At 41.9% G+C, this 62,487-nt stretch overlaps 2 protein-coding genes across 3 annotated transcripts in view; both read right to left on the minus strand.

The window, feature by feature from the left end:
* The window catches only part of srrm3 (serine/arginine repetitive matrix 3), a 159,293-nt gene extending 143,492 nt beyond the window's left edge, over positions 1–15,801 (minus strand). The window contains exon 1 of the mRNA XM_070449254.1: positions 15,621–15,801. The gene's annotated coding sequence lies outside the window, so the exon portion shown is untranslated. The remainder of the gene's footprint in view (positions 1–15,620) is intronic.
* Positions 15,802–23,992: 8,191 nt separating this feature from the next.
* Positions 23,993–56,259, minus strand: LOC111981609 (carbohydrate-responsive element-binding protein). Of its 2 annotated transcripts, XM_024012972.2 has the most exons (17): positions 55,840–56,259; positions 50,652–50,758; positions 49,959–50,041; positions 49,696–49,785; positions 49,538–49,579; positions 39,527–39,701; positions 39,056–39,136; positions 31,441–31,592; positions 30,491–31,181; positions 30,217–30,290; positions 29,830–30,103; positions 29,608–29,720; positions 26,981–27,100; positions 25,204–25,331; positions 24,982–25,105; positions 24,501–24,630; positions 23,993–24,289 (listed from the first exon to the last, which is right to left on the minus strand). In XM_024012972.2, exons 1-17 carry the CDS (start codon positions 56,208–56,210, stop codon positions 24,144–24,146), a joined length of 2,901 nt encoding a protein of 966 aa, XP_023868740.1. In that variant the 5' UTR covers positions 56,211–56,259; the 3' UTR covers positions 23,993–24,143. The 2 variants fall into 2 exon arrangements, with proteins under 2 accessions (XP_023868740.1, XP_023868741.1); XM_024012973.2 differs by lacking the exon at positions 39,056–39,136.
* Between the last annotated feature and the right edge of the window lie 6,228 nt (positions 56,260–62,487).

The raw sequence follows: 62,487 nt of genomic DNA on the forward strand, positions 1-62,487 counted from the left end.
TCATATTTTTGGGAGAAATGTCCTCTGGTCTGATGAAACAAAAATAGAACTGTTTGGCAATAATGACCATCGTTATGTTTGGAGGAAAAAGGGGGAGGCTTGCAAGCCGAAGAACACCATCCCAACTGTGAAGCACTGGGGTGGCAGCATCATGTTGAGGGGGTGCTTTACTGCAGGAGGGACTGGTGCACTTCACAAAATAGATGGCATCATGAGGCAGGACAATTATGTGGATATGGGCCAAAATTCACCCAACTTATTGTGGGAAGCTTGTGGAAGGCTACCCGAAACGTTTGACACAAGTTAAACAGTTTAAAGGCAATGCTACCAAACACTAATTGAGTGTATGTAAACTTCTGACCCACTGGGAATGTGATGAAAGAAATAAAAGCTGAAATAAATAATTCTCTCTACTTTTATTCTGACATTTCACATTCTTAAAATAAACTGGTGATCCTAACTGACCTAAAACAGGGAATTTTTACTTGGATTAAATGTCAGGAATTATGAAAAACTGAGTTTAAATGTATTAGGCTAAGGTGTATGTAAACTTCTGACTTCAACTGTAACACTATGTAGTGTAAGCAGGAGATAGAGCATTTCGACTAAGGGCGTGCAATCATAACCCTCACTTCTTCCATAACAGTTCAGGATGTATCCACAGTGAGGATAAAACAACCAGCTCACTGTGTGACAATGTCTGATACTGACTGAGCCTCTAAATTATTCACTATTCACTATCAATGTCCTTTACCTGTGGATCCCTCTCAAAAGGCCAAGTACTAGAAGTAGGTTCAGCTACAGAGTCTGTCTGGGGGAAATTGTCTTAGACACACATCACTGCTGTATACAATAGACACAAGTCATTACGGAGCGATGATAAATACATTGCATGTTACCCATTGTGTTAGCATTATATAGGCTAATAGTGTCAATGAGCAATTTAGACATTTATGACACCCAATTACGATCTATTTACACAGTCAGAGAGATTGTCAATGGGTGGAATGAATATTGCTGCTTTTCCTGGACTTTCATGGTTCTAACAATGTGTCTGTGTGTAAAGGCGTGTACATGTTTAGCATGTCTGACCATTCCCCATCTTTCTCTTTTTGTGTGGTAAGTGAGCTATACATTATTTACAGAGTTCTCGCAGCATGGCCGGATGGTAGAGGACCATGGATGTTTGAACCATCCAGCCAACACCTGAACACTACACCCACACAGACCAATAGACACACGGGCCTTTAGACACACAGACCTATAGACAGACCAATAGACACACAGACCAATAGACACACAGACCTATAGACAGACCAATAGACATACAGACCAATAGACACACAGACCTTCAGACACACATACCTATAGACAGACAGGCAGACCTATAGACAGGCAGACCTATAGACAGGCAGACCTATAGACAGACAGACCTAGACACACAGACAGAGAGACACACAGCTCTAAAGACAAGCAGACCTATAGACAGACAGACCTATAGACACACAGAGCTATAAACACACGGAGCTATAAACACACAGACCTATAGACAGACAAACCAAGACACACAGACCTATAGACACAGACCTATAGACAGACAAACCAAGACACACAGACCTATAGACAAACAGACCTATAGACACAGACTATAGACAGACAAACCAAGACACACAGACCTATAGACAAACAGACCTATAACACAGATCTAGAGACAGACAAACCAAGACCCACAGACCTATAGACAAACAGACCTATAGACACAGACCTATAGACAGACAAACCAAGACACACAGACCTATAGACACAGACCTATAGACAGACTTGAGTGAACATACAGCTGCCACACCTTTCCGCCAAAACACACACACATGTGTGTGCACACGCACACACAGAGAGACACAGGTTTATAACTGCAACATCCCTCCCCCAAAACACACACACATACCGCTCTATGATAGAATGATGATGAGAATGCTGGTGTATTGTGTTTTTAGAAGACATTTACAAGACAAATCGAGGACCCCCCTCATCTCTGCACTGTGGGGCTATCAGTCTCTGGGCAGAAAATGAGATCGTTTGAAATCCAGCCCAAGAATGTCAGTCTAAATCCTGGCTGTGCCTGAAAGGACAGCGGATCAGCAGGAGAGGTCTGATTTGAATTCCCAGACTGTTCCGGAAAGAAAAGAGTGAAAAGGTCAGTGGAGACATTATTTTCCAGGGGCCGGTATATCATCTTTAGTCTAGTTTGCTCATCTAGCACTGATCAGAATATTTTCCTAGCATGTTATGTAGCCTAGTGGATTATTTTGCAAGTGGATTATAGAAGCCTATATCCCGACTAAAATCCCTTGATTTGTCTGATAATTAATCATAATTTGGTTTCACTGAATCTCCGTCTGTAGGCTACATTTGTTTATTTCATCACAATTTAACACCCCTACGCCTGCTCACTACTTCGCGTAGAATATACGCCCAGTCGTATCTCATAGAAGGACTTATGCCCAGGTGGTGCAACAGATAGCATTTTTTTATGTTGGACGAGTTACTGAAACTTACTGTCACGTTCTGACCATAGTTCTTTTGTATTTTCTTTGTTTTTAGTGTGGTCAGGGTGTGAGTTGGGTGGGTTATCTATGTTTTGTGTTTCTATGTTGGGTTTGTCGTTTGGCCTGATATGGTTCTCAATCAGRGGCAGGTGTTTGTCATTGTCTCTGATTGGGAACCATATTTAGGTAGCCTGTTTTGTCTTTTGGTTTGTGGGTGTTTGTCTTCCGTGTCAGTGTTTGTCGCCACACACGCTGTTTAGTTTGTTCACTTCGTTTATTGTTTTGTTCCAGTGTTCAGTTTTGTTTATTAAAAAGACATGAACACTTACCACGCTGCGCTTTGGTCCGATCCTTCTACCACCACAGACGATCGTTACACTTACTGCCAACTGGTTAGTCACTAATCTGACTTGAGTTAAAGGGCTAGCTAAGCACACACAAATGACTGTCAGTTGGTTCTAAGCAACTTGAGGTGTAATGGTCTAATTTGACTACACTGAACAAAAATATGAATCCAACATGTAAAGCAGGGATCATCAACTAGATTCAGCAGCCGGCCGATTTGTTCTGGAGCGGATGGTCGGGGGCCCAGAACATAATTACAAGACCGCAAATCGTAGACTGCAAATTGATTGACCGCAAGAAGCCCGAACAGATCTAATGTTTGACTAAAGATAATCATTTCAAACCTTGCTTATATTTGTATACGATCACGTGTCTCTCTATTATGTGTACTTCGGAACAGATGTCTTAAATAAAAATCACTTGGAGCTGATTTCCTGTTATTTTTACAGTCTTTTATGTTAATAAAAAAATATAAAATACAATTTTGATTTTTTTTAAACGTGTTGTTTGTCTCAGAAAGCTTGTGGGGCAAAATAAAACCACCAGTTGGGACATCCTGATCTAAAGTGTTGGTCCCATGTTTCATGAGCTGAAATAATAGATCGCAAAAATGTTCCATATGTACAACAAGCTTATTTCTGTCAGTACGTCCAACCGGCCTCACAACCGCAGACCACGTGCAACCACGGCAGCCCTCCACATCCGGCTTTTTCACATGCGGGATCGTCTGAGACCAGCCATCCCGATAGCTGATGAAACTGTGTGTTTTCACAACCAAATAATTTCTGCGGTCAGAAATCGTTTCAGGGATGCTCATCTGCGTGCTCGTCGTCCTCACCAAGTTCTTCACCTGACCGTATTTCGGCATCGGAACCGACTTCGGTGGGCAAATGCTCACTTTCAATGGCAACTGGCACGCTGGAGAAGTGTGCTCTTCACGTATAAATCCTGGTTTCAACTGCACCGGGCAGATGGCAGACAATGAACACAATTGCATTTTACCGATGGCAATTTGAATGCACAGAGCTACCGTGAGGAGCTCCTGAGGCCCATTGTCGTGCCATTCATCCGCTGCCATCACCTCATGTTTCAGCATGATAATGCATGGCCCGATGTGGCAAGGATGTATACACAATTCCTGAAAGCTAAAAATGTCCCAGTTCTTCCATGGCCTGCATACTTACCAGATATGTTACCCATTGATCATGTTTGGGATGCTCTGGATCGACATGTACGACAGAGTGTTTCAGTTCCCGACAATATCCAGTAACTTCGCACAGCCATTGAAAAGGAGGGTGACAACATTGCACAGGCCACAATCAACAGCCTGATCAACTCTATGCAAAGGAGAGGTGTCATGCTGAATGAGGCAAATGGTGGTCACACAAGTTAGTGACTGCTTTTCTGATCTGCTATCTGTAACCAACAGATATATATCTGTATTACCAGTCAAGTGTAATCCATAGATTAGGGCCTCATTTACAGTGGGGAGAACAAGTATTTGATACACTGCCGATTTTGAAGGTTTTCCTACTTACAAAGCATGTAGAGGTCTGTAATTTTTTATCATAGGTACACTTCAACTGTGAGAGACGGAATCTAAAACAAAAATCCAGAAAATCACATTGTATGATTTTTAAGTAATTAAATTGCATTTTATTGCGTGACATAAGTATTTGATCACCTACCAACCAGTAAGAATTCCGGCTCTCACAGACCTTGTTAGATTTCTTTTAGAAGCCTCCTTTCTGCGCACTCTCATTACCGTTCATTAACTGCACCTGTTTGAAACTTGTTACCTGGTATAATAAAGAACACCTTGGTTTTTTTTCACACACACCTCAATCAAACCAGACTCCCAATCTCTCCACAATGGCCACAGACCAGAGACTGCGGTAGAGGGACATCAGGGATAAAATTGTAAGACCTGCACAAAGTCGATGGGCACAGGACACTAGCAGGCAGCTCTGGTGAGAAGGGCAACAACTGTTGGGCGCAATTATAGAAATGGAAGATTTCAAGCATGAACGTCAAATCACCCTCGTCTGGCTCCATGCAAATCTCACCTCATGGGCAATAATGATTCATAAGGAAGTGAGGGATCAGCCCAGAAACACACGCAGCAGGACTGGTCAATGACCTGAAGAGAGCTGGGCGACAGTCTCCAAAACACCATTAGTAACACCAGCTACGCTTCATGGATAAATCCTGCACGCACGCAAGTCCCCCCTGCTCAAGCAGCGCATGTCCAGGCCGTCTTGAAGTTTGCCAATGACCATCTGGATGATCCAGAGGAGGAATGGGAGAAGGTCATGTGGTCTCGATGAGACAAAATAGAGCTCTTTTGTCTAACAACTCCACTCGCCCGTGTTTGGACGAAGAAGAGGTTGAGCTACAACCCCAAGAACACCCTCCCAACTACGACATGCATGGTGGAAACATAATTTTTGGGATGCTTTTTCGCACAAGGGGACAGGACGAGCTGGCCACCGTATTGAGGAGGGATGATGCGCCATGTATCGCAGATCTGGCCAAAAAACCTCCTTCTCCTCCGTAAGAGCATTGAAGATGGGTCGTGGCTGGATTCTTCCGAGCATGACAACGACCCGAAACACACAGCCAGGGCATACGTAAGGATGTGGCATCTAAGAGCATCTCAAGTCCCTGGGTGGCCTACGCTCAGTCTCCAGAACCTGACCCATAGAAAAATCTTATGGAGGGAGAGCATAACGTCCATAATGCGCACACCGACAGCCCCAGAACCTGGAAGGACATGGATTAGAAGGCATCATGTATGGAGGTAGAGGGTGATTCCACTATCAGAATGCTGCTGCAGTTGTGCAAACCCTGGGCAAGAACTACAGGAAAACGTATAGATCCTTTTGTTATTGCAAACAAGTTCGTACCAAATATTAATTCTGCGTTTCTGATGTATCAAATACTTATGTCCGCAATAAAAATTGCATATTAATTACTTAAAAACATACAATGTATTTTCTGGATTTTTGTTTTAGATTCCGTCTCTCACAGTTGAATGTACTATGATTAAAATTACAGACCTCTACATGCTTTGTAAAGTAGGAAAACCTTCAAAATCGCAGGTACACAATACTTGTTTCTCTCCCCAGTCTGTATATATCTTTCAATTTAATGATTTCCTTATATGAACTGTAACTCAGTAAAATCTTTGAAAACGCATGTTGCGTTTATATTTGTAATTYCCCAAAACAGGCCATTGGAAACAGGCCATTAAACCTTTGCACTCATGAGAATTGGCCTATATGGTTGGAGCTAAAGTGAAATGTTTCTTACAGAAGAAATATGAAAAGCATATACCTAACTATGGTCGCAATTGAAAGGGAACAGTTTTGAGACAATGGGTGAGGACACAACCAAAAGGTGAGGACACAACCGTTCACCTGACACAAGACTAAATCCAAACATTACACTGTTGATTTTATGTGTATTTTACATTTACTGTACTTTTYGGTCCATTTGTTGATAACCAAATCTTAAAATACTCTGGATACATTCAGTAACATGATAAGCATATTCCTGTAAAATGTGGTGTTGGTGCAACGTAAGACAAAAAAATGGACAATGGTTTGAGTGAGGAGACTTACTGGAGTCTCCAAGTGACCACACACCTCTCCAAAGTGTGCACATTTCCTAAGCAATATCAATGCACTTTTTATGACTCAAAGAAGAGACTTCAAATATAAGGTGCTTTTTTTGCGCTCTCCTTGCTGTGTCGTTGAGGAGCTAGAACAAAGCACACTTGTAGTTGTTTTGTTTGGAACACAGCCCTGCATCCCCGCCCTCACACAATTACTGTTCTTGTTTACGCAATCMAAAAAAACGGTCCATTATAGATCACAATCTGGGTCAGTCGGGCATCATTTGAAAGCCTGACCTATTGACAACATAACTAGCCAAGTTATAAAATACGATATTACAGTGTTAGGCTTTCACAATGCAATGTTCGGTGTGCATAGGAAGGAGTCATGCAGGAGTGCATTCAGGTGTGTGTGCCGTGTCAAATTTTCTCCACAATAGACAAACACAAGTTAATTCAGTTCAGAACAAACCCAGGGTATGACGCCAAAGTCACCCTGTAACTGTTCGTCAAACATAGTGTTCACAAATGTTGACACTGTATATTACACGGGTTGTATGATATGGAAGGGAAGTGCAAATGTGAAGTGCACATTTGGACTCACACGTGTTTGGATTGCTTTTATGACATCAACGCGGTATTTATTGTAATCCTCAACGTTTCATCTTTCAAAATACACCGAGTCGTCGTATTTTACAGCATTTCCCTCACTCAGACAACAAAACGTTTGCTAAAGTTGCCCAATCAGCAGGAGGGATGGGGGAACTTCTTGTCGCACAAGGTGCTCAAGTTCAGAGCGTCTGTCAGTCAAAACCCCCACACAGCTGTGAAACGCAGAGCCAGAGCTCTGAYGTCATGTATAAGCATGTTACTGTACAGCCACTGCGTTCCAATTCAGGCGTTTATCAGTGCCAAAATCTGCCATTTTCAACTTGGTTACAGGTATGAGTGTAAAGAGTCAGTAGAGAAGCTGATAATAGGCACTGCAACCCCACATGACGGCTGTTATGTCTGCGTAGGATAAGACACTGATACCTTCAACACCAAACTATAGAAAATGATAGCATTATCACTGTGTGACTGAGCTGCTTTCTCAGTGTGARTTTAGTCGTAACAATAAATAAAAGCTTGACTTCTCCTCTCACTCTTTTCCCCCTCTCTTGCTCTCTCAGGTAGATGGCTCCTTCGAGGAGATGATGAGAGTGTGACGTCTCACAGGTACTCCAGGTACTCAGTGTGTGAATAGGTCAGGGTATGTGTGTGTGTGTATGGTTCAATACAACACCACAGATGATCAGTTGTTCAACAGTTTAGTTGAGCGGCAGCTGTTCATATCATGTACCTCCCCTCCCTGTAACCCAAGCCAGGAGAGGAAAGTCATCATCTGATCCTGCTTTGTGAGCTCTGGAACCAGACACTCCTCTCCTCTATTATTCAGAGGCTCACTGAGGGGGGGTGCACTGTGCTCCACCACGCTCCAAAGTCAAACACTCTCTTTCCCCTCAGTCTTCTCTCCTCTCCTGTCCTCTCTACTCATCTCGTCTCTCCTCTCTACTCGTCTCCTCTCCTGTCCTCTCTACTCTCCTCTCTACTCGTCTCCTCTCCTCTCTACTCAGCTCTCCTCCTCTCTCTTGTCCTCTCACCTCTCTACTCGTCTCCTCTCTGTCCTCTCTACTCATCTCTTCTCTCCTCTCTACTCGTCTCCTCCTCTCTCATCTCTCCTCCTTCTCTCCTCTCTGTCTCTCTCCTCTCTAACTCGTCTCCTCTCCTCTCTTGTCCTCTCTACTCATCTCTTCTCTCCTCTCTTGTCTCTCTCCTCTCTACCCGTCTCCTCTCTTAGTCCTCTCTACTCATCTCTTCTCTCCTCTCTACTCGTCTCCTCTCTCACTCGTCTCCTCTCCTCTCTTGTCCTCTCTACTCATCTCTTCTCTCCTCTCTACTCATCTCTTCTCTCCTCGTCTCCTTTCTTGTCCTCTCTACTCATCTCTCCTCTCTACTCGTCTCCTCTCTTGTGCTCTCTACTTATCTCTTGTCCTCTCTCCTCTCTACTCGTCTCCTCTCCTCTCTTGTCCTCTCTACTCGTCTCCTCTCCTCTCTCCTCCTCTCTCATCTCCTCTCTTGTTCCTCTCTCCTCATCTCTTCTCTCCTCTCTACCCGTCTCCTCTATTGTCCTCTCTACTCATCTCTCCTCTCTACTCGTCTCCTCTCCTCTCTTGTCCTCTCTACTCATCTCTTCTCTCCTCTCTTGTCCAGAGATCCTCTCTCCACTCTACCCGTCTCCTCTCTTGTCCTCTCTACTCGTCTCCTCTCTACTCATCTCTCTACTCGTCTCCTCTCTACTTATCTCTCCTCTCTACCTCGTCTCCTCTCCTCTCTTGTCCTCTCTACTCATCTCTTCTCTCCTCTCTACTCGTCTCCTCGCATGTCCTCTCTACTCATATCTTCTCTCCTCTCGACTCCTCTCCTCTCATCTCTCCTCTCTACTTGTCTCCTCTCCTCTCTTGTCTCTACTCATCTCTTCTCTCCTCGTCTCCTCTCTTCTCTTCTCTTGTCCTCTCTACTCATCTCTTCTCTTCTCTCCTCGTCTCCTCTCCTCTCATCTCTTCTCTCTCCTCTACTCTTCTCTCCTCTCTACTCGTCTCCTCTCTTGTCCTCTCTACTCATCTCTCCTCTCTACTCGTCTCCTCTTGTCCTCTCTACTCATCTCTTCTCTCCTCTCTACTCGTCTCCTCGCATGTCCTCTCTACTCATCTCTTCTCTCCTCTCCTCTCTACTCATCTCTCCTCTCCTCTCTTGTCCTCTCTACTCATTCTCCTCTCTTGTCCTCTCTATCTCATCTCTTCTCTCCTCGTCTCCTCTCTTCTCTGTCCTCTCTACTCGTCTCCTCTCCTCTCTACTCTTCTCTCCTCTCTACTCGTCTCCTCTCTTGTGTCCTCTCTACTCATCTCTTCTCTTCTCTCCACTCGTCACATTTCCTCTCTTATCTCTCTTCTCTCCTCTCTTGTCCTCTCTACTCATCTCCTCTCTCCTCGTCTCCTCTCCTGTCCTCTCTACACTCTCTTCTCTCCTCATCTCTCCTCACTCTCTCTCTGTCCTCTCTACTCATCTCTTCTCTCCTCTCTACTCGTCTCCTCTCTTGTCCTTTCTACTCATCTCTTCTCTCCCTCTCTACTCGTCTCCTCTCTACTCATCTCTTCTCTCCTCTCTACTCGTCTCCTCTCTTGTCCACTCTACTCATCTCCTCTCTCCTGTCTCCTCTCCTGTCCTCTCTACCATCTCTTCTCGCTCATCATCCTCTCTTGTCCTCTCTACTCATTCTCTTCTCTCCCTCACCTCCTCTCCTCTCTTCTCTCCTCTCTACTCGTCTCCTCTCTTGTCCTCTCTACTCATCTCTTCTCTCCTCTCCACTCGTCTCATTTCCTCTATTATACTCTCTACTCATCTCTTGTCCTCTCTCCTCTTCTACTCGTCTCCTCTCCTCTCTACTCGTCTCCTTCTCTTGTCCTCTCTACTCATCTCTTGTCCTCTCTCCTCTCTACTCGTCTCCTCTTCCTCTCTTGTCCTCTCTACTCATCTAATCTCTCTCCTCTCTACTCGTCTCCTCGCATGTCCTCTCTACTCATCTCTTCTCTCCTCTCTCTACTCATCTCTCCTCTCCTCTCTTGTCCTCTCTACTCATCTCTCCTCTCTTGTCCTCTCTACTCATCTCTCCTCTCTACTCGTCTCCTCTCTACTCATCTCTTCTCTTCTCTCCACTCGTCTCATTTTCTCTCTTATCCTCTCTACTCATCTCTTCTCTCCTCTCTTGTCCTCTCTCCTCGTCTCCTCTCCTGTCCCTCTCCTCTCTCTCCTCTCTTGTCCTCTCTACTCATCTCTTCTCTCCTCTCTACTCGTCTCCTCATTCTCCTTGTCTCCTCTCCTGTCCTCTCACTACTTTCATCTGCTCTCTCCTCATCTCTCCTCTCTTGTCCTCTCTACTCATCTCTTTCTCTCCTCTCTACTCGTCTCCTCTCTTGTCCTTTTACTCATCTCTTTCTCTCCTCTCTACTCATCTCTTCTCTCCTCTCTACTCGTCTCCTCTCTTGTCCTCTCTACTCATCTCTCTCTCCTCGTCTCCTCCGTCCTCTTTTTCGCCTCCTCTCTTGTCCTCCTACTCATCTCTCTACCCTCTCTCTCGTCCTTATCTCTCACTCCCCTCTTATCTCTTCTCTCCTCTCTACTCATCTCCTCTCATCTCTTCTCTCCTCGTCTCCTCATCTCTTCTCTCCTCTCTACTCGTCTCCTCTCTTGTCCGCTCTACTCATCTCCTCTCTCCTCGTCTCCTCTCCTGTCCTCTCTACTCATCTATCCTCTCTTGTCCTCTCTACTCATCTCTCTACTCGTCTCCTCTCTTCTCTTGTCCTCTCTACTCATCTCTCCTTTCTACTCATCTCCTCTCTTCCCATCTCTTCTCTACTTGTCCCCTCTCTTCTCCTCTCTACTCATCTCTTCTCTCCTCTCTACTCGTCTCCCCTCCTCTCTTGTCCTCTTCTCCCACTACCCAGAGACTAGGGGCAAGAAATAAAGCAGCGCCTCTCTTTCTGTACCTCCCTTTCTTTCTCTCTACTCCTTTCCTGTCCTCTTTTCCTATCCCTATCTCCCTCCCTTCATCCTTCTCTCTTCCCTTCACCCCGTTACTGTGGAGGAAACTTCAAAGCAGCTCTGAAGTCAGTGGGAAAGAAGAGAGAGAGAGGGGATCCCAAGAGGACACACACACACAGCACCCAGAGCTGTCCAAAGGCGCAGTGTGCCCTTTCCTCTCGCTGCAGAGTAGTAACTCAGTGACAGCTTCAAACAGAGCCAACCCTCTAAGAGTGCCTGTGTGCGTGTGTGTTTGTGCATGCGTGCGCCTGTGTGCCTGTTTGTGTGTGTGTGTGTGTGTGTTTGTGCATGCGTGCGTGTGAAAAGCTCTGCATTTTCATCCTCCAGTTTTTGTCATGACTGTGTGTTCGCTTCAATAATGCCGTTTCATCTGATCCTCTCATCAAAAACACTGGCCTTCCCTGCTCTAATATCTAGGTAGCGTCCCAAACGGCACCCTATTATAGACTTGTGCATTGCACTACTTTTGACCAGGGCCCATAGGGAATAGGGCTCATTATGCAGGGAAGAGGGTGCCATTTGGGACGTAGCACTACTATASTGCAGAGAAGCCTGTTAGCCCTGTAGGGGAGTAATGCTTTTATAATTCATCCAAATGATGAATAACAACGCCAACATTTAATTGAGTAATAAGAAATCTAAGGGAAAAAAAGAGAATACATCAGTCTTGATTTAACAACTACGAGCCTGCAGAGGACACAATATATTAGTAGAAGACTCAGTTAAAAAAATGTATCTGGCTGGTTTAATTATTAAATTAAAAAATTTGGGCCCTTGATCTAAATTGCATGTAATGTTTTTTGCTGCTTGATGAGAGAATCTAAGCCGTGACGGTCTCTGGTCAAAGGATATGGAAAAAAAGTATTGTTCTGGATGTAAAGGAATATCTAGATCACACACTTTTATGCTGACCTCGCTCACATACCTCAGGTAGCCAGCATACACGAACGCACACGGACACACACACACAAGCTATCTAAGTAAATAAAGGAAACAGCACACCAGAATGGTAGCGTATCTTAAAGGGGCAATCCGCAGTTTAAACAATGACAAAGCGTTGCTGTAAGAAGCTGAGGGACGGGGCCGGAGAAATGTAACCACTCATCAAATTCATAGGCAGAGCTATGGATGCAAGAACTGACCTTCCATGATATCAACGTTATAGTTTTAACCATGTTTTGAGGCTATACAGTGTTTGTTAATAATGACTTTGTTTACAAACATTGGCGTAAAAAAGCTTATATTTTGGGTTCTGATGGGGTACAGCCGTTGAACTAAGCTCACGAGGCAGTTAGAGAAAGTTAAAGAATCAATGGGTACATATTATACATTTGATGTAGCAACTGCAGATTGCCCCTTTAAAGCCTCTATCAGATGTGAATAATATAAAGAGCCAAGGTCTAGTTTTGTAGACGAGTCATCTGGTGGGGTAATGCAAGCCTTCTCCAGTAGCATCTGCTGTAGAGGGATACATGGGAACTACTGTACAGGCAGAGGGACTCTAAAAGGAAGAGGAAGCATACGTTCTCCCATCTGTGAGGAACATTGGGTCCATGACTAGGTCTCCAGTAGCGCAGACAGGCAGATGAGCACGCAAACAAGCACACACACATGCACATACACGTGTGCCAGATCTCTTTCGCACGCACGCACGCACGCACGCACGCACACACACACACACAGGCCAGATCGCACTCACATTCACAAACACGCAGAATGACATTAAGAGACAGACGAAGACAGAGAATGAACTGTGTGCGTGATTGCGTGGAGGGGGATAAGATCAAAATATGTATGTGTTATAACAAGGAAACAGAGGTGTGCTAATTTGGCCACCAGAACTGTATGTCGAGTCCCTGGGCGTATAATGGGGCAGGCAGACAGGAAAGACTAGGGGCTTGTCTCTATGTGATCATTCATATTACACTCTGTAGTTTGTCTACTGAAGAGGCTATACAATACAGTTTGCAATCCTTTGCATCATTATAACCCAAATAGAAAGCCTCCTTTGATAGTACAGATCTTGAAGGTGACATCCTGGATCAAACAACATGTGGTAGTCACACATCACTGCCCTCGCCATACATCTATGACCAAGTCCAGGTCTATTGAACTGTCAGGGGCTTTACATACAAACAGCTAAATGTATATGACCTATTACCATTAGTGCCMGACATTGTCTCTCACCCCTCCTGTCCTCTGTTCTCCACACATGCACACACACACGCGCATATGCCCGCACACACACATGCCCACTCGCACAAACACGCACAAACACGCACACACACACACACACCAGCCCAATGCTGCCTGGTGGTTCAAGGGGGTTGAAGGAGAACMGTTTCTGGCTGCGTTCTCCATGCTGCTCAGAGATAAGAGCACCATTTGGAAGGAATCGCCGTCTTTAAATAAGGAAGCGTTAACCCGCCACCCGCTGTGCTCTAACATTCAGAGTTCGGATTTAAAAACAAGGCGGTGGATGTGGGGCGACATGTGCAGGCCGTGATCATTTGCTGCTTGGAAAAGATCTTTGTCGAAGAAGCCTTGTTTGTAGTTTGAGGATACACACACCCCTTCCCTGGATCCCTCTCCCCCCTCCACCTCCACTCTCGTCCTCCCCGCACCCCATAACTGACACAGCTCCCTCTCCCTGCTACAACCTTCATCTCCCCCTCCCTTCCTCCCCCTCCCAGCTGTGCTGGGTGTCCTTCATAAGAAAGAGGGATGAGGGAAGTAGGACAGGAGGAGGAGGAGGAGTAGCGTGTGTCTGCTGGGGGATGAAGCACTGGGGAGGGAGGGAGGCACTGACTGACAGAGCCTGGATGTGAAGAAAGAGAAGAGCAGGAGTAGTTAGACTCACAGAGAGAGAGAGAGAGGGGTAGCAGACAGGGGGAAATGTCACTGCTCGTCAAACAACCAAGTTAATAGAACAGCAGACAGATGGTAAATGTAGATAAAAAGAGACAACGAAAGAGAGCAGGAGAAAGAGAGCGATATAGAGTACAGGAGAGATTTCTGCTGAGAGTAGTTGTTCGGTGACCGGCTTCAACGGCTAGTCCAACTAGGCGACTAGGGATCTCTATTGGCCAGACTACAACTTTCCTTTCTTTGTCACCTTGCGTGTGAACAACAAGCAGCCAGCAGCTAGCTTCATCTTAATGCAATCTGATCTAATCCTTTTTATCAGCCTATTGGGCTAGACTGGACTAGCTGGCTGACTAGCTGACCGCCCCAGGGTTGCTGAGGTGAGGGCTAAACAAACACACACAAACACACTAACAGCGACGTTGGATGAGACCTATCAGCAAGACGACAACCGCAAAAGCAACGCCACGTGACAAACAACTGCTACACCGTATTTGACAACCGATATGACAAAAAAAACGACACCGTATGACGGCGGCATCTTCTGTACAACCAGTTCATCAGACGTGAAACAAGGAAAAGTTGTATATTGGTTAGGATGACACCAACTCTCTGCTTGTCTTTCAATGCTGTCATGATGTGTATATTTCGATATTGTAAATGTGTCTACCTCCACGCGGAAGTAAGCCAGACAGACCCACTGCTAAACAAGCGCAAACTGCATCAGGAACCACGGGGATATGGGAGCAATTTCAAATCAAATCCCATTTGTATTGGTCACATACACATATTTAGCGGGTGTAGCAAAATGCTTGCAGACATTTACCCACTGAGTTGAGTTTAGCCTACTGAACTGAGTTGGATTCCTGTATCCATGGATGCCGGTCAATTTCAGTATGTACTGTACCATTATTATGTATTGGGGAACAATCAAGGACATTCATCACAATCAGGACTCTGACTATGATAGTGAGAAATGCAACATTGAAGATTATGTATAACTAAGGGTTTGGGGGAGGGAGTCAAGCATAGGATGAAACATACTCCATTGAATTCACTGTCAAGTGAGATGAATAACAGTAAGTAATTATAAAACACATCTCCTCCAAGCATACCCAAGGAACTTTGTCATCACCCACTCATATCAATGTGGCTCATTATTCGAGACAAAAATGATTATGAACAACCACAGACAATTCACTGAACGGTAAACAGTAAACATCTCTACTCATGAACCTGCGAATTAAAGACGTAGCAGGCAACATTTTAGCTCCGGAAATAAATACAAAAAACAGGGACATCTGCAGAGCACGGATCAGTGTGATTAACAACAATAACGGTCTTTCTTTGTACATGGACAGTTCTTGAACGTAGAAGTTAGCCGGTACCATAGCAAAATAGATTGTCGTGTTTATCTGATGCAAACACAGAAGTAATTGTCAAATAAAAACGGCGAAGTTAATCTGTTTATTTAATCCAGCCTGCGTATGCTAACGGGGCTCGAGCTACCGTTCATTCTTCACTGATGCGTGAACAGCCTGCTGTCGCGAGCTTGCCAACTTCATCCTCTTCTATGAATAAGCACGGTTTTACGTGATGTTTCTTACCTTGTTCTTCTCTCTCTCGTGAATAACGGAGTTGTTGGACGGCTGACGGCGGTGATGGTTTATGTATTTCGGACACCGTGTGACGTTTAGCGGTGCTGTCCTCTTGTGAAGGTTCTGTTCGTGGTCCTGGATTCCAAAGTTCGAGCTGACTGTTATCCTGCCTGGTGCTGAAGTGGACAGCACTAAGAAGTGGCAAAGCAGTATTGTAAAAACACAGCGCTCCACGCCCACAATAATGCACAGTAACCTCTACCGGATGGGAGGGAACATTGCATCTATGAACAACGCAGGATGACGTCTGAGAAAAATAGCCTACCAAATCCTGGACATGGAAGAGTAATATTTAGTGGACGTGTACGCTCGGATAGCGCCATCTAGCGCGACTTTTTTGACTACAAGCACATGCTGGTTGATTGTAGAGAGTACAAAATAATACCATCAGGACTACGTTTACATGCACAAAATAATACCGTTATTGTGAATCTAGGATTTTTGGGGGAAAGTCCAATTGATTCCGAACTCACTTCCTTGTAGATTAATAACAAGCAACATTTGGTCGCGGGCAGCCCCACCTTGTGGGCAAAAGGTTTTATAACGAATTTCATCCAATTCTACACATGCCTTACGCCATGTTCACATGATATGAATATCTGCAGTGGTATAAAGTACTTAAGTAAAAATACTTTAAAATACTACTTAAGTATTTTTTGGTGGTATCTGTACTTTACTTCACTATTTATATATTTTTTTACTTCACTACATTCCTGAAGAAAATAATGTACTTTTTACTCCTTACATTTTCCCTGACACCCAAAATACTTGTCACATGTTTAATGCTTAGCAGGACAGGAAAATGGTCCAATTCACAAACTTATCAAGAGAACATCCCTGGTCATTCCTGACCTGACAGACTCACGAAACACACATGCTTTGTTTGTCAATTATGTCCAATTGTTGGAGATAGCCCCTGGCTATCCCTACATAAAATAAATAAAATGGTGCTTTCTGGTTTCCTTAACATAAAGAATTTGAAATGATATATACTTTTACTTTTGATACTTAAGTATATTTGAGCAATTACATTTACTATTGATAGCCTACTTACAGTGCATTCGGAAAGTATTCAGACCTCTTGACTTTTTCAACATTTTGTTACGTTACAGCCTTATTCTAAAATTGATTAAATCGTTGTTTTTCCCTCATCAATCTACACACAATACCCCATAATGACAAAGCAAAAACAGTTTTTTTTTTTTTTGCAAATTAATTTTTTTAAATAAGTGAAATATCACATTAACATAATCAGTACTTTGTTGAAGCACCTTTGGCAGTGATTACAGCGTCGAGTCTTATTGGGTATGACGCTACAAGCTTGGCTCAAATGTATTTGGGGAGTTTCTCCCATTCTTCTCTGCAGATCCTCTCAAGCTCTGTCAGGTTGGCTCGGGAGAGTTGCTGCACAGCTATTTTCAGGTCTCTCCAGAGATGTGTGATGGGGTTCAAGTCCGGGCTCTGGCTGGGCCACTCAAGGACCTTCAGAGGCTTGTCCCGAAGCCACTCCTGCATTGTCTTGGCTGTGTGCTTAGGGTTGTTGTCCTGTTGGACGGTGAACCTTCGGCCAGGCTGAGGTCCTGAGCGCTGTGGAGCAGGTTTTCATCAGGGATCTCTCTGTACGTTGCTCCATTCATCTTTCCCTCGATCCTGACTAGTCTCCAAGTCCCTGCTGCTGAAAAACATCCCCACAGCATGATGCTGCCACCACCATGCTTCACCGTAGGGATGGTGCCAGGTTTCCTCCAGACGGGACGCTTGGCATTCAAACCAAAGAGTTCAATCTTGGTTTCATCAGACCAGAGAATCTTGTTTCTCATGATCTGAGAGTCTTTAGGTGCTTTTGGCAAACTCCAAGTGGGCTGTCATGTGCCTTTTACTGAGGAATGGCCTACGTCTGGCCACTCTACATAAAGGCCTGATTGGTGGAGTGCTGCAGAGATGGTTGTCCTTCTGGAAGTTTCTCCCATCTCCACAGAGAAACTCTAGAGCTCTGTCAGAGTGACCATCGGGTTCTTTGTCACCTCCCTGAGCAAGGCCCTTCTCCCCCGATTGCTCAATTTGGCTGGGCGGCCAGCTCTAGGAAGAGTCTTGGTGGTTCCAAACTTCTTCCATTTAAGAATTATGGAGGCCACAGTTTTCTTGGGGTCTGTCACGTTCCTGACCTTATTTCCCTTGTTTTGTATTTATTTAGTATGGTCAGGGCGTGAGTTGGGATGGGTTGTCTATGTGTGTTTTTCTATGTTGGGGTTTGTGTTCGGCCTGGTATGATTCTCAATCAGAGGCAGCTGTCAATCGTTGTCCCTGATTGAGAATCATACTTAGGCAGCCTGGGTTTCACGTTTTGGTTTGTGGGTGTTTGTTTCCTGTGTCAGTGTTTGTGCCACACGGGACTGTTACGGTTAGTTCGTTTGTTATTTTGTATTGTGTCTTGTTTTCGTGGATATTAAAAGCATGGAAACTTACCACTCTGCACATTGGTCCTCCGATCCTTCTCGCCTCTCCTCGTCCGAGGAGGAGGAAGAAATAGACCTGCCGTTACAGGGTCATTCAATGCTGCAGAAGTTTTTTGGTACCCTTCCCCAGATCTGTGCCTCGACACAATTACCTCGACCTAATGGCTTGGTTTTGCTCTGACCTGCACTGTCAACTGTGGGACATTATATAGACAGGTGTGTGCCTTTCAAATTATGTCCAATCAATTGAATTTAACACAGGTGGACTCCAATCAAGTTGTAGAAACAGCAATGGAAACAGGATGCACCTGAGCTCAATTTCGAGTCTCATAGCAAAGGGTCTGAATACTTACAGTACCAGTCAAAAGTTTGGACACACCTACTCATTCAAGGGTTTTTCTACATTTTAGAATAATAGTGAAGACATCAAAACTATGAATAACACATGGAATCATATAGTAACCTAAAACGTGTAAAACAAATCAAAACATATTTTATATTTGAGATTATTCAAAGTAGCCACCCTTTGCCTTGATGACAGCTTTGCACATTCTTGGCATTCTCTCAACCAGCTTCACCTGGAATGCTTTTCCAATCGTCTTGAAGGAGTATAATGAGCACTTGTTGGCTGTTTTTCCTTCACTCTGCGGTCCAACTCATCCCAAACCATCTCAATTGGGTTGAGGTCGGGTGATTGTAGAGGCCAGGTCATCTGATGCAGCACTCCATCACTCTCCTTATTGGTCAAATAGCCCTTACACAGCCTGGAGGTGTGTTGGGTCATTGTCCTGTTGAAAAAAAAAGACAGTCCCACTAAGTGCAAACCAGATGGGATGGCGTATCGCTGCAGAATGATGTGGTAGCCATGCTGGTTAAGTGTGCCTTGAGTTATAAATAAATCACTGACAGTGTCACCAGCAAAGCACCCTAACACCATCACATCTCCTCCTCCATGCTTCACGTTGGGAACTACACATGCAGAGATCATCCGTTCACATACTCTGCGTCTAACAAAGACACAGCGGTTGGAACCAAAAATCTCACATTTGGACTCATCAGACCAAAGGACAGATTTCCACCTGTCTAATGTTTATTGCTCGTGTTTCTTGGCCCAAGGAAGTGTCTTCTTATTATTGGTGTCCTTTAGTAGTGATTTCTTTGCAGCAATTCGACCTTGAAGGCCTGATTCACACTGTCACGCCCTGACCTTAGAGATCCTTTTTTTGTCTCTATTTTGGTTGGTCAGGGCGTGAGTTTGGGTGGGTGTCTGGTGTTCTTTGTTGTCCTTATGTAACAGTTTAACTTTACGTCCGTCCCCTCGCCCCGACCCGGGCGCGAACCAGGGACCCTCTGCACACATCAACAACAGTCACCCACGAAGCANCTTTACGTCCGTCCCCTCGCCCCGACCCGGGCGCGAACCAGGGACCCTCTGCACACATCAACAACAGTCACCCACGAAGCATCGTTACCCATCGCTCCACAAAAGCCGCGGCCCTTGCAGAGCAAGGGGAACCACTACTTCAAGGTCTCAAAGCGAGTGACGTCACCGATTGAAACGCTATTAGCGCGCACCACCGCTAACTAGCTAGCCGTTTCACATCGGTTACACTTGTTTTGTATTTCTATGTGTTTGGCCTGGTATGGTTCCCAATCAGAGGCAGCTGTCTCTGATTGAGAACCATACTTAGGTAGCCTGTTCCCACCTGTGTTTGTGGGTAGTTGTTTTCTGTTTTGTGTGTATACCTGACAGAACTGTTTCGTTTCGTTCTCTCTCTTTGTTGTTTTTGTCATTTCAGTGTTCAGTTTATTTTATAACATTAAAATGAACACTTACCACGCTGCACCTTGGTCCTCTTCTCCTTCTCCCGACGACGTTCGTTACACACGCATTTATTTGGGCTGGTAACTCTAATAAAGTTATCCTCTGCAGCAGAGGTAACTCTGGGTCTTCCTTTCCTGTGGCGGTCCTCATGAGAGCCAGTTTCATCATAGCGCTTGATGGTTTTTGCGATTGCACTTGAAGAAGTTCTTGAAATTTTCCGCATTGACTGACCTTCATGTAATGATGGACTGTCGTTTCTCTTTGCTTATTTGAGCTGTTCTTGCCATAATATGGGCTTGGTCTTTTACCAAGTAGGGCTATCTTCTGTATACCACCCCTACCTTGTGACAACACAACTGATTGGCTCAAACGCATTAAGGACATAAATTCCACAAATTAACTTTTAACAAGGCACACCAGTAAAATTGAAATGCATTCCGTGTTATTTCTACAATGTAGAAAATAGTAAAAATAAAGAAAACCCTTGAATGAGTAGGCGTGTCCAAACATTTGACTGGTACTGTATGTAAATAAGGTATTTCTGTTTTGTATTTTTAATACAAATGTTTGGACACAGCTATTGTTTGTAGACTTCAAGGCTGTAATGTAACAAAATGTGGAAAAAGTCAAGGGGTCTGAATAGTTTCAGATGGCACTGTAAGTAGGCTATTTTTAAAACGTTTAACCTTTTACTCAAGTAGTATTTTACTGACTTTCACTTTCATTTCTTCTATCAAAGTATCTTTACTTTTACTCAAGTATGACAATTGGGTACTTTTTCCACCACTGTAAAAGTAAAAGTATAAATAATTTCTAATTTCTTATGATGTTAAGCAAACCAGAAAGCCACATTTTCTTTTATTTAGGGATAGCCAGGGGCTATCTCCAACAATTGGACATAATTTACAAATTAAGCCTGTGTGTTTAGTGAGTCCACCAGATCAGAGGCAGTAGGGATGACCAGGGATGTTCTGTTGATAAGTGCGTGAATTGGACCATTTTCCTGTCCTGCTAAGCATTCAAAATGTAACGAGTACTTTTAGATGTCAGGGAAAATGTATGGAGTAAAAATAATAATCATTTTCATTAGGAATGTAGTGAAGTAAAAGTTGTCCAAAAATATAAATTGTAAAGTAAAGTACAGATAACCCAAAAAACTACTAGTACTTTACACCACTGCAAATCTGATTGGATAGTGTTTGATTATAGAAATATCAACCTCAATTGAACTTTCTAGTTTTTCTTTCTGAGGGCTGATCAGAGACATTTCTGCGGACAGCTCCAGCCTGGGACAGGCCACCAAAATCGGGGATGTGTAGTGATCCTATTCTGGACACGGTGGTATGACACAGCAGAGTTCGCAAAAAAAGACCCCCCTTCAGTCTCATGGCTAAATGCGTATAATAGCTGGAAATTAGCTCAGAGACTCTTGAAAGTCGGGACAATCCTTGTCAGGCAGGGAGACGTTATTTTTATAGTAAAAAAAAAAGCTTAAAATGTTTCCTCTTGTTATGTCAGTCACTGACAGTCAATCAATTAGTCCATGTCAGCTAACATTTTATAGATTGCTAGGTAAGTTAGTCTAGCCAGCTATCTAAACCTTGTAGTATTCATGGCCGAATTACTGACTGGGCACCCAAGTCACTCTCACTCAATTAGTTTAAAAAATATTTTCTCTCTACCCTATGGAAAAATGTGTAGATTTGCAGAAAATCTGCTTTAAAACTGCAACATTTTCTCCACGCACCATGGCAAAATGTGTAGAATTGCAGGACATTAACTTTAAAGCTTCACATGTCTCTCTCCGCGACCATGAGGGGAGCCACTAAAATGTTTTGCCTGCGAGGTTGGGGGGGAGCAACCAGATCTAGCTTAGGGCCCCCAAAACACTAGACATATTCAAATTATTAGCCTTATGAACATAGAAACTTGGTTGTTTCTATGTTACAATGATAAAAATGTAATACATCTTTAATACTGTTAATCCGAATGTGTTGTTAGGTGTCAAGTTATATGGCTACAATTTGATTGTTTTAAGTGTAATTTTATGATTACTTTCAAAAAAGCTATTGTTTAAAGACTCGAAAAAGCTATTGTTTACCTTTTATTATTGTCTGTTTGTTCGGCCTGAGGTCTACCACTCAGATTATATTTTGGCCCACCAATACCAAAACTTTGAGCACCCCTGATTTAGACAAACCCTCAATGTTGCAAATGCTAGGCTACAAGCATGGGGAAATAATGTCTTGCCGCTTTTTTTCCAGGGGAGATGAAGTTTATGAATGGCCTGGCTGGGCTTTGGCACAATTTAAATGGAGCTGTGAACCGGCATTACCCGGAGATTGTGTTGAATAACTCCCTGCTATCAACCAATCAGCATCCAAGATCCAAATAACCAGTTTAGATGGCTGGCTAGATTACTTTAGCCTGCAATCTAAAAATGTTTAGCTGACATGGGCTAATTGAGTGACTGTCAGTGACTGACATAACAAGTGGAAAACTGCTGATGCACAATACAATTTTGATATTGCACCTTGTGTACTATACTTTTATAACTCTTAACAGTAAGTTCAGAACTCGACTGAGTTCCTAAACTCAGTCTAGGGGGGCCCTGCGCGTAGTCTACGTATAGGAAGAGGCGGCTTTCCTTCGGCCAAACATTTTAAATATACAGGTATCACATTGGCCTACAGGTAGGACATGCACAGAACACACCACAGGTACTCTGATTGAAGGGACAATCTGCAGTTGCTACATCCATTTTTTGGACTTATAAATTCATAATATGTACCATTTGATTCTTGAAGAAAATAACTTATAAATGCCTCATTAGCTTAATTCGACTGTCATAGCCCATGATAACCCAAAATATTAGCTTGTATTATTCCAATGTTTGTAAACAATGTTCATTTAAACAAATAATGTATTGCCTCAAAACATGGTTAAAACTTGAATTTTAAAATGGATGGTCAGTCCTTGCATCCATAGCTCTGTCTATGAATTTGAGAGTGGTAACATTTCTCCAGGCCCATCCCTCAGCTTTTTACCAAAAACAGAGGCGGTGTGTCTGCCTTGTTATTGTTTCAACTGTAGATTTACCCTTTAATGTGTTTACATCATATTGAATCCTATATGAAGAAATGTAATAGGATCTGTGTGGTTTACATGTTTGAAAGAGCTGAAAATCCAGGTGTTTTAATCGGTTTATGCATAGATTATGACCTTACTCCAATAAACATAATCAGAGTAAGGCGTTAAAATGACTAATGCCAAACTCGGAGTATTGCCATAATCAGATTAATATCGAAATATTAGCATGCCTGTAGGAAACATATTGCTCATCTATTAGCCTTCAAGACAGAGTTTTATTAAGCAGGCGATAGTGTGTTGTTGGATATGACCATACTTCCAATATACAATACAATCATAACCTGAGATAGACAATTAGCACAGAGTAGTTAAATACCTTTGGCAGCTGTGTTACCATATGTCATTTCAAAATGATATAACTACAGGATATAATTATAGTCACATAATTAATTCACAGATATAGTAGCCTATGTGGATTGAAAAGCACCCCCGTTCAATTTCTCTTCCCTCATTTGAATTTTTTATTGGGACAACAGAACACAAAAATGGTCACTTCGAAATTATTTCAGCGCTATAAAATCACCCATAAAAGTGCATTATATGAAGTAACCTTATAGAAAGGTTATAGCTAAGAGTATAACTAAGATTATAGCTTTGGAATGTTTTGTGCTCGTTCGAGTACATTGGTTCATCAGGAAATGGTGAGGTGGTGGGTGTTGGTCTGGGATTAAGTATCAAGTTCCTCCATGCTGAACCTCCAGTCCTCCTTATATACATGATCCCTTTTGTAAAGGATAGAAATGTTCTGGTCCCTCCAAGAATCATATAGTTATTTTGAAAGCTTGAAAGTGCTTGAAAGTGGGTTCAGCTCTGTGATCCTTTGGCACCGTTTGGTTTTCCATCTACGGTATTCAAAATGTTTAATAGGGTCACTGGGCTTTTGTGTTACAGGGTATTATAATGTTCCATAGGGTCACATAGGCTGTGTGTTTTCCCTGTCAATGGGCCACGTGGAGGGGGAGTGGTCCTGGGGATGGGTAGGGTGGGGGAGGCCCTGGGTGGCAACCTGGGTGGCTTGCTTGGGGAGCAGGCTACGGTCTCTCAGTGGTCCTGGGGTTGGCCAGGGAGGTGAGGGTGGGGGAGGCCCTTAGCCTGGGTGACCGCCTGGGTGGCCTGCTCTGGCACCAGGCTGGGGTCTGTCAGGATGGACGTGGAGGTGCTCAGGAGACGGAGTGAACTAAGGACCACTGAGGAGAGGATCAGGTAAGAGGGAGATGAGGAGCGAGAGAAAGAGAAAAATGAGACAGACACACAGACAGACACACAGAGTAACACTTGATGACTATCTGACAGAAGACAGATAAACACACAGACAGATAGACAAAAATTTGATGACTAACAGACAGACAGACCAGAAGACGAACTGATAGTCATTGAAGCTGGTGATGTTGAACTCACTGGGTCTGAGGGCAGGCAGAGAGCAGTGCTGGTCCAGCCAGGACAGAGTGGTGCGACAAAGATCCTCAACACTGGCTGTGGACACCATCCCGTTATAGGACTCAAACAAGGGCTCTATGATAATGCTGAACTGAGCCCGTGTTTAGGAAAGCACCTAATTCATGTATTATTATGACACACATGACACTATTTACAATATGATACAAAATATACATATCCATACTTCTGATTGGCTGTTCATATGTGAGCTACTAGTCAAACCAGACCATTTGTTTCACTTTTTCCAAATACTGTAGGCGCGGTTGACTGATCTTGTCTGGTGCAATGTAAACAATGGAGTCATCTATAAAAAAAAAGACCATCTGGCACTCCAGAAAAAGTACATTGTTTGAAAGAAAACAAATACTATTTGAACCCAGGTCTGGATCTAACACTGAATCTATGCTTCTCCTAATTGTGCGATCACTGAGTTTAAAGATACGATCCAAAACTTCCAGTTCTGTAGTGTCTGTGCCCGGACGTACTCTCTGAACTTCTCCCTCATGTGGTCGAAGCGTTGACGGGTAATGGGCACACCAGTGGCAGGCAGCTGCTGCTGGCATACACTGCATCGGGCGAGAAGTGGTATGAGCACATACACACACACACGCGCACACACACACACACAGATTATGTTTAATGTGTTTCAAGATGGTGGTCTTACTTGATGGCTGAGTTGAGGAGCAGAATTTCGTCCCTGAGTCTCTGAGCCTCCTCATGTAGCTGAGATCTCTCCTGCTGCATCTTACTGATGTACTCGACTGTCTTATGTAGCGTTGTGGCCTTGCTGATCTGGGACATGGGACAGAGCACAGAGACAATAATGTAGATACATAATGCTCCATGTATTTACTTGTTCTATTTCTATGGAACAAAGGGGTTACTGCTGAGCAACACCACATGGAATCTCATGCTGTGCGTTTGGAATAGTGGGAGGACATGACTACTAAAACCATTCTGTGTTACTGTAACTGAGATGATTGGTGTTGATAACAGTTCCTAAATACCGCTCATTGCAGCTTCCCATCCTCTGCACCACTATGCCTTGTGTTGTGCAGTAGGCATTTCCATGTAAAAACCTGCATGAGCACTAACATATGAAGTTCATAGTAGCACATAAAAGTTGGTGTAAAATGAATGATAAGAGTCTATGTATTTGAGAAATGAAGGCATATAAAAAAAAATCTAAAATTTTCCCACAAAATTTAAAAAAGCAAAGGCATTGATTTCTGGTCAAACAGTTGGAAAAGGGGTCTTAGAAAACACCTAGCAGCAAAAGTATTAAAAAGTATTAGAAATACATCAAAACACAATGCTGAAGTAAAGAGCCCTACCAACTAAAATCAACATTTATAGTTAGTTGTGCAGAAATGATTTGTCTTCTGTGACCAAAAACCCGCATATCTTTAAGATATTTTCTAATTTCCATCCCTCATGAGGAGGGAGGATAACGACAATTCACGGAAGTAACAAGTAAAGGTAGACCGACCAATTAGCTATAGTGTTTCTACTGATAGCAATTTGGTTTGTGATTTATTAAGTGATTAAAATGCATCATTCTGCTACCAGATCAGTAACAGAATAACCCAAAAATCAGTAACAGAATGACTGCAACAGAATTGCCTATGGGAATTCATAGTAGTTACAAACCACAGTTAGGTCACCTGCTACTGTCCTCCCTTCAACTCTTTTCTTTCTCTTTCTGTAACATGGTAGTTAAAGCAAGAGTGTGAAAACAGTCTGAAGAACCCTTCCCTCTCTCTCCCAGTCTCTCTTCTCTCTCTCTCTCCAGTTAATGTCACCTCTCCCGGCTCTCACTGACAACTACCCATGAGCCCACTCTCTTTCCATTTACTGTAACCAGCCTTCTCAACCACTGTGCATCGACCAACACCGGACGTTGAAAAGTAGTTGAAATTTGATCAGTCCAGATCTGAACCAATCATAGACGTCTGTTTCACAAGTTTGGACAGCACAGCACTGTACAGTACAGTAAAGGAAAGTAGAGTATAGGTCAGTACAATATAGTACAGTACTGTACTGTACAGTAGAGTTTAGTACAGTACAGCACATTAGAGTAGAGTACAGTATAATCTACTGTACTGTACTTTACTGTACTGTACTTAACCAGAATATATTTTTTCAAACTCAAGTTGTCATGTCATAGCTGACACCCCATTCTTTCTGCAGACATCTCTTAATCTTAATTCGGAGTAGATATTTAACTGAGTTGTTGGAAAACGTGGTCACAGAAAAAAAAACTGAGGGTCATTCTGTTGCACTTTACATTTATTTTTGTAAAATGTCCTGTGGAAATTGTTAAAAGTAGTCCTGGTGGATAGAAGAGTATGGTTTGTTTAACTTTGCAATCAAAGATTTTTGTTTGGCATACTTTTTAATGTGAAAAACCAGAGTCTTGAATATCTTACTGCAGTACCTACCTTTATACTTGGCTGAGAGCTTAGTGTGGTGACGAGACTGTGTAGAGTATCAAAGCCTAGCTTGATGTTGAAACGTCTCTTCTGCTCAGCAGAGATGTGAGTTATCCTCCTGGTCTCTGTCTGCAACAAACACACCCCTCATAAATCAGGAACTGTATGCTTATAGATTGAGATTGTCAACATCTATCTATCGACGGTCGCCTCAACACAGACACTATTCATTTCTCTAACACTGGTGGAGTGTAATGAAGAATGGCGCCGGAGGGGATGGCTGCCGTTTTACGGGCTCCTAACCGACTGTGATATTTTGTGTGTTTTTTCGCATTGTTTGTAACTTATTTTGTACATAGTGTAGCCGTCTCTTATGACAGAAAATAGCTTCTGGATATCAGAACAGCGATTACTCACCTCGAACTGGACAAAGATTTTTTCTTTAATGAGTCTGACGCGAAGGATATTCTGCATCTCCAAGACCAGGCCCAAATCCACATCATTTGCATGAAGAAAAGACGGAAATACAGGGGGCGGAGGTAGCAGTGCCTTGTGAGAATTTGTCGGCGAGTGGGTAACCCGCCTCTACCATCCTTTCTACTGACCAACGTGCAATCAACTTGAAAATAAACTGGATGATCTCCGCTCAAGACTATCCTACCAACGGGACATTAAAAACTGTAATATCTTATGTTTCAACGAGTCGTGGCTGAATGACAACACAGATAATATACAGTTGGCTGGGTTTTCCATGCATCGGCAGGACAGAACAGCTGGTAAGACAAGGGGTGGTGGAGTGTGTCTATTTATCAATAACAGCTGGTGCGTGATGTCTAATATTAAGGAGGTCTTGAGGTATTGCTCGCCTGAGGTAGAGTGCCTCATGATAAACTGTAGACCACACCATCTACCAAGAGGGCTTTCATCTATATTTTTCGTAGCCATCTATTTACCACCACAAACCGATGCTGGCACTAAGACCACACTCAACGAGCTGTATAAGGCCATAAGCGAACAAGAAAATGCTCATCCAGAAGCGGTGCTCCTAGTGGCCGGGGACTTTAATGCAGGCAAACTTAAATTAATTGTACCTAATTTCTAGGTAAAACGTGCAACCAGAGGGGAAAAAAATCTAGACCACCTTTACTCCACACAGAGACGCATCCAAAGCTCTCCCTCGCCCTCCATTTGGCAAATCTGACCATAATTCTATCCTCCTGACTCCTGCTTACAAGCAAAAACTAAACCAGGAATTACCAGTGACTCGCTCAATACAGAAGTGATCAGATGACTCGGATGCTAGGCTAGCACAGACTTATTTTTTTACCTTTATTTAACTAGGCAAGTCAGTTAAGAACAAATTTTATTTTCAAAGATGGCCTAGGAACAGTGGGTTAACTGCCTTGTTCAGGGGTAGAACAACAGAATTTTACCTTGTCAGCTCGGGGATTCGATCTTGCAACCTTCCGGTTACTAGTCCAACACTCTAACCACCAGGCTACCTGCCGCCCCATGCATTAAGGAGTATACCACCTCTGTCACCAGCCTCATCAATAAGTGCATCGACGACGCACCCCCAGTGACCATACATACATATCCCAACCATGGATTACAGGCAACATCCGCACCGAGCTAAAGGCTAGAGCTGCTGCTTTCAAGAAGTGGGACACTAAGAAACACTGAAGCATTCATGAGAGCACCAGCTGTTCCGGACGACTGTGTGATCACGCTCTCCGTAGCCGATGTGTGCAAGACCTTTAAACAGGTCAACATTCACAAGGCTGCGGGGCCATTCGGATTACCAGGAGCATGTGCGGACTAACTGGCAAGTGTCTTCACGGACATTTTCAACCTCTCCCTGGCCGAGTCTGTAATAGCTACATGTTTCAAGCAGACCACCATAACCTGCCTAAATGACTACCACCCCATAGCACTCACGTCGGTAGCCATGAAGTCCTTTGAAAGGCTCGGCATCAGACCGTAAGGCGCTACAGAGGGTGGTGCGTATGGCCCAGTACATCGCCAAGCTTCCTGCCATCCAGGACCTATATACTAGGCTGTGTCAGAGGAAGGCCCAAAGAAATCCCAAAATCCCCAATCCCCAAGTCTTATCCCCAAGCCATAAGACTGCTGAACAATTAATCAAATGGCCACCCGGACTATTCACATTGACATCGCTGTTTATTATCTATGCATAGTCACTTTACCCCTACCTACATGTACAAATTACCTTAACTAACCTGTACCCCAGCACATTGACTCAGTACTGGTACCCCCTGTATATAGCCCCGTTATTGTTATTTTATTGTATTACTTTTTATTTTATTTTTTACTTTAGTTTATTTAGTAAATATTTCTTGAACTGCACTGTGGGTTAAGGGTTTGTAAGTAAGCATTTCACAGTAAGGTCTACCTGTTAAATTTGGTGAATGTTACAAATAAAATTTGATTTGATTTGATTTGATTGGGGAAAAAACACATAAGTCGTCTGATAACCAGACCTTGAGTTCAATTTAGGAAAGACATACTAGCAACAGTATTTTGTTTATTCATCATTGTCTTTCTATCAGACAGTAGTTTTAGGTATTCCATAGGATGTATGTTGAGTAATGAACGGTCAAGTTGTTTTTGCTTACCTTGTTTGACTCCATTTTGGAATGTCCAGGTAAGGAGTGCGGAGACTCAGTGTTGGATGCCCTCTCTAGAAAGTTGGTTGGGGACATCTGCCCTGAGTGTCCCGAGAAGCTCACTAAAAACAAACAAACAAACAAACAAACAAAGAGGAATGGCTTTCTTTGCTTTACAACCACACGACATGTTAAACATTTTTACATTAAATTATGTTCGTCCTTAATTACCTGTTAAACTAGTTCTCTCAGAACCATAGATCTGTACAGGGGAGAGTTTTTCTGTCTTGGGGATGAGGAGAGGTATGTTGGGGTGTGTTGAGCCCTGGGTGAGGAGAGCAGAGACGGCAGATCCGTGGGAGGTACTAGCGTATAGACCGGCGTGGCTGTGGGTGGACGTCTGGCAGTGAATTGGTGTAAGAAGTGGGATCCCTGAGGGCCAGGGAGACCCAGGCTGCAGCTGAGATCCAGACACTCCTCCGATGCGCATGCTGCTGCTCGAATGCTGAACCAAACACATTATCTGATTAAAAGTACAACTGTAATCTGCAGTAAAGGTTTGAATTATGTCTTTGAAACTCACACCTGTGTTAACTAAAGAAACTATATTGGCCTTACTGGAGAGTTGGGAGAGGTTGACCTGTGCCCTTTGGTTGCTACTAAAGTTGCATCGAATCCCAGCGTTGGTTTGCCTAAAAACAAGATGGTCAAAAGTGAACTGTGCGGAGGTAAAACAAACGTACAATGGTTTTGGTTAATGTTTCTGTAAGACAGTGATAGTGGATAACAGTGAATACAAGACCAAGAGTGTTGGAATGGCATGTGCATCAGTGTATCACTGCGGTATGAAAGTATGATGAAGGAAAAAAAATAAGTGAATGGATATGCTCACGTTCTTGCGTGCTGGAGGACAGTAGTTTTGCCAGGAAGCTGGTCTGGGGGGGAGCCGTCTGAGGGGTGGACAGACGGGACCCCATCTGCACCCCCACTGCTGTCTTCTGCTTGTGCTTCCCCCGTCTACCACCCGCCACACCCGGCTGCTGTGGAGCTGAGAAGCAGTGAGGAGGTACACTGAGAGAGGGGAGGGCCGGGGCCGAGACCAAGGACGAGTACCCCTGAGAGAGGCAGGATGTTGGCGAGTACATGTCTCCCGTGGTGGAGTACCCGTGATGACCCTGGGGATCCGATCCCAGAATACTGCCACCCATAGTGGATCCCGTGTGGGTGATGACGGTAGAGGTCACTGAGCTGGCAGTGGTGGCGTGGTAACCGTACTTGTGACAGGGAGGCGGATACAAAAAGGTTCCGTCTCCTGGGGAGACGGGCTGCTGTTGTATGTTGGTGGTTGCGATGGAGACGGCGGCGCCGGAGTAAGTCTGGTGTCCATAGGAGGGCATGGCCCCTGATACCATGCTGGGAGTATGGTACTCGCTGTGGTAATCCTGTTGTTGGTGACCTTTGAACTTGGGGTTGTTAGTGGGGTTGAAGGTCATTTCAGAGGTCAGGGGTTGTCTGTGATAGCCAGGGCCTGACAGAGAGTTGGATGAAGAGGGCTGAGACAGGCTGTCAGATGAGAGGTTGGACTGGAAGAGAGATTCATTGTCATTAATCACGACTAAAACATTTTGGGTACAATTTATATTATAAACTATCACTTTAACAGTAAACAGTAAAACAAACTATGCAATGAAAACGCAGGAACCCAAAACAAAGAATACATAGTGCAGGCAATATGTGTCAAATTTGATGTGAATGGTTGACTTTTTCATCACTTTTCCATCCCCTAACAGTGGAAGAACAACAGTTTCCAAAAATGTCAAGCAAAGTGCTTAGCTACTGTACCTGAGCTAGTTGAGTGTCGACGTGTAGCTGTGGAACGGTGACCACAGGGCTGGACACAGAGGGGAAAGCCCCACTGGAGGAGCTCTCAAAGTAGCCACAGTCAGCATAAGCAGCCTGCTCCAATGACTGGCCCCGGTAGCTCATAAAGATATCTAACAAAAGACAGGAAAAAAGACAATCATCAACCCTATACTCTTAGAAAAAAGGGTTCCAAACGGGTTCCTTGGCTGTCCCATAGGAGAGCCCTTTTTGGTTCCAGGTAGAACCTGCATGGACAGATGGAAGGAGATGATACCCTGCCATTAGCAAGGCGTATGCCCCACCCACCTGAGGATCTGTCTTTTTCAGCCACCTATTTCCTGTGTTTGAGGGGTGCAAAATCCACTTGTCACTTAAATCTCGCTGGATTGATTGCTTTAATTTTACTCCTGCAACTCTTTCATACTCTTGCTTATGCGTGACGTTTTTTTCCCGTTAACGTTACGACCGCGGAAATGTTTGTAATGACCTGTCAAACACACCCTGGTAATGGCTGAAATGGGCTTAATGGAATACATTGTTCAACTGTTGAATCTATAAGAACGCTAAAGCTTTGTCAGCGATTAAACACACAGTCTCGACACTTACATCACAAGAAAGAGAAGAGAGATCACTTTATTTTGATGGGTGTTAATTTTTTGGTGGAATTTAAAAAAGTAATAATTTAATACAGTTGAAATGTTTACAAATTAGATGCGCTGAAATGAAAGCAACTTCCTAAAACACACAGTTTATAGTGATATTATGTCTGATATTGCAAACAATGTAGAGTATGCTTAAATAGGTGTAATCTAGAGCCAAGCGTGTTATCTTGCTATTAACACACTTGTTGAATTATGCAACAGAACGTGACAACAGTAATTAATGAGGCAGTTTAAACAGTGAAGGTAGGGTAGACAGGGCAAGTGTTTGGTGGTTGCAGCCCTGTCCCACACCTTTATGTTATTGTGTTCATATATGCAAACACAGCCACCATATTTATGCAAATGAGGCGCATGTAAGTCAATTTATTTTAACACAAAATATACAAAAAATACCTGATACAGTAAGACAATTTATATATGAGTGCATTCTAATAAAAAAGGTGAAATTTGACAATAAAATGAATACTTGAATTCCAACCTAAATCCCTGAACTCTATTCATTATTTGTCCGTGCCAGTACATTTTTTTTTATGTGCTATAATCATGTCAATATCTGATGGATTATAAAAAATTCAAAAAGTTTTAAAAGTATCTTCATCCATTGTCCAAATGTTGCATTTATTAGTTGTTTTTAAAACCTTTTAACAATTTTGATGACTGTTGCTACTGCCATTAGTTGCACTATGTCACTGACTTTGAAGGAAAGATCACACCTGAACCATGTTGATGAATCAACATACTGTCAATAAAACACATCTGCAGTCTTGGCAAGTATAATGTCTGTACTGAATAATGTACATGTAGGGGCCTAATTTTTGTGCAAATTGATAAAAAAGTGGATAAAAAAGTACGAAAAAAGTATGAAAATGTATGCACTCACTACTGTAAGTCACTCTGAATAAGAGCATCTGCTAAATGATTAAAATGTTAAATGTAAATAAATAAAGATACTTTCTATTTTAGTCAAGTCTATTATAGTCTATTCTGCGTACTTCATTCAGTATTATGTTTGCCTGGCTGTTGCTTACTCAGGAAAGGCATCTGATCCATTACATAATTCTATGGTCTTATCTGCTTGTGGCGTGGTGATGACACCATAGAATCTGACTGGGTGGGCTTCCAGAGTATGTCTGCCCTTGCCAGCAGTCATGACGCATCATAAAACAACGTGCCCACTGCCAACTTGGACAGACATTGTTTCCACCTCGCAATAAATGCTTTTCAAGCAGAATACGGAATACTGTTGCGGTGACCGTATTACCGCCACACCAGCGGTCACGAGTCATGAAGGCAGTCAAATTCCACGTGACCGTTTAGTCATGGTAATTAGGATTCTCCAAGCTCTGATGCTGCTGATGGCCATTAGTAGCCTACCAAACTTGCTAACTGCCTGGTACTCAGCACTCTATTGTTCCTCTAATCACTCTGACATCAATGCAAATGTGTCCGAAAATCTAATCAAACACTTCATGATGGCCCATGAGCTCATGTTGCGCAACATTTCAATAGGCTATGCAATTGCGTGAGAAAACAGAGTGATGGCCACTACTAAAAAGAGGGGGCTCAGCTTTCTATAGGCTTGACCTACTATATTTATTTCTCAACTTTCCTAATATTAAGCACATTATTTATATTTACTACAGGAGTATAGCCTACCTGACTGGCATGAAAATAAACCACGGGAAAAAGCGTCCTCCTTTATTTAAGTGTATAGATAAAATGTATTTTTTTCTGCTTCGATACAGGTGACAATATTAGCCTATCACTTGTGAATTATATATTATCACCTGTGAATGATGCCCAGCATAAGAAACAAAAGGGGTGTAGAGCCTAACTGGTATACATAAGCAGTGCGTGAGTTTCAAGTTTGAGGAAGATAATTTTCACCATAAAAATGCACCTTTATAATAAAAGCATTACATGCATAATCGCATTTGCGGTCACTTTTGATAATAGTGTTTTCCGCTAAGGAAACATTCAAGCTTATAGCCTACTACCATGTGTGCATTGCTACGCTTATAATGTTAAGAAATAGCCTAATAGTTTATCAACATTTTAAGCTCAACATTCTGATCTTTTGTGTCAGCCACATTGCATCAAAACGTTTTTTTGATGCTAGTGGTTGTATTCATTTGGGGTCTATCGCATTCCACAACTGTCGCAGACTATGTTTGGAATATTTATTTATCGCACAGAATTGAATAGGTTGACCTTTGTACTATGGGGGTTAGTAGATTGGCATAGGCTAGTGCTTTTGCTGTTCGTTAGGCCTACTCGTCTTGTTGGCTGATGAAAATTAAATGTAGACAGTTCAATATCATCAATATGTACCTCCGAATTGGATAAGGATGCACGCAGTTGCGTCCCCAATGTGTCTGTCTTCACTTGTAGCCTGTGAGAAAGACCTGATCACATGATGGAGCAAGCAGCACTCAGGGCACGCTGCCCGCAAAGGGCACGCTGCCCGCAAAGGGCATAGATTTTAGGGTGTATTACGGCCATACAATGGGGATTCCGCCGTTAAATTCTAGGCATTATCAAGTGCTTGTCAAATTCTGAATGAGAAACTGATAAAGTGTGTACAGCCTACTCAAAAAACAAAGCAGAGCTCATGCCTTTCAAGCAACTTTTTTCAAATCATCATTAGAGTTGCATCATTCAGCCTTACGATGTATTAAAAATCTAAACATATAGCCCAATGTTTGTAGAACAACTAAAGTTACATTAATAACTCCAAATTAAGCATATAGGAATACCTATTTATTTTTTAACCGCTCATCACAGAATAGCCACATTCCCTCAAATCGTTTGGAGAAAATAATGCCTTGGAATTCTAAGCAAATCTTAGAAGTCTGCTAAATGAACTAGTGTAGCCAACAGCCATTTGGCATAGGACAACTCAGAGTATGTTATTCTGTTCTGTTCTTCTGAAATAGACTACATTTTCTTCATATCATGCTTCTTTAGACCTGTCTAAAATAAATAATGGATTTATTGTGAAGTTGTAGGCTATATTACAATGATTTATTAGACTTTTTAAAATGTAGATGTTCCAAAGGTCTGCATCAGTGGCTTGTAGGCTATGTGTGGAAGCCAGGAGATGCTAAATTTGTTTATTTTAATTAACGTTCAATTACCATGAGACCGACAATTATTTGCTTGACAATCACCGGCTGACGAAATTTCGCAACCGCCACAACCCTAAGTATACCCTTTCAGGACAAATACTGTAAAGTACAGCAGTCAAAGCAAATAAACACACGTGAGTACATCACTGCACCATGATACTGGCCCAAGCCCATTGTTGTCAATCACTTATTTAGTTGTTTCTATCATTTTAACCATATTCAATTCCCGCCTCTATGATAACAACATTCTGTGAATTTTTTGCACAGCAGGTACCAGGAATTTATTTCAGTGAAATCAGGAAATCGTATTTTAAGTTTAAAACAAATTGAACGAAATAATCTCCTTCCTCAATGAATGCAATATTTTAAGGGAATACCTGATAAGATATGAAAAAATCCCATAAAATCTCACAGTAGTACATTTTCAGAGATAATTTACAAGAATACTTACCAATATGAACCTTAGTTCCTTAGCAATGTGAACCTTCAAGAAGGTTGAAGAAGACACTGTATCAGTGGGCAACCCTACTCTAACAACTGAGGATCATACACACTCACACCAACCTGGTATGATAAACAACCTGAGATCAGTGACCAGCGGCGTAGCTTTGTTTCCTTCCGTCTCAGTCACATCATGGCATTGGTGTATGTTGTGACACAGTCACATGGAGGGATGGGAAGGGAGTCTCTATTTGTGTGTCCATTAGTTAAACACATGGGCCCTGACAAGCACCCTGCCACCCTGCTGACCCTGGTGACGGAGGCAGAAAGCTGATCCCAAAGGACCCTACTGCCAAAGGACCCTGGTACTGGCAAGGCCATAAGAACAGACCAGGAGGAACATGCACATGCCAATACCCCTGACAACCCACTCACACACACAGTACAGGGGACTACAGTACCGGTATGTAGAGGGACAAAATGCAGCACTGACAAATATATAATTATAAAATCAATATGGCAGTCCAGGGCATATTACTATCCTAGGAAGTGATCAAACTGAGAGTTGCAACAATGCAATAAAGAGTTCCTGTAATAAACAATGTTATCCTCTACTCAAACCACCGGAGAAGAAAATAAATCATACTACCTTCCAATATCTCCATCTCTTCATTCCCTTGATCCCGCTGGGCCCCTTTGCCACGTGTTGCGGTTAACCACATGCGCTTCCACTTCCCTACTCTACTGTGTCTCAACCCAGCCTCTGACCTCCTGCTCACTCCGGACATGGCATAAACACGACACAGAACAGAGCGCCCAGCCCAGGGGTGCCACTCACAGAGGAATCCTTAACTCAATAATATAATAATACATGCAAAAAAATATTCATTTTCATATGGGTGGCCCCAGCTGCATATTTAGAAGAGAAGGCCTAAATATAAATCGATTAAAGATGCATACCTGGCCACCTGCTTAACAGAGTCATTTTGGCTACATGCAGTGATTGTGTATGTGAAAAACTATTCTTGTAGCTCTAACTCTCTTCGACAGAGTACATACGTTTAATCTATATATAGGTAAAGACACTGATAAAGTAGCATTTATAACTTTTTATCAGGAGCTTCAATCGTTTCTGGTCACCACATCTGTCCATCAGATTTCCCTACACATATAGTAACCCAAAGGGCACAAACTGTTTAAATGAACATTGCTTCAACGTAATCTGCCAACGTATTGTGGCGTGGAATCTACGTGGTAAATACATTGATTTGAAAAAAGTAGTCAATGTAAACTGCTGTTTTGAAGGTGACATGTCAATCACAGGATTGTCATCATGGTAACCAATTTTCAACATAGACAAACCATCCATAAAATATGTTGAATTTGTGCCTTTGAAACAACGTGAGATCCAGTATCAGAAAAAAAACTATAGGATTGGCATCACCTCTTACTGGAGAGTTGATCTATCTACAGCTATACATTTGGTCTCCCATCCAGGGCTCCTGAGTGGCACAGCGGTCTAAGGCACTGCATCTCAGTGCAAGAGGCGTCACTACAGTCCCTGGTTTGATTCTAGGCTGTATCACATCCGGCCGTGATTGGGAGTCCCATAGGGAGGCGCACAATTGGCCCAGCGTCGTCCGGGTTTGGCCGGGGTAGGCCGTCATTGTAAATAAGAATTTGTTCTTAACTGACTTGCCTAGTTAAATAAAGGTTAAATAAATAAATATTAAAAACCAAGCCCAGCCATGCTTAGAATTGATATTTGTTACTGACTACTACCAATGTGCTGTCATGAAAATGATTAATGAGGGATCTTTTACTAACTAAAATAGATTCACTGTTGCTGTCGAAGTCATTCCAAAGGATAGGTTTAACAGAGCAAATTTAATGTAACCATACCAAGTCATATCAAGAGCTTGGGACTTTAAGTTTTTATCTGCAAAAAGATGACTCTGAGATAATTGACTTTAAAGTTCCGAACCCTCATTGGTTTAAATGGTGTACGCAATTTTTATATTGTACTCTTTTGAACTTAACAACATGAATTGGAGGTACTTAGAGTACTATGTAGGTGGAGAACATTGAATAGAACAAGGCTATGTCAATAACTCAATTTTGACAAAAATGCAGATACAACCTTATAGTCCCAAGCTTTCGATATATCACTATATATACAAAAGCATGTAGACACTCCTTAAACTTAGTGGATTCGGTTGTTTCAGCCACACCCATTGCTGACAGGTGTATAAAATCGAGCGCACAGCCACGCAATCTCCATAGACAAACATTGGCAGTAGAGTGGCCTTACTGAAGAGCTCAGTGACTTTCAATGTGGCGTCGTCATAGGATGCCACCTTTCCAGCAAGTCAGTTCGTCAAATGTATGCCCTGCTAGAGCTGCCCCGGTCAACTGTAAGTCCTGTTATTGTGAAGTGGAAACGTCTAGGAGCAACAACAGCTCAGATGAAGTGGTAGACACACAAGCTCACAGCCCGGGACCGCCGAGTGCTGAAGCGCACAGAGAATCTTTCCTCTGGTGCAACACTCACTATCGAATTCTAAACTGCCTCTGGAAGCAACGTCAGCACAAGAACTGTTCATCGGGAGTTTCCATGGCCGAGCAGCCGCACATAAGCCTTAGATCGCAATGCCAAGCGTCGGCTGGAGAGGTATAAAGCTCGCCACCATTGGACTGTGGAGGAGTGGAAATGCGTCCTCTTGCGTGATGGATCACACTTCACCATCTGGCAGTCCGACGGACGTATCTGGGTTTGGCGGATGCCAAGTGAACACTACCTGCCCCAATGTATAGTGCCAACTGTAACATTTGGTGGAGGAGGAATAATGGTCTGGGGCTGTTTTTCATGTTTTGGGCTAGGCCCCTTAGTTCCCATTAAGGGAAATCTTAACACTACAGCATACAATGACATTCTAGACGATTCTGTGTTTCCAACTTTGTGGCAACAGTTTGGGGAAGGCCCTTTCCTGTTTCAGCATGACAATGCTCCTGTGCACAAAGCGAGGTCCATACAGAAATGGTTTGTCGAGATAGATGTGAAAGAACTTGACTGGTCTGCACAGAGCCCTGACCTCAACCCCATCGAACTCCTCTGGAATGAATTGGAACGCTGACTGCGAGCCAGGCCTATAATCGCCCAACATCAGTGCCTGACCTCACTAATGCTCCGCAGCAATGTTCCAACATGTAGTGGAAAGCCTTCCCAGAAGAGTGGAGGCTGTTATAGCTGACTTTAAGAGATCGGAGAAGACATGAAAAAAACATCTGAGCCAGCCAGGAACAGATCAGGTAGACCTGATAGTTTGTAAACCGCTAGAGAAATCCAGTCCACACACACAATACCTGGGATATCCATGAAGTCGTCTAGATTGGGCTGCAGTGGGGTGAGACCTGGCTGGATCATGTCAGCATTGCTGGTGTACGCTGAGGAGGAATGAGGTAGGACACTACTATCACATACAGAAAAACATACCAGAGACAGCGAGACAATGGGTGTGTGCCTCTGTTTGTATCTTTAGCCTAATTTATTCATTTGAAGTTCCTCATTTGTTGGGCGGTTTCTTTCCTGCATTATTGTCTCACATGACCATAGGTTGGATAAATGGTAAGTGGTGTATTCTGTTATTTTTGTCAATAAAATAAAAAGAAGAAGAAACATTTTCAATTTCATAGGGATTTGTATCATAGTGTTACAAGTATCATAGACAGGGCTTCTGTAGGGCTTCAGTAGACAGTAAAATGGTTCCTCTAAGTATAATAGACATACTGTAGGTAGATAAGTAAGTAGAATGGACGTTGTGGTGTGGTACTCACTGTTGTGCCGGTCGTTGGCCCACGGGCAGGGCTTCTGGGTCATGGTGAACAGGGTGTCAGAGATGTCGGACAGAAAGCAGTCCAGGTCAAACATGTGGACCTCCTCTGGCATGACCTCAGGCTCCTGGTACATCTGACTGGACCATTTCTCCAGCTCCGCCCTGCAGATCTGACCCTGGACACAGTGGGGTGGGGATAACATGAAGGCTCTGTTCCAACACTAAAATATATCCTTCCTGGCTCCCTTGAAGAAATCACTGATCTAAAAAAGGCTCTATCGCAATTCATCTTTATGCACTTCCTCCCATACTATTTACTCTCGTCATTCTCAAAACCCTTTGAAGAAGAAGGTCAGAGGGTGGAGCCCTTGGACCTTCTCCTCCAATAGGGTTGAGAAGGAGGCGTAGAGAGGTGCAAGGGAACACGTAAAGATTAGTTGAGATAGAGCCGAAGAATGGACACCCAAATTGAGATTTCAGGACACAAATCGCATCTCAAAACCTGGTCCTCACACTAGAGGGCACTAACAACAACACTAAAGCATGTGATAAGGAAAAGGTCTTCACAGATGAGTGCAGGAGTACAGTACAATATTTGACAGGAGTAGATGAAAAAGACTGGCAAACATCACATTAGAATATTGAGTAAGTCCAACAGAAAGTAATTCACARCGTGTTATGTGAATTTAACCGCTCTAAAACTATGATAAAATATTTAAATCGGCCAATTCTCTTAATTTTTATAAATGCAAGAATATGAATATCAACTCAAATCAAAACAGCAAAGGAATGTATCACAGTCCTTATCTGTCCACTAAATGTACTAAACTCAGACAAAAACAACTGAACAATAATGGAACTTCACTTGCCTCCCTCATTGTGTCCAATAATGTCCAATTCAGCTATTCAAGCCCAAAGGTTAAATATAGTTTAAATATTCTTCATCAAGTCCCCCAAGCACATCCAATAATCATATAAATATTCACGATCATCCACAGCTAATCTAGTCTCTGTCTGCTCTCTGTGTTTAAAATGCTGTGTTACACCCTCATGTCCTAACCTTTAAATATTCAGTCCCAAACCAGGGGAGACATTTATAGAAAAGCCCTGAATGAGGCGGAAATGACTTTTGATTACGACAAACCCCCTGTTTACACCTTTTAGTTTTTTTCATTCACAGAAAGGGAATTATAGCATAGATGTGCTGTGTGTACGTGCCGGGAACCTGGTTCCATTATTCGTTATTTTTAGTAATTTCTTTATTTTAATGTCTCTCCATATAATGAGAGCAGCAGTCTATTGTCCCTGACCTAATTCTGTCAGTCACACATTCACGTGCAGACGGACAGACATGAAGAGAGACCCCCGCCCCTCTGCAGACACACAGACGCAATAAACCTCAGTGAAAATACAGAAGAAATACTAACTATCCTATTCTGTCACTTCTACCTGTTTTATTCAGTTATTCTTTCAATCACATGCTATTTTGCCTCCACATTCCTTCTACTTTATCACAATAATAATAGCAATATTTAGTCTATGTCAATTGTGATAATTCCCTAATATTAAGCCAATAATTAACCCCTTACATTCGTGGAAATTGGCCTATATGGATAGGGCCACATTTAAATGTTTCTAACAGAACAACTATGTGCTTTTTTAATTTACTGTACTTTTCACAGAATTTGTCAATAACAATATCTGAAAATACTCTGGATACATCCAGTTACATAGTAAGAATATTCATAGACATTTTTGATTAGGTGCACGATAAGAAAAAATTGTTAGAAGGGTTTGAGTGTGAGGTCTAATTGATGTCACAAGGTGGCCACACACCTTTCCAAACTGTGCACGTTGACATCCGCAAACCGCTCACCCACACGACGCCATACATGCTGTCTGCCATCTGTACAGCTGAAACCGGGATTCATCCATGAAGAACACACTTCTCCAGCGTGCCAGTGGCCATCGAAGGTGAGCATTTACCCACTGAAGTCGGTTACGACCCAGAACTGCAGTCAGGTCAAAACCCTGGTGAGGACGCACGCAGACGAGCTTCCCTGAGACGGTTTCGGACAGTTTGTGCAGAAATTCTTCGGTTGTGCAAACCCAAAGTTTCATCAGTTGTCCGGGTGGCTGGTCTCAGACAATCTCGCAGGTGAAGAAGCCTGATGTGGAGGTCCTAGGCTAGCGTGGTTACACGTGATCTGTGTTTTTGAGGCCGGTTGGACGTACTGCCAAATTCTCGAAAACGAAGCTGGAGGTGGCTTATGGTAGAGAAATGAACATTCAGTTCTCTGGCAACAGCTTTGGTGTACATTCCTGCCGTCAGTATGCCAATTGCATGCTCCCTCAAAACTTGAGACATCTGTGGCATTGTGTTGTGTGAGAAAACTGCACATTTTAGAGTGGCCTTTTATTGTCTCCASCACAAGGCGCACCTGTGTAGTAATCATGCTGTTTAATCAGCTTCTTGATATGCCACACCTGTCAGGTGGATGGATTATCTTGGCAAAGGAGAAATGCTCACTAACAGGGAAGTAAACAAATGTTTGCACAACATTTGAGAGAAATAAGCTTTTTGTGTGTATGGAAAATTTCTGGCCTCTTTTATTTCAGCTTATGAAACATGGGACCAACACATTATAAGTTCCGTTTATATTTTTGTTCAACAATGAATACGCTCTTGGCATCTTTTTTGATTTATCCAAAGCGTTTGACATGGTGAATCATTAAATATTACTTTCTAAATTGCATTATTACGGTTTTCATGATTATAACTATAATTGGTTATATAGTTATGTTTATGATAGAGAACAATGTGTTTATGCAATTGGTTGGCTATGCATCTACCAGGGCCTAGATATCCTGTGATGTGCCACAGGGTTGGATAATTGTGACCTTTGTTATTCCTAATCTATATCAATGACCTTGCTGCTGTGTCTTCTACTGTACGTCCCATTCTCTTTGCTGATGATACCAATTTGATTCTTATCACACAATCATTTTGATTCACTAATTCATGAAGCCAACTCAGGTATGGCAACATTTGCTGAATGGTTCCAGATAAACAAATGATCTCTAAATGTAAAAAAAATCTAACTTTATTGTATTCACTAGTAAGGATAAGAAATATTGTTAAAAAAAAGAGCCAGAATCTCAATCATCACCAATAAACTAGAATGGTCCAAACACCCCAAGACAGTTGTGAAGAGGGCACAACAAAGCCTATTCCCCCCCAGGAGACTAAAACGATTTGGCATGGGTCCTCAGATCCTCAAAAGGTTCTACAGCTGCAACATCGAGAGCATCCTGACTGGTTGCATCACTGCCTGGTACGGCAACTGCTCGGCCTCTGACCGCAAGGCACTACAGAGGGTAGTGCGTACGGCCCAGTACATCACTGGGGCTAAGCTGCCTGCCATCCAGGACCTCTACACCAGGTGGTGTCAGAGGAAGGCCCTAAAAATTGTCAAAGACCCCAGCCACCCCAATCATAGACTGTTCTCTCTACTACCGCACGGACCAAAAGGTTTCACAACAGCTTTTACGCCAAACCATAAGACTCCTGAACAGGTAATCAAATGGCTATCCAGACTTTTTGCATTGTCCCACCCCAACCCCTCTTTTACGCTGCTGCTACTCTCTGTTTATCATATATGCATAGTCACTTTAACTATACATTCATGTACATGCTACCTCAATTAGCCCGTCTGTATATAGCCTCGCTACTGTTATAGCCTCGCTACTGTATATAGCCTCGCTACTGTTATAGCCTCGCTACTGTTATAGCCTCGCTACTGTATATAGCCTCGCTACTGTTATTTTTCACTTACTTTTTACTGTTGTTTTTTATTTCTTTACTTATCTATTGTTCACCTAATACCTATTTTTTACTAAATTGCACTGTTGGTTAGGGCCTTGCACTGTTGATTAGGGTAAGCATTTCACTGTAAGGTCTACTACACCTGTTGTATTTGGCGCACATGACAAATAAACTTTGATTTGATTTGGAATTGGTCAGAATGAAATGGAACAAGTCACATCCACTAGATTCCTTCGAATTGATGAAAAGTTATCCTGGAAAGATCATGTTCAATTTGTCTTTAGCAAAGTAATGAAATCGGTTGGTATCATCAAAAAGATTTGTGGTTTGGTTCATCAGGCTTAACTTCCTAACTCTATACTATAGCTTATTTACCCATATTTCATTTACTGTAATATTGTTTGGGCCAGTACACAACTACTCATACCTCCCAGACTGTTTACCTAAACCCTTCAATGGATTATTCCAGGTTAATTCTGAAATCCATCTATAGAACACAAGACACCGCGATAACCTTCACCCTCCCCACTGCCGCACCTCACATAGTCAATTCTCTATCAGATAGAGAGGTACCATACTCTGGAATAATTTTCTTAATCTTGCCAAAACTTCATCATCCCTCAATAACTTCCAAGTGAAGACTGGGGGTCAGTCTGATGAACCAAACTACCAATAATCCCCTCCATGTAGCCTAACTCTCACACTCTCACACTCTCACACACACATACATAATCAAACATGTTTTTTCTTATATACTGAGTATATCATGTACAATTATAATTAATATGCTTTGTTTAACTGATTGAACAAACTTTTTTTTGGTACTTATTTGTGGTCTGGTTTTCATATCAGCGCTTTTGGGCTTCCAACCTCACCTGCACACCGTTTTTACCAGTTTTTTGTCCGTACAGTTTTGTCTTTCACTTCTTTTCTTTGGTGCGAATAAATAAACCCCCAAAAACAGACCTACACAAATTTGACAGCACAGTACAGTACAGTACAGCAGAGTACAGTACATTACAGTAGAGCACACTAGAGTACCGTAAAGTATAAAGTAGTGTACTATATTGTACCCTACTTTAATGTACTCTACTAAACTAAACTGTACTTTACTCTACTGTACTGAATTAAACTACTGTATTGTACTGTACTGTACTCTACTGCATTAAACTATACGTAATGTACTCTACTGTACTTAACTGTAATGAATTAAACTCTACTGTAATATACCATACTGTAATGTACTCCACTGAAAAAACTACTGTCCTGTACCGTACCATACCGTATTCTATTGTACTGTACTGTACTTTACTCTTCTGTGTTCTATTGTGCTCTACTGTACTAAACTGTGCCGTACTGTACTGTGATGTTCAAACTTGTGAAACAGCCTAGATGTCTATGATTCGTTAAGATTTGGATCTGGTCCTCAATGACCAAATGTGTACTTGTTTGGGGGCGGAGCTCATTAGAATAAGAACTAGTGTGCCTTGCAAAAGTGTTGTTTTTTACAATTACATTTTGGTCATTCAGCAGACGCTCTTATCCAGAGTGACTTACAGTTAGTGTATTCACCTAAGGTAGATAAACAACAACATATCACAGTCATAGCAAGAAAAATAATATGTAATCGTTACTCAGAATCTTATTGTAGTTTAAGTGTTTTTTTCTTCTTTTTTTCTATGTATTAGACTACTTTGAACATCATCATTCAGATTTAAAGCTTTTAAAAAGCTTACTTAATTGCATGTGATTTATGGGAGCAATAATACATATTTTGTTGCGATCTACATTTGGCTCCTCTTTCCTTTTAAGAGGTGTGGAAAATTATTATTGTGGTATAATACTTACCTAATTGATAATGTATATCAGTTGAAATTTGTCCATAGAATCAATGACTGAAAAACACGCATTTTCATCGTAAGGAAAATAAGTATTTTCAATGCCCGGAAAATATATATTTTCAAAGTCCAGGAAATACGTATTTTGTATTTGTGAAGTCCGTATAAGATGTGTTTTTATCATCCGTATAAGATGTACTTTCGACGTCCAAAAAATACGTCTTTTAACCTTTCACTTGATGTCAACTTCTGGAAAAGGCATCTAAAAGACGTCTTTTCAATGTAATTTCACTAACTGAATGATATCACATTTCATCCTTGTAACTGTGGATCAAACATAGCGATCATAAACATTGATACTGTAAATTACGTGAGATTTAAAATATGAAGTACACATTTGGACTCATGGGTGTGTGGTTTGCTTGTATGACATCAAAGCAGTATTTATTATAATCCTCAACATCTCATCTTTCAAAATACATAGAGTCATCTTAAGGTACAGCAGTTCCCTTACTCAGACAACAACAAATGTGCAAAAGTAGCCCAAATAGCAGGAGGGATGGGGGCATCTTCTTGTCGCACGCAGTGCTAAAGTTTATAACGGCTGTCAGTCAAAACCTATACAGTGCTGTTAAATGGAGAACCTGTGCTCTGACATAATATATCATGTTACTGTACAGCCACTGGTTTCCAATGTAGGTGCTAATCAATGAAAAAATCTGAAATGTTCAAGCCGTATATGGGATGATGGACTGCGAGTGGAAAGGGCTACTGAACTAAACAAAAAGAACCCTACATAAGCCATATACGCAACTGACCACAATTCTAGCTTAAGTCAAGACAAGATAAACTACAAAAGTTGTGTGAATGTTGTGAGCTGATAGCAGGTGCTTTCGCTCTTGTCAAGTGAACTTTGGCCTCAGTGAGGTTTGTCGGCTTGTGTTCCTTTGAACCACAGTCAGTCCTGAAATGCTCTGCCCTGTATACACAGTTTTATCTCTCTATCCTTCTAGTACAGCACAGTCCCAGACAACACAGAGCTCTACACACAATCAAACATTATCTCTGGTGCTCACAAACCTGATCAGGTATTTCAAGGACCTGCAGAACCTTCGACACAGTAAACAATGACTTAACTGACTTCTGACTTCCCATGCAATGTATAGACTTCACAATGCAATACATTTGCACTTCAGATGGGTACATACAGTTGAAGTCAGAAGTTTACATACACCTTAGCCTAATACATTTAAACTCAGTTTTTCACAATTCCTGACATTTAATCCTAGTAAAAATTCCCTGTTTTAGGCCAGGTAGGATCACCACTTTATTTTAAGAATGTGAAATGTCAGCATAATAGTAGAGAGAATTATTTATTTTAGTTTTTATTTCTTTCATCACATTCCCAGTTGGTCAGAAGTTCACATACAATCATTTTGGGTAGCCTTCCACAAGCTTCCCACAGTAAGCTCCTGACAGAGCTGGTGTAACTGAGTCAGGTTTGTAGGCCTCCTTGCTCGCACACGCTTTTTCAGTTCTGCCCACACATTTTCTATGGGATTGAGGTCAGGGCTTTGTGATGGCCACTCCAATACCTTGACTTTGTTGTCCTTAAGCCAATTTGCCACAACTTTGGAAGTATGCTTTGGGTCATTGTCCATTTGGAAGACCCATTTGCAACCAAGCTTTTACTTCCTGACTGATGTCTTGAGATGTTGCTTCAATATATCCACATAATTTTCCTGCCTCATGATGCCATCTATTTTGTGAAGTGCACCAGTCCCACCTGCAGCAAAGCACGCCCATAACATGATGCTGCCATCCCCGCGCATCACAGTTGGGATGGTGTTCTTCGGCTTGCAAGCGACCCCCTTTTTCCTCCAAACATAACGATGGTCATTATGGCCAAACAGTTATATTTTTGTTACATCAGACCAGAGGACATTTCTCCAAAAAGTACGATCTTTGTCCCCATGTGCAGTTGCAAACCGTAGTCTGGCTTTTTTATGGCGGTTATGGAGCAGTGGCTTCTTCCTTGCTGAGCGGCCTTTCAGGTTATGTCGATATAGGACTTGTTTTACTGTGGATATAGATACTTTGGTACCTGTCTCCTCCAGCATCTTCACAAGGTCCTTTGCTGTTGTTCTGGGATTGATTTGCACTTTCCGCACCAAAGTACGTTCATCTCTAGGAGACAGAAGGCGTCTCCTTCCTGAGCGGTATGACGGCTGCGTGGTCCCATGGTGTTTATACTTGCGTACTATTGTATAAATGAACGTGTTACCTTCAGGCGTTTGGAAATTGCTCCCAAGGATGACCAGATCTACAATTTTCTTCTGAGGTCTTGGCTGATTTCTTTTGATTTTCCATGATGTCAAGCAAAGAGGCACTGAGTTTGAAGGTAGGCCTTGAAATACATCCACAGGTACACCTCCAATTGACTCAAAGATGTAAATTAGCCTATCAGAAGCTTCTAAAGCCATGACAWCATTTTCTGGAATTTTCCAAGCTGTTTAAAGGCACAGTCAACTTAGTGTATGTGAACTTCTGACCCACTGGAATTGTGATACAGTGAATTATATGTGAAATAATCTGTCTATAAACAATTGTTGGAAAAATTACTTGTGTCATGCACAAAGTAGATGTCCTAACCGACTTGCCAAAACTATAGTTTGTTAAAAAGAAATTTGTGGAGTGGTTGAAAAACGAGTTTTAATGACTCCAACCCAAGTGTATGTAAACTTCCAACTTCAACTGTACACTCTCAGAAAAGAAAGTGCTACCTAGAACCATAAAAGGTTCATCAATTGTCCCCATAGGTAACCCTCTGAAAATAACTATTTTAGGCTCCAAGAGGAATCCTTAAACCAATGTGAGGTTCTACGTGGAACCCTTTCACCACTAAATGGTTCTAGGTATAAATGTTTTCACCACCAAAGGGTTCTAACTGGAACCAAAAAGGGTTCTCCTATGGGGATAAATGAAGAACACTTTTTTTTAAAGAGTGTAGTAAGATGATTAAGATGGAGTAAAATGGAGGTGAAAAGTAGGAGGTGCAGGAAAGGATGGGGAAGATGAATAAGGAGATAGAGTGACAGAATGGTTGGGAGACAACACAGGAGCATAGGGGAAACCTGACCATGTACTGCATAATGCAGAGTGGGTGTGGGACTTCACCTGACCATGTATTTTGCACACAGAGTGGGTTTAGGGTTTTGTGGGTTGAGAGGACACACGTGTGCCCATGTGTGTCATTAATAAGGTACATATCCAGCATCTCTCCCCTCTCCATCCCTCAACCTCTTTCTTTCCTCCCAATGCTTCTCTTCCTAAACAAATGGCGCAGCGGTCTAAGGCACTGCATCTCAGTGTTAGAGTCATCACTACAGACCCTTGTTTGATTCCAAGCTGTATCACAACTGACTGTAATTGGGAGTCCCATAGGGCGGCGCACAATTGGCCCAGCATCGTCCGGGTTAGGGTTTGGCCTGGGTCGGCCGTCATTGTAAATAAGAATTTGTTCTGAACTGACTTGCCTAGTTGAATAAAGGTTAAATACAAAAAAGAACAAAAAATAAACCACATCCTCTTCCCAATATGGCTCAGTTGTTTTTGCGCCAGAGTGACACCGACGTCACAAACTCACGTTCACACATCCAGTAGAACAACAAAGACCTTACATTTCCCCCTGCTTCACAATGCAACCCATCACCAAGTGGGTCATATTTGATTAAATTACATATTAAAGTCTGAAGCCACATCCTTGGTGAAAGACAGGCAGAGCAGAGAAATAGAGAGATTGTGTGGGGGTATAGAGAGAGAGATTAGAGGTATTGTCACAGAAGGCAATACAAACTTGATCACCAATGTCGGCCTGTGACGCATGTACTTTTGCATGTTTTCTATTTTTCCTTTTTCTGCCTCCCCTCTGTTTTCTTCTCTGACTGACCAAGGCCGGAAGAATCTGAATGGAATCTATTAATAGACAGTGGTAGGACTTTGACAAACATATGGTGAGCTCCAAACCTACTAAAGTAAACACAATACACCTGGGTCAGTAATCCGCTCGGTCAATATCACACAGCCACGCACACACTCGCGCATGCATGCACGTTTGGCTAAACTTAATGGCATAAACGGTCAGCTGTCAGACAATGGTCAGTTCTCATACTTGACCAAACATATATAATTATTGAGATATGGAAACTCTCCTCACACATGTTTTCAATGTTTGACTAAGGAGTGCACATACTGGCAGGGCCTGTTCCAAAAATTTTGGGAAATTAAAACCTGTTCCAAAAAGAGGGAAATTATAAGTAGAGTTGAATTATTAAAGTCTTTATCTTACCTTCTGTAGCATTGACAAAAGGCCATCTTTGTTTTTCTGAAGCTTCAATGGATGAAGAAGAAACGGAATTTAGTACAATTGGAATGACATGAAAACAATGTATAACAAAAGGTCATAATGCAAAAGGATCCTTATCTATGTCCAAAATAAGCACTCACCCTCTTCTTGTAGTAGATCCTCCACTTGTGGTATTCTTTGATCACTACCTCGATCCTACGCTTCCAGTAGCTGCCTTCTAGAACTATAGCCTTACAAGAGAAAACAAAAAACATAGGAGTTAATAGGAGTTGATTATAAATGGGTATGTTCTATTCCCTACATAGTGCACTACATTTGACAAGAGCCTTATAGGCCCTCCTCAAAAGCAGTGCACTATATCGGCTACTTCCTCACTAGGCCTTGGGGGTCAAAGTTCACCTACTTCAGGTTTGCGATGGGCGTCGGCCTCGGAGCCCTCCAGTGGGGTGACAAACCCACACACAGGGTTCTTCCTCTTCTCCACGTCTGTACCACGGGACGGACGAGAAACAACTGATCATTCAATCATGACTTGGATTAATGGTTCAATGGACTCTCAAATCTGTCAACTCTGCCAATTCTCTCAATAAATCAGTCAATTCTGTTAGTTTTTTGTGTGTTTTCTTTCCAAACGTGGCTTCAACATTATGTGCATAAAGTAATGGAGCTCTCATTAGTATGTTTTTGGCATGGAAAGCTGTACACTGCATTGTGTTAAAATTAATTCAGTCCACATTGTACAGTAGTTGTTGTAGAAGACATCCCACTCAAGCTATTTTCTTTGTGTGACTGTACTGTAGTAACAAGTCCATGTATCAGTTCTGTTGAACAAAGCTCTCCCTGTCTGTTATCAGATTAAACAACCCTGGGACGACAGGAGACATGCAAGCTGCTCAGAGTGAAAGAACAGAGTGAGGATGAATGGAATTACATTTTAGTCATTTAGCAGACACTCTTCTCCAGAGCAATTTACAGAAACATTTTGGTACTTTTTCATACCGGTCCCCTGTGGGAATCAAACCCACAACTCTGGTGTTTCAACCATCATGTTCTACCAACTTAACTACACAGGAGAGGAGAGGAGAGGAGAACTTACACTGGATGAACCAGGCTCTCCAGATTCCATTATTCAGACGGATTTTGTCTCTCCAGAGCAGCCGCAGGCCTTTGAAAGACTTCCACTTCGGAGAGACTATTTTACCACTGAAAAGACATAACATAATCCTTACAATCACACAAAATAAAGGAATTAAGACATTATAAAGGTTCATATACATGCTTATAACAAGTAACAAAGCATTATACCTGTGAGATTTAAGTAAAACATTTGCGTCAATGTAATTTGTGTCCCACTTCAAGATATTCTATTTATTAGGAAGGAATGGTTATGTTATGACAATCTTGGGCAAACTTTCCTTCCTTCCCTTCCATTTAGAAAGAGAGACAGAGAGACAAGCAATTGACAGAGTTAATGATTGTCAAAACACAACGATGAGATTACAAGCAGAGGATAAACATTAGAGATGCAGAAACTGGATGATCTATTCTATTCTTCTTTATTCTATTCTCCACATATCATCCAGCATTGAGAAAAAGCTACAATATATGAAAGGACCAGTCCTCTGCCACATTGTTAAAAACAAGAGCACTGAAACTGTATATTAATGCTGCCTCTTTCTTTGACGTCATCATTTCCACACAGCCCTGATGGCACCCAATCAGAGGAGCCTATACACCAGAACACTGAAAGGGTATGTGTCCAAAATGGTACCCTCTTTCCTAAATAATGTTCTACTTTTGGTGAACTATACAAGGAAAGGATGCCACTGAGCAAAAAAGCAGACTGTTTTCGACCCTGTGCCTTTCCAGTGTCAGACTAAGACAGTCAGCACATCAGATGGTGAGAAGGGGCCACTTAATGGCTGGTGCTTATTGGGTTGCTAGGAAGCCAGGTGAATCATTTCCTAGGGGCTGGATGCTGGATGATGTCAAATGGCTAAAGTGAAAACCCTGTCAGCATCCACGTTCAGCAAAACAGCAGAGGAAGCACATTAACCGGGTACAAATTGACTTGATGAAGCTAATGGGTTAAATAAACCATAACATTCACCCATCTGGAGGGTGACTAATAAATGTTCTATGTAAAATGTTGTTTTAACAAAGGACCTGACATAAACTATGCTGTTAACACCTTACAAAAAAAGCTAACACTAAGATGTCTCAGAAAAACTGTTTGAAAAAGCAATGTTCATTAGATCCATCAGCGGACATTAAAAATAAATAACAATTCCTGTGCTAATAGTGTGTATCCTATCAGATTCAGTGCTGCATTTCATTGACAATAGCTAGCTTTATTTAAACTGATACAGGATACATTAATTGATTGGTTATGCTTAAAGATTGAATGATTGGTTATGCTAGTACACTTTGTTGTTGTATCCTTAGCATGATCAAATATTCCTAGTTTCCTTCCTCAATCAAAGTAAGGTCTATCGCTGAATATAGTCTAGTAAACACCTGAAACATGGATTTAGTAGCAGTCTTTCTTTAGGGCTGCAGTATTTTTCTTGGCTCTGGTTGTGTGTGTTTTATTCATGGAGCAACTATCAGATTGTAAAAGCTAGATTGGAGTAGTAGAAGGAAGAGACTTCCTCTCTGTGCCAAGGATTGTTGATTGCATGGCACACACACACACACACACACACACACACACACACACACACACACACACACACACACACACACACACACACCCATACACACACACACACTGAAGACATTGTTCGGGCAGTTCTAAAGGCCATAACACATTGGCAATTTTTTATGCAATATAGATGAGCGATGTTGGTGGCAAAGGAGAGGAGTATGAGCCACTGGAGCAATGAGTAGCATGGCCATGATAATAGATTTCATATGAAGCATAAATCAATTTAAAACTTAATTTCCCCATTTATTTACTCATCTCCTATAGCTTGTTATTGCCAGTTGACTGCCACAGCTGTACTGAAATTCATCAACTAAGAAACAAGCAATAAAGAGGTGCCAGTCAAGTCAATGGCAATGCAGACATACAGTAAAGATAACTAAATTTAGCAAACATCTAACGTCATAATCATAAGCTAGTAAGATGTCAATGGTTTTAAGCTAGCTAGCAAACTAGCTAAACATACAAAAACTATCTAAAACGGAAAACTAAATGTAAATGGCTATAGCTAGCTAACAAGCTACGTGGTTTTGACTTTGCATGAGCTCCGGTAAGCATGCTAACTGATTAGCATGCACCAACCATGAATATTTTTGTCAGTTAAACATGACAAACTGTACACAGTATGTATGTATTAACATATCATGATCATATATTGTAGAGAGAAAACATATGAAATGTGAATGGCCAACATTTCACTCCAAAACAGGAGTTGATTTTCTCTCACGTCAGCTCAAAAACAGTTGCCATGTTTTCCTAAATATTTTAGAACGGCAGACTGATCACATGACCAATAGTTTATTTWTTTTTTATTTAGCAGACGCTCTTATCCAGAGCGACTTACAGTAGAGTGCATACATTTTATTACATTTTTACATACTGAGACAAGGATATCCCTACCGGCCAAGAGCAGACGCTCTTATCCAGAGCGACTTACAGTAGAGTGCATACATTTTATTACATTTTTTTTTTTTTTACATACTGAGACAAGGATATCCCTACCGGCCAAACCCTCCCTACCGGCCAAACCCGGACGACGCTATGCCAATTGTGCATCGCCCCACGGATCTCCCGGTTGCGGCCAGCTGCGAGCCTGGGCGCGAACCCAGCCCAGCCTGGGCGTGAACCCAGAGACTCTGGTGGCGCAGCCCTAGACCACTGCGCCACCCGGGAGATTAACCTTTATTTAACTAGGCGAGTCAGTTAAGAACAAAATCTTATTCACAATGACGGCCTACATTATTCACAATGACCAAACCCAGACAACGCTGGGCCAATTGTGCGCAGCCCCATGAGACTTCCAATCACAGTTGGATGTGACACAGCCTGGATTCGAACCAGGTACTGTAGTGACACCTCTTGCACTGAGATGCAATGCCTTAGACCGCCGAGCCACTCGGGAGTCCATATCGGTGCTCTAATTGGAGGATTTGTAAAAAAAAAATACAACTGTCCACAAGGTGGCGCTGCACATCAAAATTCCCCAGATAATAAAGGCCATGATACACCGCCAATATGCGGCCAAATGAATTGCGGTCATGGCTAGAAGGGATCCAGCTTTTGTCAAAATGAACGTCAAAAGTTTATATTTTTTGCGTTTTTGGGAACTCTAACCCTTTTCTTAACCTTAACCTAATTATCCTAAACTGCTACGTTAATTATCCTAACCTGATGCATAAGTTCTCCTACCCTGTTACGAAAGTCAAATCTGATGTTAATTTTAAAAAAGCTGGATCCCTTCTAACCAAGACCCAATACAATATTGCTGAGCAATGTTGCCAGCAATGGTTGCTGCAACTAATTTACATTGAAAATTAGCAACTTTTTATTATCTGGCGACTCTTGATCGGCGGCTCCACTTAGTGGGAAATTTGTAGGAATCCTCCAATCAGAGCACAGATATTGGTCATGTGAACAGCCTGTTCTTCCCAAATATTGAGAAAAACATGGCGACTGTTTTTGAGCTGAAGTGAGAGAAAATCAACTCACATGTTGGAATTAAATGTTGGCCATTCACATCCAATATGTTTCTCCACTACAATATTATATCATGATACTGTACATTATTACATACATACTATGTTCATTTTGTCAGGTTTAACTGCCGAAAACATCCACGGTGGTGCGCATGTTAATCAATTAGCATGCTAACCGCAAACCCATGCTAAGTCAATGGGACAAACAGGCTAATTCGCTATCTAGCTAGACATGTAGATTTTACATTTAATTTTATATTTTTTACTTTATTTAACTAGCTGGTTAGCTTGATGAATACTGTTTGCACTTCCTAGCTTAGAATTGTGAGGTAAAACKTTTTCTAAATCTAATTATCCTTATGTATGCATTGTCATTGACTTGACTGGCAGTAGGTTGAGTGGGTGCCCAGAGCAGGGCCAACACCCCTTTGTTGCTTGTTTGTTAGCTGATAAATTCCAGTACATATGTGGCAGTCAACAAAAAAGAAAGTTAAAGGGCTATAGGAGATTCGTAAATAAATGGGGAAATTGAGTTTTAAGTTGATATATGCTTCATATAACATCTATTATTCATGTCCACATGTTGCTCATTGCTCATCATTGCTACAGTGTCTCATACCACACTCCGTTGCCAGCAAAATTGCCCCTGAAAATTGCCAATGTATCATAAAACTATTATGTCAAGTATTCTTGTCTCCTTCCTTCCTTTATCATTCCTGATGATGGTGAAAATATTTTATTTTCAAGGTTTTTTGGACATTTGTGTGTCGCTATCTGTCCATTACTCAGCCAAGAACAGTTGCTTTACTCAATGGAAGGTGGGCGACAATGTTGGACACTGTACATACTGTATACTGTCTATCAACCAGTGGTTGTTAAATCATTTTTGATAACAAATACTTGTGATGTAACTGATTCACAGAAAGGGAAGTGCTAATAATAATGTATAGACTAATCAGCAGTGAAATCTCCTGCAGCATGCCAAAGTCCCTGTTGGCATCAGTTTGTATTCTTCATTACAAAAGGAAAAACACTGAATATAGGGTAAGGGGATAGAGGTGAGCTAGCAGGCACAGGGTCTTTGTGGTAACTGTCTCTTATCCTTTCCCTTAGTTATACTGTAATCTTCCATAACATACCGGCTGCCAACTCAAACCAAAGTCCACTTCTCTGTCAAGATTTTCAAAACACGTTTCGCAAGTAGTCTACAGCCTGTTCTGAATCCCTTCACCCAACCACACACATGTACGCACACACACAGTACACACACAGCCTACACACACACACCTTTTGAGTTTATGTCATTTCTATTTAATTAAGCCTAATCATTCTCTATTACATACAGTATCAATCAATTGTTTTATGAAAGTGTAATAATACTAGGCATATACGGAGACTTGTAACACTAGCTTTTACAGTAAGGCCAGACAATATTTTGACGAAGTGATGCAACAAAAACGTTTTTAATTGGTGGTACTGTGGTTAATTTTCATGCAGTGTGGAAATGTAGAAACCTTTGACAACTTCCCTCGTGGAAATGTTGAAACCATTGACGACTTTACACACAAGTAAAACAATACAATAATCAATAATGAGGTATTTACCTGTAAGCCAGTGACATGCACTCAAATAACCGGGTCAGCGTTGGGTCGATGCTAAGGCTCCCAGAACTTAGCGGACCGAATCTGTATGTTTGACACCAAGTCCTGTTCACGGTATCGAAATCATATCGCACCGTAGCTCCGCTTTTCCGTCTCCGCGGGGTGCAGTCGCTGTGCGGGGAGGACACCATAAAGTGTCCGCTATGGATGACCTGCGCGCGGAGAAAAGAGCCAGCAACAGCCGGTTCAGTCCCGGTGGTCGCCGCATGATCTTCCTCTTGGTCCGAATCTGATTCTAAGTCGTTGAGTTGGTTCTGCTTTCCTTGTCCTTGTCCCTGAGACAATTCCGGGGACATTATTTCTGCCATTGCCATTCCAGTATAGAATTCAACTTGCTCCGCGCTGCAATGAACTTTTCCCCCGGTTTTGGACTGAGGTAAAATTAGTTTTATACTGGATATTCGGTGGCAATTGGGTTTTCTCTTGTCAATAGCTTTTGAACCAAGCATGCCATTACTATGAAGACGGTATATTCTGAATCAGGGGTGAATGGAGAAATATCCACACTTTTTTTATTCTATTTTTTATTATTATAAGATTTCGGCTTTCAATCTTCTATAGCTCTTACACAAAGCGTGCCATGACTATGAACATTATATATTCTGAGTCAGGGGAGGATGGACAAAAATCCAATGCTTTTTTTTTATCTAGAGAGACTTAAAAAATATATATAATAAGATTTTGGCTTTCAATCTTCAATAGCTCTTAAAAAAGCATGCCATTACTATGAAAATGATACTATATTCTGAATCGGGGAGGAAGGACAAAAATCCACGGCTTTTATTTATTATAAATGTAGTTATAAAAATGTTTTTGCTTTCAATCTATAACAGCTCTTACACAAAGCGAGCTATGACTATAAAAATTGTATATTCTGAATCGAGGGAGGATGGACCAAAATCCCTGGCTTTTTTGGGGGGAAATTTATTTATTTAATAAAAAATTTAGTTTTTAATATTCAATAGCTCTAACACAAAGTGTGCCATTACTATGAAAATGATATATTCTTAGTCAGGGGATGATGGACATCAGCGGAGGATGGACTAAAATCCACAGCTTTTATTTTTGTGAATTATTTTGAAATGTTTTAGCATTCAATCTTTAATAGCTCTTAGACAAAGCATGCCAAGACTATGAATATTATATATTCTGAATCAGGGAGGATGGACCCAAATCCCTGGCTTATATTTTTTGCTTTCAATCTTCAATAGCCTTTACCCAAAGCTTGCCATGACTATGAAAATTATATATTCTGAATCTCCCCCAATTCAGAATATATAATTTTCATAGTCAGATGGACATCAATTTATCTTTTAATCTTCAATAGTTTACACAAAGCGTGCCATTACTTAATTTTAAAAAAATGCATTACTGCCACGAACTGGACTGTAATGTGGACCAGAGACATTATTCCCCCCCACCCCATCCCCTGAAGATTTTATCAGCAGTTAATTTAAGCTTGGCTCTTCAACATCATTACTGCTTAAATCTAATAACAATCTCTCCCTTTCCCTCCCATATTGCTGGCACTGAAATAGAATGTGTTCCACTCAATGATTTATATATAAACAAAAACAAAAACAACAACAATAAAATATATAATTTCCATTGTCATGGTATTATTTGAGTAAGACCTAAAGAAGATTGACTGCAAAAAAGTACAAAATTCTAATAATATTTTTACTTTTTAAGCCATGGTATTTGTCCATCCTCCCCCGATTCAGAATATATAATTTTCATAGTCATGGCATGCTTTGTGTAGATTGAAAGCTGGAATATTTTTTTTCTTCTCAAAATCCCCCCCCCCCCCCCCAAAAGCTGTTTTTTTCCCATCCAACCCCCATTTTAGAATATATATTTTTCATAGTTATGGCATATTTTGTCTAAACACCAGGACAATTCCCACCTCAAACTACCCCTCCTTGCCAACTCCCCCTCTCACCCATCTTATAAAAATAAATATATAATAAAAAATTAAAAGATCTCCATACACTACTGATTCAGAATATACCATCTTCATAGTCATGGCATACTTGGTTCAATAGATATTAATGAGAGAAAACAAAATAGCACTGAATATCCAGTATAAAACTAACTTTATCTCGGTCAACTTTGGTCCAATTCTAACTTGGCCAATCACTGTGGCATTTGAGTAAGTGCAGAACATGCCGAAGTTGACAGATGTAACCTGGAACGCATGAGATACATCCAATCCAAAACTGGCCCCACTAGCCTCTAGTGTGGCACAAAACCAGATGTGTTGTCCCATGCCATGTAAATGTCCTGTTATGAGGCCCGGGGTCAGCTGGGAACCAGCTGAATGGAGGCCACTCTTTCTTACAACAACTTATCTGGAACGGTGGATGATAAATTCAGTAGGCTATGCCCCATTCTAGTCCAATCTGCTCAATTTTGTTATTGTCAAAAATTAATAATAGGAAATTCTTTAAAAATGAATATAGTGTCATAGTTTCAATATAGTATTCAAAGAGTTCAAAGTATTCAAAGAAATAGGCTAATAGAGCCCCACAGTTGATGCGTCATAATACCCATAAAACCTAGCGATGAAACACGAAAATGGTTCCAATTGTTTTTTCACCATTCCATTTACTCTCAGACTGTAAAATGCTAAATTGGCATCTCCTGCACGTAATCTCTAGCTGACACCTTTGCTGTCAGCTAGCTAGCTACTAGCTACTTTGATCCGAAATGGAATACAGAACCAGTGAAAAGTTTGGACACAACCACTCATTCAAGGGTTTTTCTTTATTTTTACTATTTTCTACATTGTAAAATAATAGTGAAGACATCATACCTATGAAATAACACATATGGAATCATGTAGTAACCTATATATATATATAGGAGATTCTTCAAAGTAGCCACCCTTTGCCTTGATGACAGCTTTTCACACTCTTGGCATTCTCTCAACCAGCTTCATGAGGTAGTCACCTGGAATGCATTTCAATTAACAGGTGTGCCTTCTTAAAAGTTAATTAGTGGAATTGCCATCCTTCTTAATGCATTCGAGCCAATCAGTTGTGTTGTGACAAGGTAGGTATACAGAAGATAGCCCTATTTGGTAAAAGACCAAGTCCATATTATGGTAATAACAGCTCAAATAAGCAAAGAGAAATGACAGTCCATCATTACTTTAAGACATGAATGTCAGTCAATGCGGAACATTTCAAGAACTTTGAACGTTTCATCAAGTGCAGTCGCAAAAACCATCAAGCGCTATGATGGCTCTCATGAGGACCGCCACATGAAAGGAAGACCCAGAGTTACGTCTGCTGCAGAGGATAAGTTCATTAGAGTTACCAGCCTCAGAAATTGCAGCCCAAATAAATGCTTCACAGAGTTCAAGTAACAGACACATCTCAACATCAACTGTTCAGAGGAGACTGCGTGAATCAGGCCTTCATGGTCGAAATTCTGCAAAGAAACCACTGCTAAAGGACAACAATAAGAGGAAGAGACTTGCTTGGACCAAGAAACACGAGCAACGGACATTAGACCGGTGGAAATCTGTCCTTTGGTCTGATGATTTTTGGTTCCAACAACAGTGTCTTTGTGAGACGCAGAGTAGGTGAACGGATGATCTCCGCATGTGTGGTTCCCACTGTGAAGCATGGAGAAGGAGGTGTGATGGTGTGGGGGTGCTTTGCTGGTGACACTGTCAGTGATTTATTTAGAATTCAAGGCACACTTAACCAGCATGGCTACCACACGAGAAGACCCAGATGCAGACAGTTTCAAAGTAACAAAAGTTTATCACAAAAACAGGGGGCAGGCAAACAACAGATCAAAGACAGGCAGAGGTCAGTGATCCAGAACAGAGTCCGAAAGGTACAGAACGGAAGGCAGGCTCAGGGTCAGAGCAGGCAGAATGGTCAAAATATGGAAACTAGAAAACAGGAACTAGCGCAAGACAGGAGCATGGGAAAAACGCTGGTAGGCTTGACGAAACAAAATTAACTGGCAACAGACAAAGAGAGAACACAGGTATAAATACACTGGGGATAATGGGGAAGATGCGTGACACCTGGAGGGGGGTAGAGACAAGTACAAAGACAGGTGAAACAGATCAGGGTGTGACAGATACGAAATCCCATCTGGTTTGCGCTTAGTGGGACTATTATTTGTTTTTCAACAGAACAATGACCCAACACACCTCCAGGCCATGTAAGGGCTATTTGACCAAGGAGGAGAGTGATGGAGTGTTGCATCAGATGACCTGACCTCCACAATCACCCGACCTCAACCCAGTTGAGATGATTTGGGATGAGTTGGACCGCAGAATGAAGGAAAAGCAGCACACAAGTGCTCAGCATATGTGGGAACTCCTTCAAGACTGTTGGAAAAGCATTCCAGGTGAAGCTGGTTGAGAGAATGCTAAGAATGTGCAAAAGCTGTCATCAAGGCAAAGGGTGGCTACTTTGAAGAATCTGAAATATAAAATATATTTTCATTTGTTTAGCACTATTTGTCTTACTACATGATTCCATATGTGTTATTTCATAGTTGTGATGTCTTCACTATTATTCTACAATGTAGAAAATAGTAAAAATAAACAAAAACCCTTGAATGAGTAGGTGTGTCCAAACTTTTGACTGGTACTGTATATAGGTAGTTATCATTGAAACGTCACAATATGGTGAAAAACTTTCGATTTGGCTGCAGCTCTGCAAAATCCTTTGGAAACTGCGTGCTATTTGGCTGTAATATCATCACCTCTTGAAGATCATAGTCAGAACAACACATTTCCGATTATTTGCGCACATTTAGCTTCATCGTCAGAGTTATACAGCAAGTAACTAACTGCATGCTATTCTTGATCAGTAAACATATTTGAGTGATATAAAATAATAGTGAACTATACCTGACAAGTATGAGTGGTTTAGGTTAATATCCCATCCTTTGTGGGGTCTGCCTGTCAAGCAGCAGAAGCGTGCATTTGCCATTTACTGTTGTGTTAGCTGATAATGTTTACTTTGCAAGCTACCGGTAGAAACTTTGTACAATTGGCTAAACATAGTGGTAAGTAGTCCTAATGTACTTTTTCTCCAACCAACGTAGGCCTACCTAGCGAAGTTAGCTAACATTATCCCCTTTTCAACATTGTTTTTAAGAGTGCTTAATCACAATTGCTGCTGACAGACATGATACGCTGCATTGATTGAAGGACCACATCAAATTGGCTAGCTAGCTAATAACAGATCACATCAATATGGTTAGTTAACAAGCTAACTTTCAAGGGAAAAACTAGATGACTATATCCAAATATTGTTTGATTTGCTTTCCATCTATAGTGGTGATGACTGACAACTTTACCAGGATGAGGACATGCCGATGTCAAGCTCTTCCCGAAAGCCCAATCTCTGATGAAGCAAGCTAAATTACACGTCGTTTGCTATACTAGCTAGCTACATGCCAAATGGATAGGCTACCCTCACGTATCGGAAAATACATGATCAATTGATATTTGTTTATTTATTTAGGGGGTATGATTAATTTATGTTTATTGATCATGAAAAGCATGCAGTTACTTACTGTAATAACTGATGATAGAGCTAATGATTGTTTTGCATGAAATAATCTGAACGTTTTTGTTCTGACTATGCTCTTCAAGATGTGATGATATTACAACGAAATAGTTTACAACGAAATGTATTTAACAATCCCTTGAAAACGGCACGTAGTTGTCAATAGTTTTAGCGGAGCTGTGGTCTCATACGTTCTGCTCCGTATTGGGAGGTTGTATTGATAATGACCTATATTGAAATTTTTTATTTACTGTTCCATATTTTATTAAACTAATATTTGTTGGCTTATTTACAGTGCCTTCAGAAAGTATTCATACCCCTTGAATTATTCCACAGTTTGTTGTGGGGAGCGGCATTGAACAGCAATCTTCAAGTCTTTCCACAGATTTTCAATGGGATTCAAGTCTGGGCTTTGACTGGGCCACTCAAGGACTTTTACATTCTTGTTATGAAACCATTCCAGGGTTGCTTTGGCTGTATGCTTGGGGTCATTGTCCTGTTGGAACATAAATCTTTGCCCCAGTCTAAGATAATTTGCACTCTGAAGCAAGATCTCATCAATGGTTTGCCTGTATTTTGCTCCATTCATTGTTCCCTTTAGCCTTACCAGTCTCCCATTCCCTGCCGCTGAAAAGCATACCCATAGCATGATGCTGCTACCACCTTGCTTCATGGTAGGGATGGTTAGACGGGTGATGAGCTGTGCTTGTTTTTCTCCAGACATAGTGTTTTGCATTCAGGCCAAAGAGTTACATTTTTTCTCATCAGACCACAGAATGTTTTCCCTTATGAGCTCAGTCTTTCACGTTCCTTTTTAGCAAATTCCAGGCATGTTGTCGTGCCTTTTTCTTAGGAGTGTGTTCCATCTGGCCGCTGTCCCATAAAGCCCAGATTGGTGAAGTGCTGCAGAGACTGTTGTCCTTCTGGCAGGTTATCCCATCTCAGCCAAATAACTCTGTAGTTCTGTCAGAGTGGTCATTGTGTTCTTGGTCTCCTCCCTGGACAAGGTCCTTCTTGGCCGGTTGCTACGTTTGGTAGAATGGCC

This window comes from Salvelinus sp. IW2-2015, linkage group LG20 (genome assembly GCF_002910315.2).
Source record: "Salvelinus sp. IW2-2015 linkage group LG20, ASM291031v2, whole genome shotgun sequence".
NCBI lineage: Eukaryota > Metazoa > Chordata > Actinopteri > Salmoniformes > Salmonidae > Salvelinus > Salvelinus sp. IW2-2015.

Bases quoted from the DNA above. Each gene is read 5' to 3' on its own strand.
- LOC111981609 (XM_024012972.2), bottom strand. From the start codon at position 56,210: ATGGCAATGGCAGAAATAATGTCCCCGGAATTGTCTCAGGGACAAGGA. The intron at 27,101-29,607 runs GTAAGCAAAAAC...TGTTTGTTGCAG, and splicing joins CCAAAATGGAGTCAAACAAG to ACAGAGACCAGGAGGATAAC. The intron at 25,106-25,203 runs GTAAGACCACCA...CGCCCGATGCAG, and splicing joins CTCCTCAACTCAGCCATCAA to TGTATGCCAGCAGCAGCTGC.